This window comes from Oratosquilla oratoria, chromosome 36, assembly GCF_046742065.1.
Source record: "Oratosquilla oratoria isolate Oo_2021 chromosome 36, ASM4674206v1, whole genome shotgun sequence".
In the NCBI taxonomy this organism is placed as follows: domain Eukaryota; kingdom Metazoa; phylum Arthropoda; class Malacostraca; order Stomatopoda; family Squillidae; genus Oratosquilla; species Oratosquilla oratoria.
This window is the reverse complement of record NC_134812.1, coordinates 38317490-38377489: the sequence shown is the minus strand read 5'-3', so window position 1 is coordinate 38377489 and position 60000 is coordinate 38317490. Positions and strand designations below refer to the sequence as shown.

Sequence of the window (60000 nt, the reverse complement as noted above, 5' to 3'; positions counted from 1 at the left end):
CTCGTTCTTTTTCACTCTGAATATTAATAACCACAGAAAATATGATCAAGCCAGTGTACAGAATATTGGGGTCACTCAGCTACAACTACAAAATAAATATAATCAAAACGCCAACGCAGGCATCTTTATATACCTATTCGCGCCTTATGACGCTTACGTATGGGAATTGACCAGAGACTGTAAAGGCGGTTCTCATAATGTTTCGCCAAGTTTAATTCATCTCCGGACAAACCTGGAAGATATTTTTGTTCTTCACTGTACGCCAGGGAGGTTTATCTAACCACCTATCCGTAGCGGGATTAGAATACTGTTTTGAAAATAGCTCGTTCGCCCTGAAGGTGTTAAAGTGGCACTCCGACGCTTTTGTATTGTTCCCCCACGTTCAGCAGCCTTAAGTTGTGTCTGTGTCATTTTACTAGTATTTTGTTCGTGGTTGGCCTGTCGTCGTTCCTCCCCAGTTTTTCCATCTTGCCGCAGTTGTGTAATTAACCATTCGACGACCAGTTCATTAACCTCAATACAATATCAGTTTGGCATCAGTTATAGGTAAAAAGCGTTCGACGAGATACCCCACCAGAGACTATTAATTATGACCAAAGCCCATGGCATAGGAGGAAAAGTTAGAATGGATTAGAGCTTAGATCAACGACAGAAAACAGCGGGTCACCATAAATGGGGTAAGATCTAAATGGGAGAGTGTTTCTAGTGGAGTTCCCAAGGGCTCGATTTTGGGTCCCTTGTTTTCTTATGTACACAAACGACTTGGACAGTGGGATTTAAGAAGAAAATGGGCAAGAATTTGTTTACTAATAGGGTGGTCAACAAATGTAATAGACTTGGTAACCATTTAGTGAGCGCTGAAACTATCGGTTGTTTTAAGAAACTGTTAGACAACTTTATTGGTGGACATGGAACTGCCTAGTGTAGACCTCATGGTCTCTTGCAGTCTCATTCTTATTTTCTTATATTTGAACAAAATATTTAAATTGGTTAACAAATGGAATAGACCTTGTAACTATGTATTGAGCTCTGAACTTATTGCTTTGACTTAAGAAAAGGTTAGATAACTTTATGGATGGAGATGATGGGTGGTAGTGGACATGGAACTGCCTAGTTTAGGCTTTATGGTCTCCTTGGAGTCTCCTTCAGTCATATGTTCTTATGAAACTGGGCGTTGTTGGATGAAGTACGATTGTTCCTCAGCCCGTCAAACCCCTCAAAGGTGAATAGATAAATTGCCTGGCGCTGGCCACAGGAAGATCTTTGAAAGAATATACCGGGTATTGATGGGTGAAGGTTTTCCCAACTGACTTGACCTAACTTTAGCCAGCCCGTCCCTTTCCTTGTATGATAGAATATTTAATCAAGTGTACCAACAGACACCGTGTGTGTGTGTGTGTGTGTGTGTGTGTGTGTGTGTGTGTGTGTGTGTGTGTGTGAAAGGTAAAGATACTGTGTGTGTGAGTATGTAACGCCGTGTAAAGACATCGTGTGTGTGCGTGTGTGTGTGTATGTGTGTGTGCATGAAAGGTAAATATACTGTGTATGTATGTGACACCGTGTGAAGGCATCGTGTGTGTGTCTGGGCGTGTGCGTTTGTGTGTATGTGTATGTGCATTAAAGGTAAAGATACTGTGTATGTGAGTATGTGACACCGTGTGAAGCCATCGTGTGTGTGTGTGTGCGTGTGTGCGTGCGTGCGTGCGTGCGTGCGCGTTTGTGTGTGCGTGTGTGTGTATGTGTGTGTGCATGAAAGATAAAGATACTGTGTATGTATGTAACACTGTGTGAAGGCATCGTGTGTGTGTGTGCGCGCACTCGCGTTTGTGTGTTTGTGTATGAAAGGTAAAGCTACTGTGTATGTGACACCGTATGAAGACATCGTGTGTGTGTGTGTGTGTGTGTGTGTGTGTGCATGAAATGTAAAGATACTGTGTGTGTGAGTTTGTGACACCGTGTGAAGGCAGCGTGTGTGTGTGTGTGTGTGTGTGTGTGTGTGTGTGTGTGTGTGTGTGTCTGTGTGTGCACGTGAAAGGTGAAGATAATTTAAATGTGCGGCGCCAACCAACGCATAACAAGTACTCTTCTTCGTGGAATGGGTGAACTTAATTTGTCTAATTTGAATTCATCTGTACACAAGTCCAACTTTGACGTGTTGAGCTTTAATCCCGTCTGGTAACAGTTGAGCCAGGATGCGATCTCCACTAGAATTCACTGTCACAATTTATGGGTCAAAGTTGGCGTTCAGTGGTGCAGCTAAGCGCCTTTGGGTGTACGCTCTTGTCGATCGGTTAACCAGGGTCAAAGTAAACTTTGAAAGGTGGAAGCACAGCGTGAATTGAGCAAACGCGTGGGAGGTCGTGTTCGTTATAGTAACGTATATATATATATATATATATATATATATATATATGTATATATATATATATATTTTTTTATATATATATATATATATATATATATATATATATTTTTTTTTTTTTTTTTTTTTTTTTTTTTTTTTTCGTATGACGGTGTTAATTATTAGCATGAAAATGTTTACCCGTTGTGGAAAGGGCGAATATTTCGAATTTTAGTAACTTCGGTGTCGACGCAGTTTTGATTAAAATGGATACGTGCACCGAACATGTCCACGTGTAGAAGTAATAAAGCCATGTACGGGTACATGTATTGCTAGAGGTTAATTTATTTTATTATTTTATTATTTATTTTATTTATTTATTTATTTATTTATTTTGGGTAGTGCTGGAGTTTGAACAACTTCAATATGGGATATTTCCTCAGTTGAAGAACATTGTCTGGCGTTAGCCAGAGCAACATGGATATACTGTAGTGAACGAGAGGTAATTATTATTTTTTATTATTTTTTATTTATTTAATTAATTCATGTATTTTTATTATTTTTTTTTCTATTTATTTATTTATTTTATTTTTATTTTTTTATTTTTTTCTTGAAGTGTTGACTACTCGTAACGTAGAGGCCCTGGAACTAGAGGCTTAGTGCGCGTGATTAAAAGAAATTTGGTATATTATCAAGTGTTGTCACGAATATTTTGACACCAATTATCAGTTTCTGCGATTCTTTTCCAAGTAGAATCGGTCGATCCCACAAATTATGCAACATTTTTCAAAATGTATCGGTCATCAAGAGTGGACTGCACCTTGTAATACACCTGATAGTCTACTAACAATTCGCTGACTGTGTTTCCGGGTGCTGACAAGCGTCAGCTTGATCATCTTTAATGGCTGCAAGAACTAGTGACCGTCACTAGTGGCGGTCACTAGTTGCCTAGTGTGAAAGTCTCGGGCAACTGCAAGCAACCAGTGACTGTCACCGAGTTGTGGAATCCTTTCTCATCATCTCATTAGTCGAAAGAATGGCATCAAGGGAGGAGGTGCTTCTGTTGACTTTGCTGGTCAAGAAAAAGAGACTGTCGGTGACGGCAACTGCCAGTGACGGTCACTTGTTACCGGAGCGGGCAACAACCATAGCCTGTTGCGCAACCGCGCAACCGCAGTGACGTAGTGTGAAAGGCTCAATTTAAAATAATGGTAGGCAACTAGTGACGGTCACTAGTTGCCTAGTGTGAAAGGACCCTCAGAGTTCAGTCCTATGCTTCCAACTACAACCGACTCCTTTTACCCAAATCCCTTTTTTTTCCAATCCGAAACCTCATAAGCATGACGTCATTCTTGATTCGGTATATTTGACATCATATAGATTGGTGACCGATGCATTCTGGTGCGTCATTTGTGTGATGAATTATACAGATGGTTGTGGGTGTTCCTCGATGCTGCGAAGTGTTTCTCTGTGGCTGGAGGAAGCGCACTACGTGCCTCCATGCCCTAATGATGGGGGGAGGGGTTGGGGGATGCAGATGAATGTGCCAGCGGGAGCAGGTGGGTAAAGTGCTTAATAGCCCCGTCCGTAATCAACGTGGATGTTCGTCGGGTACAGAACCCCCAGTTGAACCCAGTGACGTGTACCGTAGACCGGATGATTTTGTACAACTCATGAACAGACGCGAGACTTCCAGGGGTCTTGATCGATCAAGGTTCCGTTAGTCCCGAGTCCGAACCCTCAGCTGATTAAAATCGTCTGTCATCAGTCAAGGTAGAAGTCATGCGAATGCTTTACCGTGTTAGAGGGGGTTTACACGGTCTAACGGTTCGTCGAACGCGGTTCGACGGACACGTATTCGACAACCAAATTCCCCGTTCACACATCACTTTAAACACGTGTCTGTCGAACCGCGTTCGACGAACCGTTAGACCATGTAAACCCGCTCTTAAAGGGTTGAAGAGATCCTGACACAACGAAGGGCTGGAATGCCGCCAAAAGGAAGTTTGCCGTCGCTTTATGTGGAACTAGCCTCACTAGTTACGTTTATTGCTTGCTTGGGAGCGCATTTTGAAAATTAGATCGAAGACATGATTAAGGATTTGAGATCTCCAGAGCCTTCCTGTTGAAGAAAGAAAATAACATTAGATCGACTTACGAAAGGCATAACTAATTGTTGATATTGGGAGAATTACGGAGATGCAGTCGTTCATAAAATTTCATTTGGGGTCTGAGCGTTCCACATACCTCCATCCTTTTTGGACGACGAGTCCGTGTAGAGTCCTGAATCAATACACACAACGGAACTTCTTGAATCCTAGATGTAATCTTGTGAGTCCGTAGACTATCTAGGAGGGCTGAAACTAAAACTTACGAGAACACCGATACCCAACGAAAGTTCACTAGTGACTACCCAGGAAACTCTGATAATTGCTCTTTCGTAGAAATGGAGCTTTGCACGAGTCAGAATATGTAATACTGGTGATTTCCGGAAGTCATAACGCTGAGGATAATCGAAAGAGGGAAGGGATTTGTCAGTATTGGGAGTGGTAGGTCAATGTAAAAGTATTGGGAGTACGGATGTGCAGGGATTCTGGGGAATGGAACAGATAGTGGGTACTGGCCTGAGGCTATGCAAAAAAAAAAAAGAAAAAAAAAAGAATTGCAGGATTACTGGGAACGGGATGAGGCGATTTAGGAGTGCTAGGAGCAAGACTTTGCATGTGTACTGAGAATTAGGCAATGTATGAGTACTGAGAATGAAGAGTAAAGGTTGTTCGGTAATTAAGTAATGCATGGACACTGGTTGCAATGCTCTGGAGGAGTACCAAGAGCGAGACGATACAGAAACTGGGAGTGGATGAGCACGGGGAGTCTGGCTGGCAGTGAGGAAGGCATTTTAAGAGATCTGTGAATGAATTGGTATACAAGTATTATCGGTAAGGCAGTGTCGGAACGGTGGGAGTAAGCGCACTGGGCTATACTTGGTGTCTGCATTTATGCTGTTGCTTTTTGGTGTGAAGTTCTATTGGGAACGTGGAGATCATGCGTTGAGAGTGACGCAGGATATTGAATTTAGCTTTGCTCTTGGAATGAAACAAAGTAGTACTCGAAGCGAGTTACTCCAGAGATGAATTGGGCTTGAACGATGCAAATGGCTCAGAAAACAAGCGTATATAAGTGACATTGGAAACGAGGCAATGCAAATGGCACAGGGATTAAGAGCTTGGAAATGGTAGTGAGTTATTGCAAATTGCAAGTGGCACAAACAATGTGGTGATACAAATAACACTGAAAATGCGGCTCAGGAAAATACATGTGGCACAGGAAATGCGGCAATCCAAGTGGTGCTGAAAATACGGCGATCCATGCGGTGCTAGAAACTAGGTAATGCAATTGGTGCTGGAAACAAGGCAGTGAAACTGGTTCTGGATACGAGGCAATGCATGTGGCACAGGAAATGCGGCAATCCAACTGGTACTGAAAATGCGGCGATCCATGCGGTGCTAGAAACTAGGCAAAGCACGAGGCACTGGAAACGAGACAGTGAAACTGGTTCTGGATACGAGGCAAAACATGAGGCACTGGAAACGAGATGTAGGTGGCACCGAATAAGTCAAGGGAGTGACTTGGGAGCAGTAAAGAAGGGTGGGGTGTATTGTGGGGCATAGTGTACTGGCCAGTGTGTGTGTGTGTGTGTGTGTTTGTGTGTGTGTGCGTGTGTTTGTGTGTGTGTGTGTGTGTGTGTGTTGGGTAGGGTGTTATTAAGGGGGAAGCGGCATGGTTTGTGTGAATCAATCATTCGGCCATTTGTAGTCCATTACTAAACAAAGGCCTCCCCCAAACCTCCTTGAATCCCACACCTAGCTAACCTTTGCAAACTTCTCTATAATCTCCATTTTCCTTGGCTTCCTATCGTGGGGCGTCCAGTCAGTAACACACTTGTTTCATCTCTCATCCTCCTTTTCGTCCAACTTTACTGACCAAATCCACTTTCGTTCCTTCATCGCCTCCACAACATCTTTCACTCTATCCTGCTCTCACACCCAACTTGTCCTCTTCGTGGATTTCATCGTTTTTTCCCACCATTGAGGCCTCAATTCCTCTTGATGCTCCTTTTATATTGTCTCCATCGCCTTTGTCAATTTCCCATACATTGTATATGGCATTATACACAGATTGCAAACATTCTGCAGCAGACATGTAGGTAAAGAACATCTCATGATATTTCTATAGTTACCATTTTCCATATCTGAATAATTATTCTCTTTAACTTCAATATTGTCCCCATCAATTATAATTGCTTTACTTTGAAAATTCGAGTTGGACATTACTTTTATTTACTCTTGTTCATTTTCAAACCTACTTTGAGACTTTCCTTGTTGAAATCACTCCTCATATCTTGCAGGTCTTCTGCTGTTTCTGACATGAGATTAATGCCATCCGCAAATCTAAGGTAATTAAAATATTGCCCATTAATGAAACCTTTCCCCTCCCAACTTGGTTTGCTGGGAAAATCCTTCAGGGCAAAATGTAAATAGCTTGAGTGGAATTGTATCACCTTGTCGAACTCCTATCTTCATCTTGATTTTCCTTATATCTTTATCTAGTCGAATTACAACATTAACTTTAACATACATGTTCTCTAGAACCCTCACATTATGTTCATTTGCACCTTGTTTGTACTGAAGGTCTTTCTAGTCACTATCTAGAGAAGTTAAATCACCATAGCACTACACCATGATTCAAGAAAGCCTTTGTGGTGTATACACTAGGGATATAGTTGGACTAATCTGCACATTAACTTCTTTCCTTTCATCTTTCAGAAGATCTGTCGATATACTATCTTCTCTGGGTGTGTTTCCTAATTTCATACTTTTTAGAGTTCATATAATTTCTTCATCTGTAGTTTGTGGTATACTTCTAATGTCTACGAATTAATTTACTGACCGAACTGTGGTATTTAAGGAGTAAAGCTATTGGTGAAAATGGTCTACCGTTTCTATATCGTCTCTCCATTTTGCATCTTTGTCTTTCAAAGAAACAATCTGTTGTCTTTCGAATATTTGGTTGCGCTCGGCCGTTTTAATACTTTTACTTTTACGAATAGTGTCATCTATATGATTAATGTTTCTCTTCTTTTCCTCTAATCTTTCCCTTTTTCTTATAGACATGTTCAGTTTAGCTCTTTTTAGTCCGTTTTAATCTGGGTTTTTTTTCTAAAGATCTCATATTGGAATATTTGCTTTCTCCGTTTTTGTATTTTCTACATTCATGTTGATTTTCTAATGACACCCAACAAAATATTACCTCCATCATGTCATCGTTGTAGCAAGGTCATACCTTGGAGATTCGTTTTCTGTAGAATTCACGTACCATGTCATTTTTATTTATTAATATTGTCACTCCGGGATCACCATTTGTAGTGTTATGTTACTACATATTGGTAAAGTTACACGTCAGTGAGAGAAATGAATTAATCAAAGTCCCGAGATAATTGGACTTAGATTAATTCCTTTCTGTCACTGACGTGTACCTTTACCAATATGTAGTAACATAACACTACATCGTTATTGCTTAGAGCTTCACTTTCTCTCCATCGGATATTTCTTCTGCTTATCCTTTACTTTTACAAGGCGTATTATCTTCCTTCACACTGATTTCTCTCAGCTCTTGAATTGAATTTATCTGGGGAACCTACTTTTTTATTCACTTTGTTTATAACAGTATAATTGCTAACGCTGTTGCTCTCTTCTTATAATAAGAAGTCTTATCATGCTCTTTGTAGTTCCATTTGGTGCTTCTCAAGGTGCAATTATGACCTACACGTTTTTGGAAAGTGTTAATTTCTTATATTGTAGTTCTCTGCAAAATTAGAATCTCACCTACATAAAAGTTCCCAACGCTTGATTCCTACTATGTTGTTCCCCACTTCAGCATTGAAATCTCTGAATACTGATGTCTATTTCCGTCTTTCCTTGGTCCATCACATAGTTCGCGTCATCATAGGACTATTTCATTGTTTGAACTAAACCTGTGAAGTTGGTGCATAATCCTGAATTACTTTGTGTATATTTTACATGGCCTAATCACATTCTAAGCTACCCTGTCTAACATACATCTGAATTTCAGTACGTTACAGGCACTCTTTGTTAATCGAGAATCCAACTCTCCTGTATCTTTCCTTCTCTTTGCCTCAATAATAGAATAAGTGGTGTCGGTCTTGTGGTTGCACGAGAGCCTGGTATGATAATTGAAGAAAAGCATGTTGGCATGGAATGTTGGGGAGGAAGGGAATTACGTTTGCGTGTTACATGGCAAGGGACTTGTTCTGGAAGGAGTTGGTAGAGATTGATGTTGGCACGGGAACATGGAGAACTTGGTGTCACTAGTCGTGATAATGGTGGAAAAGCGAATGCGTAAGCATGATGGCAGGAGAATTCGGTGTTGATAAATACGTGCTTGTAGGATTTGGTAAAGGAATTGTTAGGGTCGTAGGGACAGCAGGGTTAGAAGTTGGTAATGTATGTGTTTTTAAAGGGGATTTATATTAAACACTTGGCAAGAAACTTCACATTCCCATAGTGTAAACGCATACGGAGGGTGTGTGTGTGTGTGTGTGTGTGTGTGTGTGTGTGTGTGTGTGTGTGAAGCCTTCTGACAAACGACTTCACGTTTCGCTCTGAGTTGCACTGAATGACGCATTGGTGTGTTGGTGGCGTAGCAATCATCAGGCGTCTTCGGGGTGGGTCTGGACGCACGTAATGACGCCTCGAGTCGCTTCCGTGCCTGCCCGACATTCCAAACAGGTGACAACAAGTCTTTACGTTAAATTTCCTTCTTCCATGCTTTCGAAAGGTATGTTGTTTTGCCTTGGTTGCTATGACAACGAGGCAGAGAAGAGGTCAAGGTGCTTTGTCATATACCTATGCCTAATCGTGCCATCTTGAGTACCGTCGTACGCTTGGAGAAGGGGAAGGAAGAGGGCGTGGGGGGAAAGGTGGAGTGCATACCCACAACCCTGTAGAAGGTAAATGCATTCAGTTGCTTCCAGCGTTGTCAGTCCAAACCTTAATGAGTATGCGTGTTTGTGCGACTGAGCGTGTGGCACCAGGAAAGGATGCCACACATGTTGGCTGCTGCTGCTGCTGGTAGTGTTCCGCCTCCTCCTCCTCCTCCTCCTCCTCCTCCTCCTCCTCCTCCTCCTCCTCCTCCTCCTCCTCCTCCTCCACTCCTCCTCCTCCTTTCTACTCTCCTCCTTCCCTCCTCCTCGTTTCCCGGTTTCCTCTTTCTCATCCTCTTTTACTCCTCTTTTTCCTATCCCCCTCCCCCTCTTCTACCCCCTATCCCCTCCTTCTCCTCTACCCCCTTTCTCCCCCATCCTCATCTTCTCCATCCCCCTTTTCCCCCTACCTCTCCCTCCTTTCCCCGTCCTTTTTCCCCTCCCTCTCCTCCTTTTACTCCATCTAGCCCTTCTTCCATTCCCTCTGCCCCTGCCCCGCTTCCTTCCCTCCTCTTCTTCCTTCCCTCCTCCATTTCCTCCCCTTCCGCTCTTCTTCTTTTCCCACTCTTCCTCTCCTTCACCTCTTCCTCCCTACTCCCTCTTCCCCTCTTCCTCCCCTCTCCCTACTCCTCTTACTCTCCTCTCCCTCCTTTTGCTTTCCTCCTCGTCCTGCACTCCCGTTCCACTCCCCCTCCCCTCTCGCACTCCTCCTCTTCCCCTCCTCCTTCTCCGCCTCCTCGTCGCCACCGCCGCCGCCGCCGCCGTCACCGCTACAACCATCGCTGCTGCCTTCATCCAGCGCTCTCGGTCAGTGGCGCCCTCGCCGCGGTGAAAGCACTGTGGCCCCGCTGCTCCGGCCGCGCACCCCCGTTGGCCTCGCTTGCAACTCCACCGTCAACTGGCAGTCACCTCCCGAATCAGAGTGGGCCTCTGGCAGCGGGCCTGCCCACTTCGTTGGCTAGTGCAGTTGATCGTCCAGACTCGGGCATCACCACACGGTAGAACTATACCCGCGTCGCATTGCGGCAACTACCCGTTGCTGGCGCTCTCGCTCTCACCAACAGCACACCTGCTGGCCGGCCCACCTGAGTCCCACACCTGACCCCACTGGACAGCCACCCACCTGGAATGCTCCTCAGGGCCTCCGGCTGGGGGCCTTGTCGCGTCACCATGGTAGGCCTTTGGGATGAAGAACCATTGAAGCTAAAAGAGCAGCTCCCCCTCGGCTGCTATCAGGGACCAACCTACAACCTAGCATCGTCTTCGGCGGTCACCGCACCCCTAGCAGGGTTCTCGCCTTCCGACAGCTGCTCCTTGGCTGCAACTCCTACGGGATGTGAAGGACAGTGAGCATCAGCAGTAGCAGAGGTGGCAGGTGCGGCCGTGACGTGACGACGAGAAGAGTGAGTGAGCTAGCGCGTGAGAGTGACGACGAAGGCGAAGGCGAAGACGAGAGGAGTTCGCGGCATGCAGAGCAGTCTAGAGAGCAGCTGTTGGAATATTATTTCGTGGACCAAATCTTGGCTACATGTGTCAGCCTCGAGCTGCTCAGCTGGTCACATTTGTGCACGCCAAAACACGCGGGTACACACATACACACATCCATGAGCACTGACACGCACCGGTGCACGCGACAGCAGCCGTGGTCCATGTAGAGGCAACAGTGACTGTGATTTCGTATATTTTGTAATTTTGTATATCCTCTAGTATAGTTGGCTGCCGACAATCAGACCGCAATCTTTATATCTTGGCTGTGATAACAAAAAGAGAGGACTATTTTTATTTCGTATGGTTAAATGCACACCAGTTCACTTGTGCGAAAGTAAACAAAACAGAAACAAAACAAAAATAATAAGTCACCAGATGACGCCTTCGAGCTCTTGTTAGTTTTAATAGTGAAGGCAACGCCGGACTCGTGCTACTGCTGCTGGATACTAGCTACCAGGGTTACAGAAGAATAGTAGTGACAGGAAGTAACTATTTGCAGGCTGCCCGAGCCACCCAGGCTTCTGGGGCACGAGGGATGTAAGGAGGACCTCTTGGTGGTTAGTCATACGCCTCGAGGTGCACCTGTAAGACCCCGGGCGGGAGGTGCCTTGATGTGCGTAGCTGGGCGTCACGGACGAGGCCAGTACGTATTGTGTGGTGGGTGGCGCGCCCCGTAATGTGAACCAACAGCCCCCGCCCCCACCACCCCCTACCCACACCCGACGACGTGTGAGGGGCGCCCCCCGATCGGCGGCTGCGCCACCGCCGCCTCCCACCCTGACGGACCGACCCAAGATGCGTAAATTGTCACTCCGGTGCTCAGGTCCCTCACCTTGTCCGGGCAGCGGAGGGGCCCCCCATTCCCCGACGCCGCCGCCGCCGCAGCAGCCCCCACAGCAGCCGCAGCCGCCTCCGGGTCCGGCCAGTGCCCCCCCTCTCGGCGCCGCGTCGCCTTCGGTTTCCGTACCCACGCCGCCGCCACCCGTCCGGAGGCTGGTGTCCTCTCGATCTCTGGGGTCCTCGTGTTCTTCGTCCCCGCCCCTGAACCCGCCCGTCACGCAGTACAACATCCCGCCGTGCCTGCCTTCCCACCAGCACCACGCCCAGCTGCCACCCACGCCAGGTCCTCCAGCGCACCGCTCCCTACCCGCTCTTGCCCACTCTCACGTGCAGCACGAACGCCCCTACTCGGCGGAGACCTCCTCCCCTACCCCCTCCACTGCCGCCGCAGCCGCCGCCGCTGCCGCCGCCGCCGCTGCTGCCGCTGCCGCTGCCGCCGCTGCCAACCCCGACCCCTCGCACCCGCACCACTCCTCAAACCCGACCCTTCACGCGCTGTCCCCGCACTCCTCCCCCCCAACATCCCGCATGCACGGCCACTTCTCTCACGCAGTTGCCCTCAGCGGTGTGGGCAGCCCCATCCACCCGAGGCAGCTGCCGGGGTTACCCCGCCACCACACGATTGGCGGGGTGGGAAGTGGCCGTATGCTTCCGCCTGCCCCCCAGGAGGGCACGAACGGCCTCACGGCCGTGGCCCCACCGCCGCATCCGCACGCACCGCACGTGCCTCCGTCTGCTGGGCACGCACTCCCCCTTGGAGGTCGACCGGCCCACGCACTGCACTCGGCATCGTACAAGTACAGCCTTGACGTGCCGCGGGTCAACCTTCGGGACTTGCGAAGTAATACCTACCCTCCTCCAGGCGTAGATGGTTCACCTCATTCGCAATCCTCGTCGGGGGCCACCAGCGGAGGCACAAGCGGTGCGACGAGTGGGGCGAGCAGTTCCCAGGTGTCCCCCTCCGAGTGCTACCCCCCTCTCTCCCCGCGCTTGTCCCCGGCGAGCTTGGCAGGGACCACGACTGCCTCGGGGCCCCCCGGTGCCTTGCTTCAGGGTCGCATCTCGCCCTTCGTGCCCCCGGCCTCCCCGGTCGCCAAGGGCATGGTGCCACCCCACTCCCCGAGCCACCGGACCTCGCGTCCTTCGTCGGTGTCGTCCTCCTGTGCCACCTCGCCCATACCCCGTGTCTCCCCCGTCCCGCCCCCGAGGTCCCCCGTTCACACCGTCTCCGCCGTCGCCGTCGCCTCCGCCTCGCACTCGGCACGCACTTCGCCCATTCCCCCAGCACACAACTCGCCCATACGCACCCGCGCCTCACCCGTTCCCTCTGCATGCATCATATCCACCGCGTCAACCATCGTGGCTCGGGGATCCCCGACACCCTCCGTGACGCCCACCCATACGCCCGCCCATTCCCGAAAGAGTTCCTTGAGCAGCGTCAGCGACGCCGGCAGAGGAAGTGCCGGGGGCTACAGGAGGTCCACGCGACCTCCCCTTCAGCGCTCGCACGCCACTGCTGGGTAAGGGTCGTGGTCCTTGTGACCCCAGTCTTGCAGAAGACTCTTTGTAATGCGCATGTGGTAGTTACAAGTAGCATCATCTACGGTATTTACTAGTAGCACCTGAAGTAGCAGTAGTATTTTGGTAGTATTGGTCTTGAGCCAGTCTGCTGGAAAGCCCACCTCCTGTGGCGCAATTGTCCCCTGCGTTTCCGTCACCTGCAGCAGTGTTACGGGCCTTGGATAATTTGTATTAGACATTCGCAGTCCGTCACTCAAGGTGATGGGAGAAAATCGTACATGCATGAAATTTGGTACACCAGTGGACAGACTGGGAGGGAGGGAATGGAAAAGGAAGGAAGGAAGGAAGATAAAGCGTAATCGTTGAATTTTATTTTCCACTCCCGTCATTCCTCCTCCTCCTTCTCCTCCTCCTCCTCCTCCTCCTCCTCCTCCTCCTCCTCCTTCTCCTCCTTCTCCTCCTCCTCCATCACCTCTCCCTCGTATTCTCTCCTCATTATCCTGCTCTTCCTTTTACTAATGTCTTTCTCTTCTATATCTATCCCTACCTCCTCCTCATCTTACTTCTCTCCATACTGTTAGTCCTTCACTTCGTTCACCACTTTCTTCTCTTTCTTCTTCTTTTCTCCCATTTCTCTCTTTTCTTCTGCTTCCTCTCCCACTGCCCATTCTTCCACCCTTCCTCCTCCTCCTCCTCCTACTCATTCCTTCTACTGTTTTTCCTCTCTGTTCTCCTTTTACCCTTCTTTCTCTTCCGTCTCCTACCCTTTCGCCTCCTCCCCTCCTTCTCCTCCTCCCCTCCTTCTCCTCCTCCTCCTCCACCTCTTCCTACTCCTTCTCCTCCTCTTCCTCCTTCCCCTCCTCTTCCTCATTCCCCTCCCTCTTCATCTCCCGCTCTTCCTCCTCTTCCTCATGCCGTTCATCTTCTTGTTACCCCCCTCCTCTTACCCACTCTCTCCCTCCACATCGTCCACGTTTTTCCACTTACCTCCTAGCTTTCCACCTTCCTTCCTCCCGCCCTCCTCCAGCTTCTTCCATACCAATTCCAAAGAGATGAGCAATAGCAGTGTAGGATGTGGATTAATAGATCACTTTACTCTGTCACGTTTATTGTCACAGTTGCGATTGGGAACAAGTACGTTTTAGCAGTTGGGAGACCACAGGGACGTGTTGGGCATCGATCTCACCTCGTAAGTGCTGAATCTGGGTTTCGACCTTCAGTAGACCACAGGTGATTGCCACTTGCCCAGGCTATCGGAACATGGAGAGCATAAGTGAAGCCTTAGCTAAGATTCTCCTGTCACAGACTCCTCGCGATCCTCTTCAGCGATGACTTCGAAATGAGATTTGCTCAAGTTATTGAAGGAGTCTTTAAGGATTTAACTTGTAGTTTCGCGTATGGAGGAGGAGGAGGAGGAGGGAGAGGTAGAGGTATGACTTGTTCCTGCTCTCGCGTACAGTCGCCTACAAAGTTCATGGACCATGATACGCTTTTCACCGTGTAAATACATTTCGTGTTGCCGCATTTGTACCATTCTTTTTGGTAATGTTTTGTGTACAGTGAAGGTATTTCCTTGGGCAGAAAATATAAATTAGAATATTCAAGACTGCAAGTTATATTTTCCTTGGTATTTTATATATTCTTTTGTACTTGTATCGATTTTTCTACGTAAAATAGGAAATATCTGAACTTCTCAGCGGCTGAAGTTACGTATATGTATTGAAATAATTTGGGGTTTGTTGCAATTGTACCTTTACGATTGTAGTTACGATGTTCTATTTGCTGACATCGTATCATAAGAACATAAAAATGAAGGAGAGTGCAAGAGACCATAAGGCCTACACAAGGCAGCTCCATATCCATCACCACCTTTCATCCCCATCCATAAAGTTGTCTAACCGTTTCTTAAAACAACTGATAGTTTCAGCGCTCACTACATAGTTACTAAGTCTATTTCATTCGTTGACTATCCTATTAGTAAACCAGTTTTTGCCTATTTCCTTCTTAAATCTAAATTTGTCCATTACTGCAAGTCCTGTCCTGTTGTTTTAATATGATGACCTTGTTTGTATCGACAACGGCATCGTACGGACCACGAGGTTACACGGCCTCTGGTATCGTAACACGTGGTATGTTGGAAGCCGTACTTGACCCCGGCTTCAACGCTAGAGAGATGGATCTTCCAAGTTAGCGGACAGAATTTGCGAGCCGGTCGGGAGACAAGTAGCTTTAACACGGCAAGAACGCGAGAGTGGTACAGCTTTAACGCAAACATCGCCGCTGTAGCTGTTAGAATGACTTTCGTATATCATGTGCAGATGCGAGAGCGTTGTGCATTGTAAGTACATTTGGTTCGGGAGAAAGAAAGGGAAAAAAATAAAACAATGTAAACGTGTTGGAAGAAGTAGTTTTTTGTTATGAGTAGTTGTATAAAGGTTTCCTTCTATATGCAAGTGGCTCCTAAGGAAAAAAAATAGAAGAAATAAAGTGTTTTTAAACCAAAGTACCGGAAGAGGTCCTACGCACAGCTCGTTCTGAAAGGTCTTCGTTAAAAAAAAGCTTCAAGAGTACAGGAAGATTTTATTCTGTTTATTTATTATTATTATTATATTATTATTATTATTATTATTATTATTATTATTATTATTATTATTTATCTGAAAAATCAGTCGCGAGTGCGTTACCTTCCCGGCTTAGCTGGATGAGAACAAAGGCATCATGGAAGTAGACAATGGAACTATTTGTTTCATAATAGAAGTATAGGAAAAGGCGCTTTCTCTTCACATAATCCGTTGCAAGAGCCTTGCTGCTTGATACAGCTGTTTCGGAGGTTCATCACAGAGACGAATGAAATAGGTCAGAGGTATGGAAGAGACCCCGCGCGGTAGCCCAGTGGATACAGGCTTGAACTCATGAACAGTTGGTCATAAGTTCGAGGCCCAGGGCCTGCTGCGGACTTACTGCGGTAACCTCGGCCTTAAAAAAAAAAAAAAAAAAAAAAAAAAAAAAAAAAAAAAAATTGCTAGCCGCAACTGACAGGGCTTTGATCTACCAGGGGGTTTTCACTTCCCACTGCGTGTGAATGGGAGGGTGAGGTTCGGAAGGGATTAGTAGGAGGAGGCGACATGAAACCCGGTCGCTCGCCAGGTGGAGGGCTACGGAGGTAAACGAACCACCTGGTGACGGAAAAGGATCGAGGAAAGTTCCGCGTAGCACGGAAGGTGTCAGAGGTACATGTAGAAGTGTCCGCCTGTTCCAGTACGGAAGCGGTGTCGTGGCTGCTTTGTGTACAGACACTTGGGCGGAGTGTGAATGTCAGCTCGTTGACATAGTGGCGCGTGAATACTATGCCGTGCGTACATCATATGCAAATGTGGGTCTGTGTTTCCGAACAAGGTCAGGTTATGTACACAGATTAGTATCGCGAATCGCACAGTGGGGTCTGGATGGAACTGTTCCCCCTCCAGTTGATATTATATATATATATATATATATATATATATATATATATATATATATATATGTATATATGTATATATATATATATATATATATATATATATATATATATACTTTATATATGCATATCTGTATATATATATGTATATATGTATGTATATATGTATATATATATATGTATGTGTGTATATATATATATATGTATATATGTATATGTGTGTATATATATATATATATGTATATATATAATGTATATATATATGTATATATATATATAATGTATATATATATATATATATATATATATATATATACATACACACACAGTATATGATTCAGTTTTACGTTATGAACTTCCTTGTTCAGGGCCATGATGGTGCCATGCAAAAGAGCTTGTGGTTTTGGCAGTTGGAGCTTATTGCCCAGGTAGCACAAAGCCCCTTCAGTAGCGGCAAGCTTCCCTAACATGTGCGTCATGACCAGGACTCAAACCCACACGTTTGAACTTCCTCGGCGACTGCCCAACGCGCCGGGTACCACTGAGCTCCGGGTAGATTTTCTTGTGGTAGATATTAAGTGACTTTTATCTACTAGAACGGATCATCAACTATAAGACATCTCGACCGATTTGAGAACCGTTTGCGTCAGTCTCGCCTGAATAAAATCGTCCAGAGATGACCACAAACTCTGATTAACATTATTAACTTAATGAGGGCTAGTAATTAAATGTACAGACTAGTTCAGAAGGCTGAGACCAACCCGAGCATGTGGTAGTCCTGTGAGATGGATGTGGTACATGTAGATAATCATCTCCCCTCCGGCTCGTTTTCCAAATGTCAACACTTGCCTCCATCGAAAAGTGCTGCCCTGAGGTGACGGCACAGAACCGGACCCAAGGTCTCTCAGTCTACGACCATCTCCTCCTCCTCCTCCTCCTCTTCCTCCTCCTCTTCCTCCTCCTGTTCTCCTCCTTCTCCTCCTTCTCCTCTCACTCTTCTCCTACTTCTCCTCATGCTCTTCCTTCCTCTCTTCCTCCTCCTCCTCCTCCTCTTTCTGTTCTTCCTCTCCTCCTCCTCTTACTCTTCCTCTCCTCCTCCTCTTCCTACTCCTCTTCTTCCTAATTCTACTCCTACTACTATAACCAGAGAGTGACATGGAAATTAACACACAATACACCACATATAACAGTCCACATATTTTTTTGTACTCAAGAGGTCTGTGGGGGGGGGGAAGCAAAGGAAAGGATCATTGCTTGATGCTGTGGTTCTTAATACTTTCAGTTACACTTCATGTGTGTTTTGATTTTATTATACAGGAAATACATTATGCTATAAAGAGGATATAAGAACATAAAGATACTCGGAAATAGATCTATTTTTTGCTGTAAAAACCAGACCTGAACTCGGCTGAACTTGACGGTCCGCGTGTGTGTGTGTGTGTGTGTGTGTGTGTGTGTGTGTGTGTGTGTGTGTGTGTGCGCGCGCGCGCGCGCGTGCCTGTGCATCTGTGGGGTGATGTGCGAGAGTGCGTACGTAAATCTACGGTGTTTCGCCAAAAGCTTTCGATACGGAGATATTGGAGGTGTGAGTACTGCCCTCGTAACCGTAAAGATAGTGGAAATTACCTATCCCAAAGGTTGCCCACTGACAATGAAGTGTATTATATGTATATATATATATATGTGTGTGTGTGTGTGTGTATATATACATATATGATAAACACACTATGTGTATAAAGGTTGAGTGTTTGGGTATATTCGATGTTGTCCGTCCCAATGCCCCGTTCGTGGATGTAAAATCTTGTACCTTGTGATAGGATTGTTCATCGCTATATCCGGTTTACAAAACCACATTGTGACCAGAGATCCCACTCAGTTGAATGCAGAATAAAAGGAAAATGTACCACCCGGCATTTAGTTGGTCAATCTGGAATAGCTATAACCCTTTCTCTTAGACCCTGTTCACAGTAGCAGTTTGAAACGCGCGGAAACCGCGGCGGTACCGCATAGTAAAAAACATGTGCGGTTGTGTGTGGACACCCCCTTTGACTGACATTGTATTTGAACCATCGCAATTCAAATCGCGGCGATTGAAACAGCTAGTGGGAACAGGCTCTAATAATAAGAGCGGTGTCAGAATTTAATAAAATCCATTTCACACACAACCGCACATATTTTTTTACTATGCGGTACCGCCGCTGTTTCCGCGCGTTTCAAACCGCTAGTGTGAACAGGGACAGAGAAAGGTCCGCGCGCCTGGGATGGAAAGGGGCCGGAGTGAAATGGAAAGGGTTTGATGGGACGGAAAGAAGTTAGATTTCGAGTTTCGTTTAAAAAAAAAATATATATTTGTAGAAGAGGAAGGGGGTTGCCTTGTATGGGTGACGTTGGGGAAAGGTGTACGTGGCAGGAAATGGGGAGAAATGAAAGGAAGACTGTATGGTGAAAAAGGGGCAAGATGAAGTCTTACATATGGGGGACGGGAGAGGGAAAAAATGACCCGGGGCATGGGGTACAAGGAAAGAGTTTGGAAAAATATGAAAGATAATGTGTTTGTATAGGTTAAGAGAAAGGGGAGGGGGGGATGGTGTGTGGGAGATTATTGTTACCTTGAGATTCACTGAATGGAAAGTACTGGGCCTCACATCGATTTCTCTGCGAAGAAACGTTGGACTGTCGTTTGTGTCATATCATGAGGATGTTCGTGACACCCGCCAGGAGTAGTAGGTGTTGGGGAACAGTCACCTGCTCTTCCTCTATGAAGTAGAGAAAAAATATTCGGAGCAGATAGAGATCTTGGGTCCGGTTGGGGACCAAGTGTCAGCCTCTTGGGGTACCTCCAGATAGAGGCGACGAAGTTGATGGGATTTGAAGATGGGTCTCCGTGAGATGGTTCGTCCCGATGTTCGTGGTCCCGGTGCCAACTCGTGCAGGTTTCTCCATGTATGGGAAATGGGAAGATGGGAATGATGTTTGTATGGGAGATATGGTAAAGATTGGATTGTGTGTGCATAAAAGACGAAGATGGGAATGATGTTTGTATGGGAGGTATGGGAAAGATTGGATTGTGTGTGCAGAATAGACGAAGATGGGAATGATGTTTGTATGGGAGGTATGGGAAAGATTGGATTGTGTGTGCAGAATAGACGAAGATGGGAATGATGTTTGTATGGGAGGTATGGGAAAGATTGGATTGTGTGTGCAGAAAAGACAAAGATAGAAAATATGTTTGTGTATGGGAGAATGCGAATGGATGAGAGGAGGAAATTAGACTTGGAGAAAATAGGAAAATGTGGGAGAAATGGGAATAGAGGAAAATGTCGATAGATAGGAAAGTACACGCGCGCGCGCACACACACACACACAGACACACACACACACACACACACACACACACACACACACACACACACACACACACACACACACACACACACACACACACACACACACACACACACACACGCTCACACACACACACACACGCTCACACACACACGCACACACACACACACGTGGCGCAGTTGGTAGAGTTCTCGGCTGCTACTACTACGGAGGTCCGGTTCGAAACCCGCCCAGGACTGAAATAATTTCAGTATCGCTGCGCTGCGGGTTGTTATTCCAACTCTAGTGGGTGGGGAATTGGGTGTGTGTGTGTGCGTGCGTGTAAGGTCACAGTATCACCCATAGATCGGTCATACGAGATCTGAGCTCTCATCCGGGAGGTTAATAACTGTCGATCACGAGCCAAGACCATGGTGAAACACACACACACATACACATACACATACACATACACATACACACAGGGTGGACAGTCCCTACGGCGGCTGCAACGGCTGCTGCTACCACGACGTCCGGGCCCAGAGGTTTAGCCAGCCGGGGAAGGCAAAGTGTAGGTTGAGGAAGACGGAAGCAACAGGTCAGGTGAAGGGGAGGGAGTCCTACAGGGGTCCTCTGACGGAGTCCTGCATCCTTTAAGCCGGCTGTTATTGTGTCGGTGGTTTAATAGAGATGAAAAGTCAAAAGCTGCGTTTGGTCGTCTGTGTGTATTTTCTCTTGTGTATAAGACTGGAAAGAGGTGGCGGAGGGTGGGAGTGGTACACGGCTTGCAATCGATTGGAGACCCGCCGCTGTCTCCTCCTCCTCCTCCTCCTCCTCCTCCTCCTCCTCCTCCTCCTCCTCCTCCCTTTCCTCCTCCTCCTCCTCCTCCTCCTCCTCCTCCTCCTCCCTTTCCTCCTCCCTCTTCTCCCCTCCTTCCCTCCTTCTTCTCTTTCCTTACTCCTCTTCTCCTACTCCTCTGTTTCTTCCCCTCCCTCTCTCTTCCTACTTTTACACTTCCTCCTTCCTCCTCCCTACCCTTCCTACTTTATCTTGCTGTGCATCCTCCTCCTCCTCCTCCTCCTCCTCCTCTTCCTCCTTGTCCATTGCTCCTCTCCCCACCTCTGTGTCATCCTTCTCCCCAACTTGCCGGTCCCGTCTCCCTCCTCCACTTCCACCTCTTCTTTCCTCCTCTTCCTCCATCTCCTCCCCCTCTGATTCTTCGTTATATTCCTCCTTCGTATCTTCGTCTTCTTCCGCCTCTTTCTCGTCTTTGTATCCTCCTCGTCCTCAATTTTTTTCCTCCCGTTTATTCCCTTTACCTCCTATTCCTCCTGTCCTCCTCGTCCTCCTTCTCTCCTCCTCCTCCTCCTCCTCCTCCTCCTTCTCTCCTCCTCCTCCTCCTCCTCCTCCTCTCCTTCCTCCTACTTCTCCACCTCTCCTCCTCGTCCTCCCTCTCGCCTCCTCCTCGTTCTCCTCCTCTTCCTCCTCCTACTTCTCCATCTCTCCTCCTCGTCTTCCACCTCCTCCTGCTTCTCCACCTCTCCTCCTCGTCCTCCTCTCCTCCTCTTTTTCCTCCTCCTCCTCCCCTTTCTCCTCTTCCTCCTTCTCCATCTCCACCTCCTCGTCCTCCTCTCCTTTCCTCTTTTCCACTTGTCTTCTCCACATCTCCTCCTCCTCCTCCTCCTCCTCTCCTCTTCCTCTCTTCATCCTCTTACCCCTTTTGCCACTGTCCCTCTACTTTTTTCCGCCTCCTCTACTCGTCCTTCCTTCTTCCATTTTTCGTCTTGCTTCTTAGATTTTTTTTAACTTATTTTTTCTTCTCTCACTCCTGTTTCCCCACTCCAAATTCACCTGACCCTACGTCCACCTCCTCCTTCGCTTACTCCACCTTCTACTCCACCTTCTACTCCACCTCCACCATCTTCTCTCCCTCCTTCAACATCCGCTTCCTCCTACTCCAACATCCTCCAACCTCTTAACACTCCTCATCCATTTGTATATCCTCTTCCTCCTCCTCCTCCTTTTCCTCTCTTCCTTCTCCACCTCCCCTCCTCGTCCTCCTCCACCATCACCACCTCTTCCCCCTTTCTACCTCTTCTTCCTCTCTACTCCTCTTTTTCTTCCCATTCTTCCTCCTGCTCGTCTTTATCACTTTCATCCTTCTCCAGATTCCCTCCTCCTCCTCCTCCTCCTTCCTCTTCTCCTCCCCTCCTCATCCTCATACACTTGTTACTCTTCTTACTTCCCCTCTCCCTTCTTCCCTCCTATTCCTCTTCTTCTGTCCAACTTTCATCCTGTTACATCCTCTCCTTCTCCTCCTCCTCCTCCTCCTCCTCCTCTTGCACTTTTTCCTCATACTGTGTGTCTTCTCTATTTCCCAAGTAATTCTCCTTCCCATTCTCCATTTCCTTCTCCTTCCCCCCTCCCCGTGCTCCTCCTCCTCCTCCTTCGCTTCCCCCCCTGCTCTTTCTCTTCATCCTCCTCCCCTACCCCTCCTCTCCATCCTCCTCCCATTCCTCGACATCTTCCTCTTCCGCCTCTTCTTCCTCATTTCCATCTATTTTTTTCCTCGTTTTGTTTACCGTACTGTATGTTTCCTCCTTCCCTCAGGTAATTGTCCACCTCCTCCTCCTCCACTTTTCCATGTCCTTTCTACCTTCCTCCTCCTCCTCCTCCTTCTCCTCCTCCTACCTCCTATTCATCCTTTTTCCGACTGCAATTCGTCGAATTCTTGTGTTTTCCCTTTTTCGTCGTCTTTGTCTCCCGCTCCGTTTTTTTTTTTCACATTCCCTCACTTCCCTTCCATTCTTTGCTCCGTTTTCTTATTTTTCCCCTTTTTCCTTCTTTATCCTTTCCTTGTCCAATACTTCTCACCTTCTTGTCAGTCTTTCCCACTCTTCTCTTGTTCTTCTTCATCTCCGCTTGTCCCATTTTTTTCTCTCTTTCTCGTCTCTCGCGTTCGCTTTTTCTTTTTCATCTTCGAATATTCGTATTTCCCTTTTTTCTCGTCATTTTTTGACATTTTTTTCACGTTTTTGTACCAATTGAATGCCATCTCATCTTCTGCCCCTTCTTTGACTAAATATGTAATTCACATAACCTCTTCCTCTCAACCTCCTTCATTCTCCTCCCTCATCTCCTTTGTCCTCCTCTTCCTCCTCCTCCTCTTCCTCCTCCTCTTCCTCCTCCTCTTCCTCCTCCTCCTCCTCCTCCTCCTCCTCCTCCTCCTCATGCTGTCTCTCACCTACCTTCTCACCCACCTTCTCACGCACCTCAAAAGCACCTCATCCTCCACCTGCTTACCTCCTCCCCTCCTCCCCTCCTCCCCCATATGTTCTTTTTCCTCCTCAACTCCTCTCCAGCTGCTCTTTTTCCGGCTCGTCTTTCCCCCCACCCTCTCCTCCACCTCTTCCTTCTCTTGCCACTCGTCTTTCCTCTTCCTCCTCTTTCTCCTCCTCCTTCTCTTCCTCCTTCCCTTCCTCCTTCTCTTCCTCCTTCCCTTCCTCCTTCTCTTCCTCCTTCTCTTAGTCCTTCTCTTTCTCTTCCTTTTCCTCTTTCGTCTTTCGTCTTCTTTTCATTCTCCTCTTCCTTCCACCTCTTGTTACATTCCCTATTGTTGTTACTTTGCCCCCAACCCGGCTCTTTAACACACACACACACACGCGCGCACACACACACGCGCACACACACACACACACACACACACACACACACACACACACACACACACACACACACACACACACACTAACTCTCTCTCTTTCTGTCTCATCTCCCTCTCTTTCTCTGACTTTCACTCATTCTCTCACTTTCTCTCTTTTGCTCTTTGTTCCTTTGCCTTCCTGTCTCCTCTTTGCACGAGTACTGCGCGAGCGCGTTCCTTTGTCTCCTCTTGTTTGTTAAACGTGCGTAAGTACTTAGGTGCAGCCGTCCTATATACATGCCGCTTGCAGTTGCCTGTGCGCACCGTGTCTGAATGGGCGAGTTAGCTTGTGTGTGTGCGCATTTGTGTGTGTGTGTGTGTGTGTGTGTGTGTGTGGTGTGTATAAGAGAGGGAGAGAGAGATTCACCATGGTCATGGATTACGTGTTGGGCCCGTGATTGACAGATATTACCCTACTGGATGAGAGCTGAGAACTCGTATATGGCCTGATCTGTGTGTGTGTATGAGAGAGGGAGAGATTCACCATGGTCATGTATTACGTGTTGGGCTCGTGATTGACACCTATAGCCCTACTGGATGAGAGCTGAGAACTCATATATGGCCTGATCTATGTGTGTACGCGCGCGCATGCATGTGGGTGCTCCTGAGTGTATGTGTATGTGTGTGCGCGTGCGCGTGAATGTGCACATGCTTTCTTGCGTTTGGAATTTACGTCGTTTGGCCGGGGCAGGGCGGTCGGTCAAACCTCCATTTCGCCTTTGGCTTCCCCCTGGCACCCTCCGTCTTCCCTCCTTCCTCCTTCCTTCTTCCTCCTTCCTTCCTTCCTTCCTCCTTCCTTCTTCCTCCTTCCTTCCTTCCTTCCTTCCTCCTTCCTCCTTCCTCCTTCCTCCTCCTTCCTTCCTTTATTACGACTTTTCCTCCTTACCTCCTCCCTTTTCATTTTTCCTCGTCTTTCATTTCCTTTTTCGTCTCTCTTCTCCAACTTTCTTTGTCTCTTCTTGTCCTCTTTTCTCCGCCCCCTCTTCGCTTCTTCCTTCTCTTGCTTCCTCTCCTCATCTTCCATCTCCGCCTACTCCTGCTCCTCCTCCCCCTCCCCCTCCCCTTCCTCCTCCTTTGCCTCCTTTTCCTTTTCTTTTTCCTACTCCCCCCTCCTCTTCATCGTTTTCTCCTTTTTCTCTCATCTTTCCCTTCCTCTTCCTCCTTCTCCTCCTCCTCCTCCCCTTCTTCCTCCTCCTCCTCCCCTTCCTCCTCCTTTGCCTCCTTTTCCTTTTCTTTTTCTTACTCCCCCCTCCTCTTCATCGTTTTCTCCTTTTTCTCTCATCTTTCCCTTCCTCCTCTTCCTCCTCCTCCTCCTCCTCCTCCTCCTCATACATCGTTCCTTACTTTGTGCTTCCATCTCCGCCCGCGTCCTCCCGCCAGCTTGGCGCCCTCACTCCCTCCACGTACCTCCATCCAGGCGCCCCTCTCCCACTCTCTCCACGTGCCGTCCCCTCCCCCCCTTCCCTCCCCCCCTACTCCTTCCTCTCCGCCTAGTCTTGTAGTCTAGGCCCAAGCTGCCTCCAATTTTGATTTTTCCCAGCGCTCGCTCTCTCTCTCTCTCTCTCTCTCTCTCTCTCTCTCTCTCTCTCTCTCTCTTCCCTCCTCTCACTCTCTCTCTCCTCCCTCTCACTCTCTCTCTCCTCCCCTCTCTCCTGTCTCTCTCCCTCTTTCTTTTTATCTCTCCATCTCTTCCTCACTTTCTCCCTCCATATCTTCTTTCTCCTTCCCTTTCTCCCTCCATTTCTTCCTTCCCTACTTCCTCTCCCTCTCTCACTCCCCTCACTTTCACTCTCTCTTTCTCTCTCTCTCTCTCTCTCTCTCTCTCTCTCTCTCTCTCTCTGTCTCTATATATATATATATATATATATATATATATATATATATATATATATGCCTGCATCCCTGTCATTTTTTTTCCCCAATTTATCCTTCACGTACTTATATTCCCCCCCTAAACGTTCCTTTATTATTATTATTTATTTATTTATTTATTTTTATTTGCCATCTTTTAAGTAACCCTCATACGCCCCATTCCGGGTTACCCATTGGAATCTCCTCTCCCCCTCATCCCCTCTTATTTCCCTCTCCCCTCACTCTGCTTACCTTCGCACTTCTTACCTCTTTCCACCTCGTGTCGCCCGGGATTTTTGTCCCTGCAGATACTTGGGTGTCACCTCTCCACTCAGCGTCGTCATCGTCTTCTTCCTACGCCTCCTGCTGCTGCAAATGCTGTTCTTTATGTTCGCGGTTGCACGGACCTTCTATCCACTTTTTTCTCTTCCGATTCCTTTTTCGTCTTCCTTTCACTCTTCTCTTTGTTTTTATTCTTCCATTGTCACTTCATTTTTTGCCCTCCTCCTTTTATTCCTCCTTTTCATCTTCCTCCTACTCATGCTCCTCTTCCTCTTGTTCATTTTCCTCCTCTTCCTCCATCCTCTTCCACTTCCTTTTCCTTATCCACCCTTTTTTTTCTCTTCCTTCTCTCCCTTCCCCCCTTCCTTGTCCTCCCCTTCCTGTACCTCCCATTCCTCCTCCCCCTGATCCTCCTATTGCAGTTTGTCAGATTCTTATGTTGTTCCTTCTCCTTCGTCTCCTTCCTGTATCTCTTCCTTTTCCTCCTCTTCCTCCTCCTCCCATTCCTCTTCCCCCAGTTCCTCCTTTTGCAGTTTGTCAGATTCTTATGTTGTTCCTTCTCTTTCGTCCCCTTCCTGTATCTCTTCCTTTTCCTCCTCCTCCTCTTCCTCCTCCTCCTCCTCCTCCTTTATTTCCTCTTCCTACTGCTCCTCATACGCCTCCTTCTCCTTCGGGTGTACTCCTTCGATCTGTATCATGTCTTTTAAGGGAACAAGCACTGTTGCATTCTTTCTGGTTGTCCTTCGAGACGGATCTCGAGGAGAAACCTCCCGTCACTCTTTGTCGAACTCCAACAACACTTTCATCCTCTGAAGGTGCAACTCCGAGGGGCTGGCACTTGGTCTTCGCAACGGGTGGAAGCATTGACGGAATTCTCTTTTTTTTCCTCCACTTTTTTCATTTAAGGAGAACTGACAACCGGTCACGTCTCTCTTCCATTCTTGACCCATTCTTGACCCACACAACAGACACCACTTTTAACGATTCCTCCTTTTGAGATATATGGGATCCCCCAAGGACCGTTGCCGACTGCTGTGGGGCTGCGGGTTTCCAGTCGATGGAACTCGAAGCAACAATTGTTATTGGTTTTCTTCTAAATCCCCCCCCCCACGTCTCATTTTCCCTCTTGACCAGCTTTTGTATAGACTTGTCAGTTCGTTTATCATTTTTAAGGTAGATTCTGTTGATATGTGAGCGTAGCAAAGGGAAGGCAGGCTGAAGAGGGGGGGAAAGTTTGCAGGAGTGAATTAGTATAGTGTTCTGTCATTAGCCATAGAAGTCGAGGAATTATTTCAGTGTTAGACATGGATTAGATGATGATGGCAATTGCCCAGGCCATAAGGTTGCCATAACTCTTCATCTACCAACCTCGATTTGTTCGTTTTTGTTTTGCCGCCACCAGGTGATTATATTCAGGCGAGAGGGTGGGAGGGGTGGAAACCCCAGGACATTAAAAGGTTAAAAACCGCCGCTGTGATGAAATCAAAGCAAAAGCGCCATGGGGGAACGCGGCTAGGCGTCATGCAAGGCGAAGTGCTTTGCGTTTTGTGGTGTAACGTTGATTGGAACATGGACGTGACTGACGTGACGGCGTATGATGCATGATAGGTTTACATGCCTTGCGTTTGATGACCGTAAGACTGAGGCTCTTGTGTATATGTACGTAGTTTGTTTTGTACATGACTACATGTACGGTATGTATGTGTTTTATATGATTACATGAACGTTATGTTTGTGTGCGTGTGTGTGTGTGTTTGGTTTTTACATGACTACATCTACGTTGTGTGTTTGCGTGTGTTTGTGTGTGTGCGTGTGTGTATGCTATCCTCGTCATTTCCCATCTCTTTTGATGTTAATAGTTGGGCTCTGTCTTTGAACTCTTGAATATTGTAGATGCCTCTTGCTTCCGCGTGTGCCTGAGTGTGTGTGTGTGTGTGTGTGTGTGTGTGTGTGTGTGTGTGTGTGTGTGTATGTGTGTATGCGCGCTTGCTTGCTTGTTTTTGTGTGTACGCGTGCGTGCGCCTGCTGTGCATGGCTCGACGTGGGCCAAAGAGCTTGTGAGCAGCTACATGCTGCAGCTGCTATTGAAAGCTGGCCGTACCAACCGTGTTGCCGTGACAAATGGTCCCTCGGCCACTTTGTTTATTGGACCCGTGCTGGTGGGAATGGGAGCAGCAGGCGTTAGCCTCCTCCTCCTCCTCCTCCTCCTCCTCCTCCTCCTCTTCCTCCTCTTCCTCCTCTTCCTCCTCTACCTACCCCCACATCCCTGCATCAGTTTCCTTCCCTTTTGCATCTTGCTTCTCCGCAGTCTCCTCTTCCGTGTTTTCCTCATCTAAAAATTCTGGTCCATTTTCCTCTGACGTCCATAACTACTGTTCTCTCTACTGCTTTTTGTCCTCCTTCTCCCCTCTTTCCCCCTACTCCTCTCTTCCTGTCTTCCCCCTTTCCTCTCCCTGTCCCTTCCCATCCCTTTCCAGTCCCATTCACCTTTTCCCACTCCCCTTCACACTCCTACTCCCACTCCTATTCCTCTTCCTTCTTCACCTTCTCACCCACACCTCCCTCATCCGCTCTCTTCTCGTTCTCTTCTATTTCTCTTCCTCTTTCTTTTGCTCCTGCCCCCCTTCCTCCACACCTGCTACTGCTGCTCTTCATTGCGCTCTCTCTCTCTCTCTCTCTCTCTCTCTCTCTCTCTCTCTCTCTCTCTCTCTCTCTCTCTCTCTCTTCCTCTCTCTCGTCTCTCTCCTCTCCTTTCTTTCTCCTCTCTCCCTCCTCTCTCTCTCTCTCTCTATCTCTCTCTCCCTCTTCTCTTTCTCTCCCTCCTCTCTCTTTATCTCTTTCCTCTCTCCTATCTCTCTCCCTCCACTCTTTATATCTCTTCCTCTCTCTCTCTCTCTCTCTCTCTTTGTCTCTCCATCCTCTCTTCTCTCTCTGTCTCTCTCCTCTCTCTCGCTCTCCCCTCTCTATCTCTCTGTCTTTCTCCATCCCTTTCCCCCTGTTTCTACTTTTGACTTTCGTCACGGAAACAGAATAATCACTTGGTAAGAAATGATTGGAATAATTTTATGTATTTATCTATTTATTTTTATTTAATTACTTTTTTTAGGGCGGGATTGTCTTGAAGCTTTTATAGTACATCGTGGTGATCAAACACGAGATCCACGGTGACGACTCTCAGGAGGAGGAGGAGGAGGAGGAGGAGGACGACGAGGAGGAGGAGGAGGACGAGGACGACGAGGAGGAGGACGACGAGGTACCCGGGGGGGGGAGGGGGGAAGCAATGAACCTTATGCAATCGTAATTGTGGATTCATCTCGGTTCGAAGGTGATGTCTTCATTCCGGAGTTTTGGGGAGAATTGTATACAAACGCAGTCGACGTCGTCGTCGTCGTCTTGTTGACGCCGCCGTAATTACAGAATCCGCGCTCTCCGGGCGTCAAATGGAAGGCGGCGTTACATCAGAACAGGAAGCTTCGGGTCGAAGAGGGAATCGTTGGTATTGCTTGATGATGAATTGCTTTGTGGCTTTAGGAAATGTGTTGTTAAGGGGGAGGGGATGTTACGAGGATTGGAGATGTTCTGTGTAGGTGAGATGAAGTATTGTTTTTTTTTTCTGAGTGGGTTGTTTGTGTTAAGGTCAGATAGAGGTTAGTGTGAAGTAGTGTTTTTGTCCTGAGTGTGTTGTTTGTGTTAGGTCAGATAGAGGTTGGTGTAAAAGGACTCTTCAATGTTGATCCCATCCCTGGTGAAGATACATGACGTACCTGAATAAAACCGTTTGTGTCTCTCCAGAGTAGAACAAATCTCTCTTTGTATGGAAGGAATTAATCGAGACCGGAGGGGAGAGGTGCCGTGGGCCGGAATAAAATCGTTTGGCGGGAACTCTATGGGAACTAACTGATAATAAAAGGATTACCCTATGCCTGCAGAAAGCTCCTTCCGGCAGCCAGAGACGTCAGTATAATATTTGGAGTTATCAGGACTTGTTGATAGCCGTTTGGGACCAACCGACCTTGTACCCATGTTGTTATGAGGTGAGATCGAAGCCCAATGGGCTACAGGTTGTTAGGTTATAACGTTATGATTTTAACTTTTGTTGTGGTGTCCTCTTCTACCTTAAATTGTTTGGGAGTGAACGGATAGTTGATGATCAGAACTCTGGTCAGAGTAGAGGTCGGTCGTTTTGTTTTTATTGTTTTATTTAGTACTGCTGATATAGACTCGTTTCCGATAGTGTGTTGCTGAAAATTATGTCTTTAGGAAAACACGGCTCTCTTGTATACGAAAGAGCTAAGAGGAGGAACTGATTACCGTCAGAAACTCAATGAATCCCGAATTTTCGAGGTTTGGGTGTTTTCTTCGGTTTAATGAAATCGCTGGGCGAAAATGGAGAGGTCGAGAAAAGAAGTTTCTCTTGTTTCAAAGGAAGAATTTCAGGGTTCCTTCTTGCGGAAAAGGCTGGACGAATATATTGGACCTCCGACCCTCGACTGTGGGTGCTTCCCCTCAGCTGAATAAAATAGCTTGGCGGAAGAGAGGGGGAAGAGAATTCCTCTGTCTCAAAGCAAGAATGTCTGAATTCAGCCGTACGGAAGGAACTGCGTGGAAATGGCAGGCCTGGTCCTTCGATAGTGTTTGAGAGATCTAAGTGAATAAAATCGCCTAGCGATAGCAAAGGGGAAGAAATATCCACGCCTGGAGGTAGCAGAGGGGATAAGATATCCATGGCTATCATAACCTTATTTCCTCTCTCCCTTGCCATTCCCCGACTCCGACCCCCCACCCCCCCACTCCGCTTCCTTGTATTCTCATTTCCTTCGTGCCTTTCCTTCACTCCCTTACTTCCTCTTCTCTCTGCCTCCATTTGTACCATGTTGCTCTCCTCCTTACGTCCCTCCTCCCTCACTCTCTCCTCATTCCCTCCCTCTCTTCCTCCCTTCACCCCTTCCTTCATTCCTCCCATCCTCCCTTCGTCCTTTCATCCCTTCTTCCCTTCACCCAGTCTCCAAGACTCCCTCCTTTTCTCTTTTCCTCCCTCGCTCCCCCCTTCCTATCTCCCCCTTCCTCCTCCTCTCCCCCTCCTTCTCCATTCCCTTCCTCCCCCCCCCCTACCTCTCCTTTCACTTCCCTCCCCCTGCCTCCCTCCCTTCTCTATCTGTCCCCAGCTTCACGCAGTGGGATTCCCCGCGTCTAGTCTCGGGTCTTCATACATTTGCCGTGACCTGTCCGTTTCATGAAGATTCTTTGTCCTGTCACTCAAGAGTCCCTTTGTTTTCTCGTTTCCACTGTGATGATGTCGTGGGGTGTGATGTCTCTGTGTGTCGGAAAGGTACGTGTGAGCCTCTCATCCCTTCTTAAACCTCATGTCACTACGGAGGAATTTTTACTCAGCTGGATTTTACAAGCCAAGGTGCATAAAAGATTAGGAAAACAGAGTGATAGGTTTAAGATGTTTTATGAGTAACCCCATTGGTTGTAGAATGGTTTTCATCATGTTGAGTAAAATCTCAGAATTAAGTTGGAAAACTAGTTAAGGCCCAGTTCACACCGCGGCGGTAAAGCATAATCAAGGAAAAAAATGCGCGGTTGTGTATGAACGCCTCCATTGACTAACATTGTAATTGAACCGCAGCGGTTGAAACCGCTAGTATAAAGTCGTAGGGGTTATGGAACGTTGGTGGGCGGGGGGAGATGAGTATCTGAATAAAATATTCATAGCTGAACACGAGAAATGTTTTCGGTACTTATGTGACCTCGAGAGGATTTCTAGGCCCGCAAGGGACCGAGGAGGAGTTTCTTCCCCGGAGGTAGAAGCGCATGGCGAGGGAACGGCCCATGGCATCTGTCTATCTGTATTATACCAAGGGCCTCTTCCCTCACAGTAAAGACGTTATCGGACTGTTTTTCCCTCCGACTGTTGGAGTAGACCTGCAGCTCGCAACTTTCGGGAAAGAGTTTGATAAGGTAGAGAAAAATAAATTTCCCCCAGCATAACAAGTGTAAATTGTTGACAAAAGAAAATATTTTGCCATAGTTATTTTACGGCCAAAAAAGTGCTGGAGCTGGGCAGTACCGCCGATTAATTGGAGGTTGGATGAAAAATGGCCCTGTGTGAAACACCTTAAGGGAAATTGCCAGCCAAGACACGCTCCTATTCCCGGCCAATGTTTCCCTCTTATCCTGGTTCCTCTTATGAAGAGTCATCCCCGAGGAGCTGCTGCTCAGGGATGCTCAATGAGAGATGCTCAATGAGATGAAACTTCCTTTCCCGGTTTGAATTAAGAATAGTGGCCGGTGGAAGACGAAAGCATGTGGAAGTGTAGTGGTTTGTTACCACTACATGGTGAATGGTACCCGTCCGTAAGAGAAGGATTGAAACAAACTCCAAATCACTTTAGACTTGTTTATTGGATATCCGCCCGCCACAACATCAAATAAAAATAACTAATATTTTAATATTTGGTAAAATTTTACAATCATATTACATTCACATGTTTTCTCCTTACAAGGGCTATCATATTGTGGCAACACTCTTATTTTACAAATATAAATTATGTCTATGGACACATACAATGGTTTGTTTAATCATAGTAATTTTTGTCACAAAAATGCTATGCACTTTAAGGGTACACTATAGTAAAGGCGTATTGCCACAAGAGAACCTTCCTCGAAGTAGAAGCGAGAATTCGTAAAGTAAATTGACTGTGGCAAGGGGATAGGTTTAATGAGAGAAGTTTCATGTATAGTATGTGGTGTATTACATAATTTTAGTGGTTTCGTTTCTTTGAAGGGGTTGGGTGTGGGTTGGGCGAAGTAGCGAAAGGAATTTGCCCAAGAAAGTTTGCCCGTAGTTTTCGATACGCTTTTCACCCAAAAAACTTTTAATTTCCGTTGCAATGGCGTCGTTGAGGTCGACCTTTTCCGCAGCCATCGGAGCGTACACGTACTTGGTGGGTGCAGCCGAACTTGGCAAAGGTTTTTCTTCATCACCAAAGCTGGTGTAGACTTGTGGATGTGGTTCTCGAATGTTGATAGATCAGCGTTTCTCAACCAGGGTTCCGCGAGAACAAGTAAGTTAATGCACTTTTTATTTTTATTTTTTTCCATATACGTAATACACACGACATATTCTTGGTTATTGTAATAATGTAATATAGACATCATCCTATCTAACCTATTATAACGATGAAAATAGAATGAGAAATATATGGTATGTGTGTGTGTGTGTTTTGCACAGGGGTTCCTTGAGACATGCAATTTATTTTAAAGGTTATGCAAGGGTAAAAAGGTTGAGAAACGCTGCGATAGATGTTCGGAGGAAAAGTGACCAGTAGCTTGGTTTACTAAGGGCACTAGATGCCTGTGTAACAATGTTAGTACCTAGGAGGCATATGTTGCGTTTCTTCTTTTGTATATATTTTTTGAGTTTGCCCTCCCCCCCTTCTCACGTTCTTCAATTCACACCTCTTTATTTTTCCTCTTTGGGTGTGGGTGGATGTGTGCGTCCATTTCTATGTCAACTCGTTAAATATGCTTGATCTTCAACTTTGAGGACGCTTCAATTGGTCGTCAGGATTTGGGTCGTCCTAGGAAGCCACTTGATACACGTAGTCTTCTTTTTCCTTCCCGCCCGATCTTTCATTTTACTTTAATTATTTATTTGTTTTATTTTATTTTATTTTGTTTTATCTGTTATAGGAGAGGTGTGAAAGAGCCTTCGGCACACACGCGCACACACGCGCACACACATACAATTTGTTTATTCTTGCTTTTTCCTTAGTGATTGTAATTGTTCTTTTGTGTGTGTACGCGTGTATGTGCGTGATTGTGTGCGCATATGCGTGGATAATAAAAATCCATGATCTCTTACCAGATGTGAAGTAAGCATTTATTCAAGTCCTGTGGATGCCACGGAGTTCAGTGAAATAGCCAGGAGACCGCCAGAATTCAAGGGAAGAATCCACCCGGCACGGAATATGTTGGTGTCACCCGAAGAAGCAAAAGGCATCAAAAGAAAAGAAGAAAAAAAAAAATCGTCTGGTGTCCGGAAATGTGACAATGTGTTGCGTGGGAAGTGGAAGGGAGGAGAGGGAGGGAGGGAGGGAGGAAAGGATGGCGAGGGAGAGGAGAGGATAAAGCCGAAGCGGGGTGTCAAGGACCTCGGGACCAAGCGCAAGGAAATAAATTTATAAAGAAATGATTACGACCAAGTCTGGTAATAAATATATACATATATGTGTGTGTGTGTGTGTGTGTATTTCCACACTCTCTCCCTTGTGAACATGTACATCCTTAACTCTTCATACTATACTCCTGGTTACCACTTTACGAATATAGTCCATTAACACCCTGTCTACCACCCTTCCATCTATCACCCTCTCCCATGTGTACTTATGCTTGACTTTCTTCCTAAACACTGTATTTGCTACCACAGCGAGCCTTCTAAGCACATATCCACACTTAACAACCACTTCGTCAATTGGTTCATTTCGTACCCTAGCATTTAGGGCTCCCTATACCACTACACTGACATTTTTCCCTAAACCCTCTATGCACTCGTTTAAATCTATAAAAAAAAAACTCCCTTTCCTCTACACTCTTCTCATTACCAGGCCCATATGCATTTACAAAAACCCACATCTCCTTTCCAAGTTTCACCTTCATCCACATTAATCTTGAAGAAACCTCCTTTCACTCCACCACATGTTTACCTATCTCTTCACTTCTTAGTATAACTACCGCTTCTCTCCATGGTCCTCTTTTCACCCCTGAGACCCTCGCAACTACACTCCCAAACTCAAACTCGCCCCTCCCTTTCAACTTAGTTTCACTTAATTGCAACACATTCATCTTTCATCTCACATACTGCATATCTCTTCCCTTTTACTCTCATGTGTACCACATCCACGCACATTAAAAGACCCAAACCTTAGGGTTCTGGTTGGAAAACTCCCAGACCCTCTTATGAACTTTGCTTTTTTTAAGGAATGTCCTTTGGGGCTACAGGGAAAAGGACGTTTAGTCCTGTCCCCGTCCCGTTTTTTGTTGCCTTTTACGATCAAGTGGGAACACTTGATTGCAGTATTTTTCCCCACCACAGAGTTCAGCGAAATAAGGAAATGAATATTGATAGAAGTGGTACTGAACAGTAACAAGAGTGGGGACAGCATAACGGAGGGTCAGTCCCAGTATGATAAAGTATCATCATTTATCTATGAATAGAGATGTCCTCTACCACAGACAAAATGATGTGTGGCTCTGGTCCGTAGGGGCGCCCTATATAGATCCTTTAGGATCTATATGGGGCTGCTTGCTACTAAGCAGCTTTTAACCCCACAATAACATATAGCCAATACCCTAGACTGGGGTATTACCACCCATTCCACTCCCATCCACCACTATTGTTACCCTCTTATCTTAGCTTCTTGTGGATGAAGGGTCATTCCAGCTTCCAGCTCACTGAGTCAGAATAATGCAACAAAACACCTCACATCCACATCAAGGGGGTGGTAGAGGTCTAGAACGCCAATACTGAGGATCGATAAGTTCACTTGAACTTGGTGTTCGGGCAGGATTAAAAAAAAAAAAGAAAAAATGCAGGCCGTTCCCAAGGCGGAGTGGGTACCACAGTCCTAGTGCCGCGGAAAGGAGCGGGCCAAGGAAGAAGGAGAAGATGAAGAAAAGGTAAGAGAGCCCGGGGGAACGAGGAGTTCTTACTGATGTAAGCTGATTAGCGTTTCCTCGACGGTTCGGTGCGAAAAAGTAAGTCTCCCTGAGCGCACAGAGGAAGAATGTGGGAAGATGAATGACATGGTGCGGGATTGTGAGTAAGACCGCCCTGTGACGGCATGCCAGAGCAACACATTATGGTTTCTTTTCTGTAATATACGGAGTAAACTATGCTCCTCAGTTCCGTCTCTTCGTCTTCATTGATCCATGTGTGTCCGAGCGCGTGTGTGTGAAGAATGTTATATATATATATATATATATATATATATATATATATATATATATATATGTACAACACTGAATGGGTCCCAGTGATTAGAGATACATTTTTATTAACCACAATTCACTTTAATTCTAAGCCATCAGTCGCATGCAGAAATTTAAATGTAGTACGCCCGAGGACTCGAACCTCATGCGGCGAGAACAACATGACCAGTGCCGAGTGACTAGACCAATATCTCTCTTAATGGTGTATTGGTCTAGTCACTCGGCACTGGTAATGTTCTCGCCGCATGAGGTTCAAGTCCTCGGGCGTACTACATTTCAATTTCTGCATGCGCCTGATGGTTTCGAATTAAAGTGCATTGTGGTTGATAAAAATGTATATATATATATATATATATATATATATATATATATATATATTGTGTGTGTGTGTGTGTGTGTATATGTGTGTGTGTTCGTGTTCTATATATAGTAAAAGAGCTGTCTGTCCGAAGCCTTCCAAATTGCTTAGTACTGATGACTGGCCGAGAGCGGTGACGTCACGGCAACGGAGACGACTGATTGGCTGCGTGCGAAGCGAGCTCGCCCAAAGGGCCAAGCCCCCGCATAGCCTTCCAAAATTGCACAGTAAACATAGAGGTTCTCAAGAGAACAGTTGATATCTAGGTTGGATGCGGAATGATAATAATAATAATAATAATAATAATAATAAATTAAGTAAATGAACTATGTCAATATTTCAAAGACGTTGGATAAAATGTTCCTAATTCACAGATGGCCTTAGAAATAAAAAAATATAACATAGAGCGTTTGAACGCAAGAAGTAGATTATATTTACGGAAACGTTATTATTGCATTGGATGAACACATGACGTCACGTCGTTTCAGCGCGTCCGACATGACGTCATATTGCAAAGGAGTCGAAGTATTTTTATACTTGATAAAGACAGACGATTTTATTCACATATTTAGCACATCCTTTCGATAAATGAAATATTAAAAAAGGCATTAATTCAAAGCTTAAACATGGGTTATTTACTACTACTGTGTATATATCTATATATAAAATTGTGTGTATTCACCACGGTCTTTTCACCATGGTCTTTGGATCACGTGTTGGACTCGTGATCGACAGCTATTTCCCTCCCGGAAGAGAGCTCAGAGCTCGTATGACCGATCTATGGGTAATGCTATGACCTTTCACACACACACACACCCAACTCCCCGCCCACGAGAGTCAGAGTAACGACTCGAAGCACAGCGATACCGAAATGATTTCGGCCCTGGGCAGGATTCGAACTGGGTACAGCGAGCACTATCGTACTTCCTAGTCCAGCGCTCTACCAACTGTCTGTGTGTGGTGGGAGTGGTTTTGATAATTGTGTGTGTGTGTGTGTGATAGACGAGAGAAAGAGGGATTGTGTTGAAGATTTAGGTGTACGTATCTGTAAATATGTCTTTCTTCTTGGGACATCCACGAAGGCCACAGCCCCGAGAAGTGGTACCTCCTCTTCGTCGGTCCCTCGATCTGTTGTAGAGGATCATGGTGAGTGGCACTCGAGATTTCAAGGATGAGGTGAGGGTACGCGGGTTGGAAGGTTGAGTGTGGAATGATGATGAATGTTGAAACTTGTACGGAAGTATTCGAATACCATCTGAGGGGGATTTGTGGAGTTGTTCGTTAGAAAGAAGCCGGGAGATGACTGGCAGGTTTAAGATGATTCGGGGCCAGTATTAGTCGGTGCAACACGAGTGTGATCCTTCGAGAGCCTCAAGTCGTCCCGTTTCAGAAGCTGAATGAAGTTAGCTGACGGTAACCAAAGCGAAATGTCGAAAAGCTACACAGGGTATTTTCTTGTTCGGCACCTTGGATTTGCCAGTTAGCAGTGAGCTCCTGTTAACGTGTCGCGAACTATCCCGTATACAGCACAAGATCTATCTAAGATGGGTAACCCTTGAGAGATGATTTTAATATTTTTGTCAACATAAGTCTCATAGAAATAAAGTAACTTGTGACAACCATCCCACGTTAGTGATTCAGGCTGAATTCCTGAATGGAGTAAAGTTGTCTAACCCACGAACATCAGGGGTAGGTGGGCCGGGAGTGCCTTCAGCTGAATAGAAGCTTCTGCTTATAGCCAGAGGAATATATGAGGATCGCTGTCGATGTATGTGTCGTAGCAGAGAAATAATAAAGTAGTGTGCATACGCTTTGTATACGCAAAAGCTTTAATATCTTGGTACGTTGGGCCTGGGTAAAATTGATACATTTCAATGGGAATTTAACTCTCTCTCTCTCTCTTTCTCTCTCTTTCTCTCTCTCTCTCTCTCTCTCTCTCTCTCTCTCTCTCTCTCTCTCTCTCTCTCTCTTGTACTTTATCGAATATGGGTGAAACGTATAGCATTGTGACGCAACTAACACACACACACACACACACACAGAGAGAGAGAGAGAGAGAGAGAGAGAGAGAGATATGGGTATACCCAAGCTGAGTATGAATATTTGGATTTATCCTAAGCCTTGTAACTCCAAGCCTTGGAGTTAGCCTGGTAAGGAAATGAATGGCTTTCAGAGTTGATCGAGAGGGTTCTTAAACATTATAGCACAATCTCAGTTTCTCTTAGCTGTATGAAGTAGTCCAATATCCACCAGAATAATATATTTAAAACGATCTGAATGCTTTACAGAGTAAGCTAGCCAGAATAGAATTCTTAAAAGGGGGAATGAAATGGAGGTTTGATTTAGCTGAAGGTTGGTTCTTTGGTGGCTATCCATTCAAAATTAGATATTTCAGTATCTATTCACAGCTATAATAGCGTGGTACTTTATGGTGGCCCTTTTCAAATACGCTTCCTGCTTGTATTGTCACGGATATTGAGAACAGAGCATCATCATCGTCGTCGTCGTCGTCGTCGTCGTCGTGGTCGTCGTCATCATCAACAACATCATCATCATCGTCGTCGTGTCGTCGTCGTGTCGTCGTCGTCGTCGTCTTTCCTTGTTGTTTTCATTACCTTCTCCTTCTTTGTATTCATCTTTCTTTTCTTTTGCTTCTTCGTCTTCTTTTTGGTCCTTTCGTCGTCGTCTTTGTCGTCTTCTTGGCCGACATTGTCCCCTCAGTCTTCGATGTATTCCCTCCATTGATTCAAAGAATGTTACGAGAATATTCGAACTCTGCTAACACTTGGATCATATTTCCGTATAATTTCGCCATAACACAGCCAGATGTGCCCACCCGCACTCGCCCTTCTCCAAGCCTGGACGTCTTCCAAGGCGAAATCGCTGGTAGATGTGTTGTCCATCTTGTGCGAATCAAGCCAGCTCCCATTAAGGGAATTGCCACAGTGGTCAGTTCTCTTCAGGCCAATAAATACGTGTGCTAACATAGTTAACAGGGCCAGCATTGAATAAACGAGGCGCATTACCGTAATTTTAACATCTGGCGTTAGGTGATAAGGGAGGATGTTTGTCCTATCTTTGCATCGGCGAGTATTCCCCGGCTTGACAAACGGTTGGTCCAGTGATAACCCTGAGATCCTTCGCAGGGATTTAAGCGCGAATTCCAGGTCCTGGCCGGGGTTCAGTCCCGCATCCATAATGCAAGGCAGGATCACAGGGCCCGGGAAGAGGTGAACTTCCAGGCCTGTACGGGTACCTCCACCACCTGATACTCGCAGGAATTCTTCGACTTTATAAGATCGTTTATTAAAGTAGCTTCGGAGAAGCGGAGCACATCGCAAAGATCGATCTTCCTGTGTGTGTGTGTGTGTGTCTGTGTGTGTGTGATAGTTGCGTCACAATGCTATACGTTTCACCCATATTCGATAAAGTAAAAAAGAGAGAGAGAGAGAGAGAGTTAAATTCCCATTGAAATGTATCAATTTTACCCAGGCCCAACGTACCAAGATATTAATGCTTTTGCGTATGCAAAGCGTATGCACACTACTTTATTATTTCTCTGCTACGACACGTATGTATGCATCGACAGCGATCGTCCAAGGCCAACTGTTGATTTTTGTTTATTTATGTGTTTGATTATTATTATTATTATTATTATTGTTGTTATTATTATTATATTATTGATAACAACAACAACAACCAAAGTGAGGTAATGATGTGAAAAATAAAATTACCATGGTATTGGTGGGTTGTGTTGATGTAGGGAGTGGTGTTGATATTGGTGGTGGGTGTTTTTTTTTTCTTAAGTGGGTAATGGTTATTTTGGTGATAGTGGTGGGGTTAGTGCTGATGGTGGTGGTAATGGTATGTTGTGTTGATGGGTGGTGGTGGTTGTGGTGAATTAAGGAAGGAGTTTTTTTTCAGTTTATAGTTATACGTAAAACTATGTGGGACCTTTGTCTCTGTGTGCGTTGCTAGGTTAGGTGCAATTAATGCTTTTCATTACGTCTGGGACATTTCGTACTTGGAGGAAAGGTTGCCGCGCCGCTGGCTAAGCCGCTTACGTCGCCTGCATTGTCCCGGGCATAGAAGTCTCATTGCGCAGATAATCTTATTATTTTCTTCACGCGTCGTGCTCTCCAAAGAGTTATACTTTTCTCACGGAAATTGCTGTTTGTCTTGTGCCTGCCCGTGTGCCCTGAAGCTGTGTAGAATCGGGGTTGGAGGAGTTTCGTCGGCTGAATAAAATCGCCTGGCGGCAGTGTAAAGGTGCAAGGAAAAGGGGAGGGCTTTCCATCGACTGCCAGAACAAAGATACAAGTTCTTGTTTGCAAAAGACGTGATAGTAGTCGTATATTGTTTAAGTGTTTGTTGGGATATTGTAGCTTCTGATTGTTCGTCAACGAGCCAGTTTGCATTCCATGATTGAATTCTCCCGCCCATGTGTCAGCGTGTCCATTCAGAGAGTAAACTCCTTCACCACTGAAGGAGATGAACGAAATAGACAGGCGGTAGCCATCACAAAAAAAAAAAAAAAAAAAAAAATTCTACCTAGCACAGGAATGTGAAGGCTGTTCATCACACAATGGAGGTGAAAAAAATGTAAAGATATTTCTGGAGCGACTCCTCCGTCCGATGCACCACCTCTACACAGTTGAAACCCGGAGGGTACAGCCAGGGTTAGAAGTTCTGGAAATGTTTTATCTGGGCACAGCTTTCCCCTCTCCCCTCTCCCTCTTCCTCTCACTTGTTCCCCTCCCCCCACGCTCCCCTCCCTCTTTCCTTCTCCTTCACCTTCTCCTTCGGCCCCTTCTCTCTCTCTCTCTCTCTCTCTCTCTCTCTCTCTAACACGCATACACACACACACACACACACACACACACACACACACACACACACACACACACACACACACAGACTGCCATTCATTGGCACACAAATTTCAAATTGAACGTTAATTTCCACTAAGGATATTACGGAGGTTATGTTAATATGTAAACGAAGTTATAAATCTCCAGCTAGACTTTGTTTATTTTAGCAAAGGTTAATCAACACAAAACACATAAACCTTTGGTCTCCCCTTCGCTGCGGACACTCGGCACTTTTAGATATTAGTTTGAAATATTAATTTCCCGGATTTTAAGGATTTGAATTTGGTTTCTTTCTACTCAACTTGTATCCTCCTCCTCCCTTCTTAGCCGTTTTATCCGGCTTTTGGTAAAGGTTGGTTTGGCTTGAACTGTTCAGCTCTCTGGCTTAGGCTGAGCATCTAGGAGTTATCCCGGACTTGAAAACTCCCCCCCCCTCCCTCCATCGGCTCTTACTCCTCCTCCTCCTCCTCCTCCTCCTCCTCTTCCTCCTGGTCTCTCCTTTTCTCCCTCTCCCACGACTCCCTCTCGTCCTTTCTCCTCTCTCTTCTTATCCTCATCTCTTTTTTCTTTTTCTTCTCTGTCCTTCTACATTGTCTATTCCCTTTACTCTTACTCCTCTCCTTCCTTCTACTCCTCCTCCTCCTCTTCGTCCTTTTAGTTTCTTCTCCTGGTCCCTCTTTTGCTCCTTTTTCGCACCACCTCCTCTCTTCCTCACCCCTTTTCCCACCTTTTCCCGCTTCTCATCTTTATCTCTCTTCCCTCCTCCCTCCAGCTTCTCCACAATCTACTCCATTTGTTTTCTCCTCCTCTTTCTCCTCCACTTTCTCCTCCTCCTCTTCTTTGTCCTTCTTCCGCCATTCATTCTCCTAGCCTTCGTCGTCCTCTTCCTCCTCCTCCTCCTCTTCGTCCTCTTCCTCTCCTCCTTCACTTCCGTATCCTTGTCTTTCTTCTCATCCAGAACCATTGCTATTAACTGCGCCTCTTCCTACTTCTCTTCTACTTCCTGTCTACTTTAGATAACCCCCCTTATTCAAACTATCACTTTCTTCTTTGTCTTCTACATTCTGTTTACTTTATACCCTCCTTCACTTCTCCTCCTCCTCCTCCTCCTCGTCCAGAACAACTACTACTAACTACGTCTCTTCCTACTTCTCTTCTACTACCTGTCTGCTTTAATTGCATCCCCCGTTTTTCCATGCTTTCATCCTCCCCCTCCTCCTCCTCATCCTTCTCCTCCTCCTCCTCCTCCTCCTCCTCCTCTTCCAGAACTACCACTGCCACCTACGCCTCATCCTACTTCTCTTCTACTTCCTGTCTGCTTTAGTAAAAAAAAAAAAACCTTTTTTTTCATACTCTCCCTTCCTCTGTTAGTTCTTAATTCTTTCACCATTTTCCTCTGGCGGCCCAAGGTATTGCTTCCAAGGTATACTTGCTTGTCCCATTTCCTATGCCTTTCTTTACCGTATTATTATCTTGCCAGTTCAAACCGTCTATAATTCCTTTCTCATTGGTCCGCACCATATTCTTCCCAAAACATTTCTTTCTCCATTCCTTTCCCCTCCTCTCGCCTCCTCTCTCCTCCTCCTCCTCTCGCTTCATCTTTCCTTCCCCCGCTTCCCTTCCCCTCCCCCTCCCCCTCCCCTCTCCTACTCTTTCCCCCATTCTCCCCCCTCCCCCCCTCTCCTCTTATCTGATCTCTCCACTCGTCACCCCTGTCCTCTCGACCCAGGTCCCTCCCTTTCCACCTTTTCCTCCACATTAGCTTTCTCCGTGTTACCATCCTTTCCTCCTTCTCACCCTCCCCCCCCACCCTGTCTTCATTCCTTCACTCTTATCTCCCCCTCTCCTGCTCTCCCCCACCCCTTCCCTGCACTCTCCTCGATTGCTCTAATCTGCACTGCTTTCCCCCTTCTAGTGTTTCCCCCGTCTCTCCTTTCTTTCTCCTTCCTAACCATCCTCCCCACTCCTCTTGCCTTCGTTCTTCATCCCTTCCCGCCTAACCCTTCCACTCCATTCCCCTTCCCTACCCCCCCTTCAACTCCTCACCACTTCTCTCCCTTACCCCCCTCTTACCTTCCCACCTCTCCTCTCCCTTACCCTTCTCTTCCCTACCCACCTCTCCTCTTCCCTCCCCACCTCTCCTCTTCCCTACCCTCCTCTTCCCTCCCCACCTCTCCTCTCCCTTACCCTCCTCTTCCCTCCCCACCTCTCCTCTCCCTTACCCTCCTCTTCCCTCCCCACCTCTCCTCTCCCCTACCCTCCTCTCCCCTTACCTCTACTCGTCTCCCCTCTGCTCGTCTCCCCTCTACTCGTCTCCCCTCTGCTCGTCTCCCCTCTACTCGTCTACCCTCTACTCGTCTACCCTCTACCCCCTCTACTCGTCTCCCCTCTACCCCTCTACTCGTCTCCCCTCTACTCGTCTCCCCTCTCTTCGTCTCCTTTCCTTTGCACTATTCTTTACCTTCCCACTCCTATTCTTCCTCGCTTGCAGCATTCTGCCCCTATTTCATCCTCTCTTTCTTTCACGTCCTCTTCCTCCATGTCACTTTTTTTTTTTTTTTTTTTTTTGTCCTCCCAATTCCTGATTTCTTCAGTTTCCACTCTCTCTGTTTCATTCCCTGCCACCTCTCCTTGTCTGAAGTACCACCTTCGCTCTCAAGCACCCCCCCCCTCTCTCTCTCTCTCTCTCTCTCTCTCTCTCTCTCTCTCTCTCTCTCTCTCTCTCTCTCTCTCTCTCTCTCTCTCTCCCTTCCCCCCTCTCTCGCTCTCTCTCTCTCTCTCTCTCCCTCTCTCCCTCTCTCTCCCTTCCCCCCTCTCTCGCTCTCTCTCTCTGCCCTCTGCCCTATCTCTTTTCTCCTCTCTTCTCCTCTTCTCTCTTCTCGTTTTTTCCTCTACCTCTACTAATAACTTGCAATCTTTTACCCACACTGTTTTCCTTTCCCTGTCCCTGTTTCTCTGCAGCGTTTTTCTGCGTAATCATTTGTTCCGCACTTCTTTCGGTCTCACGCTTTTCCCCTTCCCATCTTGCCTTTATTTTATATTATTTGCTTATATGTTTGTTATTATTTGTTTGTTTATTATTATTTGCTTGATTTTTATTTATTATTAGTTATCTGTCAATTTATTATTATTTACTATTTACCTGTTTGCTTATTATTTAACTATACCTATGCATTTATTTATTTTATTTATTATTTATATTATATATATATATATATATATATATTTTTTTTTTGTCATTATTATATTTTTTTCCGTATCCGACCTAGTTATGGAACAAAAGGTCTCCTGTCGGCATACTCCTCTTTTGTAATCCTTTACATATCCCCATCGCGTCATTTGCCCTGCCCCTTTGTACCTTCATCCCCTTCTGCCATTCTCTCCTTTTCCGTTTTCGATCCTTATTTCATGCGTTGTTTCCTTGTTCGACATCATTATTCTTTCTCCCCCATCTTTTCATCGCATCGGTCCTCCTCCTCATTTCTTTCATTCGTCCTCGTCATCATCAGGCGTTACAGTGGCATTTTTATCTGTCCAGAATTTTACTTCTTTTCGCTTTCCATCTGTCGGTTATTATGACCCCCTCATTCTCCTTCCCATACTCGTTTACAACAATGATATCGTCTTCGGGGTCTACCTTTTTGTGTATCAAGGACAAACGCGCCCACACGGATATATGGCCAAACGCACATACCTGCACGTACGCACACACACACACACACACACACACACACACACACACACACACACACACACACACACACACACACACAGTATCGCTGCGCTGCGAGTTGTTACTCCAATTCTCGTGGGCGGGGCGTTGTGTGTGTGTTTGCGTGTAAGGTCACAGAATTATCCATATATCGATCATATACAAGCTCTGAGCTCTCCTTTAGGGGGGGGGGGTATCTGTCGATCATGAGTCCAACACGTGATCCAAAAACCATAGTGAATCTCACACTCACACTCACACACACGCCTACGCCTATGTATCTATATTACGCACACCATCTCCAGATGCTGCACCCTGTCTCCAATTCTATCTTCTTATTCATAATTTGTTATATTTTCAGTCTACGGGCCACACCCGCTAAAGTTCAATATATATATATATATATATATATATATATATATATATATATATATATATATATATATGTATATATATATATATATATATGCAAGCAATCACATCACCGTTATACAAAAATGCAAAAAATAACCACAGGAGAAGGGAAACTTGTAGACAGTAAGTACTTTCGTATATTACATCTTCAGACTGGAGATGTAATATACGAAAGTACTTACTGTCTAAAAGTTTCCCTTCTCCTGTTGTTATTTTGCATATATATATATATATATATATATATATATATATATATATATTCCAGTTTAATATTTTTCTTTTTCTTTTATTTTTCCCTCCTTTCCTTCCCATTTTCCTTCCCTTGTGCATTTCCCATTTCATAGATCTCCGTCTTGTTCCCATGTTTTTTTTTTAACTTTCCAAGTTAGTGTACATTTCCTGTTCTCCCATCCCTTGGGTATTCTAGCTTTTCCCCTACTCTTCCACTCATTCATTTACTCCCTTTTCCTCCTTCTCCCATCGTTTTCGCCCCTCGCCTTTCATTTATTTATTTATTTGTTTTTATTTATTATTAGTATTTATTTATTTTTCATTTTTCCCGATTGCCTTTCCCACCTGGTCTCTTTCTCCTCCCCCCCACTCGCCGAATGTCCCCTCTCCCCATTCCATTGTGCCTCTCCCTTATCTCCCCTTCCGGGTTGGCACCCCCTCCCACCCCCCTCCCACCCGCTCCCCAATCCCCATAATACGTCTTTTGCTGGTGCCCAACCGTGGCAGGTAGCCTACAGCTTTTGGGGACCCACGTGGTTCTGCAGCCATCGTCGACATTTTCCTCCTCTTCCTCCTCTCCCTCCTCTCCCTCTTCCTTCTCCTCCTCATTTTTCTCCTCCTCCTACTCCTCCTCTTGCTCCTTTCCCTTGTCCTCGTCGACATCATCTTCCTCTTCCTCCTCTCCTCCTTCCTTCTCCTCCTCCTTTTTCTCCTACTCCTCCTACTCCTACTCCTACTCCTCCTCTTGCTCCTTTCCCTAGTCGTCTCGACATGATCATCCTCTTCCTCCCCTCCTTCTTCCTCCTCCTCCTCCTTTTTCTCTTCCTCCTTTTTCTCCTCCTCTTCCTCTTCCTCCTCTTCCTCCTCTTACTCCTTTCCATTTTCCTCGTCGTCATCATCTTCCTCTTCACCATCCACATCTCGTCATCCTCGTTATCCTGCTACCCTCTTCGCCTTCTTCCTTTACACGTTCTCTCCTCCTCATTCTCTTCTTCCTTTTCTTTTTCCTCATTCTTCTCTAACTCGTCCTCCTGTTCCGTTTCCTCCTCCTCCTCCTCCTCCTCCTCCTCCTACTGGTCTCCTTCCGCCGCCGCCTCCTCTCTCTCCTCTTTTTCATCTTCCTCCACTTATTCTTCCTCCTCTTAATCCTGTTTTCCTCTTCCATCATTTCCTTACCCTGTTTTCGTTCTTTCTTTTTTATATTCACTTTTCACCCCCCCTTGTCCTCATGCTTCTCGCCCTTGTCCTCATGCTTCTCGCCCTTGTCCTCTCTACTATTCCTTGTGTTCCTCGTGGTCTTCATCCTTGTCCTCATCCTCCTAGTCCTCCTACTTCTTCTCCAGAGGAATCAATACCTCCGTATTCTTCGCGCACATTTTTAAATCCGTTTCTATCCACTCTCCATACTCCACCCCACCCCACCCCCAATCCTCGTTCTTTTACGAATTCCCCCCTTGTCCTTCCCTCCTCCCCTCCTCCCCCCATCCCCCTTGTCCTTCCCTCCTCCCCCCATCACCCTTGTCCTTCTCTCCTCCCCCATCACCCTTTTCCTTCTCTCCTTCCCCCTTCCCCTTGTCTTTCACTCCTCCCCCACCCCCCTTGTCCTTCCCTCCTCCCCCTTCTCCCTTGTCCTCCCCTCCCCCCATCCCCCTTGTCCTTCCCTCCTCCCCCTTCTCCCTTGTCCTCCCCTCGTCCCCCCCATCCCCCTTGTCGTTCTCTCCTCCCCCCTTCCCCCTTGTCCTTCCCTCCTCCCCCTTCCCCCCTTGTCCTTCCCTCCTCCTCCCTCCCCCCTTGTCTTTCCCTCCTCCCCCCTTCCTCTTTGTCCTTCTCTCATTCCCCCTTCCCCCTTGTCCTTCCCTCCTTCCCCCCTATCTTTCCCTCCTCCCCCCTTCCCCCTTGTTCTTCTCTCATCCCCCCTTCCCCCTTGTTCTTCTCTCATTCCCCCATTCCCCTTGTCCTTCTCTCATTCCCCCATCCCCCTTGTCCTTCTCTCATTCCCCCATCCCCCTTGTCTTTCCCTCCTCCTCATTCCCCCTTCCTCCTTGTCCTTCCCTCGTCCCCCCTTCCCCCTTGTCTTCCTTGCCTTTCCATGTCAGTTCACAGCATTTTAACTCCCCCCCCACACACACACACCCCTCTTTGCGGCTGCCATGCCTTGCCTTTCTTACTTTTGCTCATTTCCTGTCTCTTCATTCAAGAAGCATAATTCTTGTTCATACGACGTAAGTTCTGACGCTTTATTCCTTTTGGGATGGTCTTCTTCCTTTCGTAGTATTCCGTCATTCCTCTTCATTTGTCCCAATTTTTTTTTCTTTGATTATTTTTTTTATTTGTTTTGTGGACTAAAATTAATTGCCTTCACATCAGTCTCGTTATTCCAATTTGTGTATTTAAGTCCTTCGTTGCAGTTCTTTTATTTTTTTAATTAATTAATTAAATTATTTTTACTTTATTTTATTTCTATTTATTTTATTTATTTATTTATTTTTATTGTTTCATATATATATATATATATATATATATATATATATATATATAAACGGCTGGTATGCGGGTGAATATTACGGATGATTTATATATATATATATATATTATTATTATTATTATTATATATATATTTTTAAGAATGTTCAGCGGGTTTTTAAATGTCAGCTCTGATGGACATTTTGGTACTGTGCAATACTATGCTTTCTCTGAATTCCTAATTTAATGTTTACTTTTACAAGTGTTTGAAGTTAGTATGGTGAATGGAGCGTAGTACTTGGTCTCGTTTCTTGTACCACGTTCCTGGCAGACCAAGCTCATAGGGCAAAGGTGGCGACCTTGGTAGCATCTAAGCACCTCTTGGTGTAAAACCAACACTTTTTGGAATCCAAAACACATTTAGTATAAATAAAATGCATTTTGTGCATTTTAACCAACTTTCCTTGCCCTCTCTCTTTTACCTTCCCACTTCCAGCTTCGTCCTCCTCGTCTCCTCCGTCTCGCTCTTCTTCTTCTCTTCCCCCTTCCCCCTCTCCCTTCTTCCTCCTCTTCAACCCACTTTTCTTCTAACCCTATGACCTCGAAGATATTTTCCTTAATACTGCGTGTAGACACAATACACAACTCGCCCCCCCCCCAACTCTACCCCACCTCACCTAAACAATACACTATCGCTCACGTCTTCTTACTTGAGTATTACGCTTCCCTGAGCCCAAAGACTGCTCTTCATCGCGCGCGCGGGCCACACCACATGGAACGGTCCACATAAAACATAAACGCCCTTTAACATGAAACGTATATATTTCGCCTCTCGTAAAAAAACGCAAAGGCTGTATCGTATAAAGTGCATTTGCACCGATCCCACAAAGAAACGTACACACACACACACACACACACAAACACACACACACTCACACTCACACACACACACACACAAGCACGCACGCACGCCCAGGGCTGAAATAATATCAGAATTGCTGCGTTGAGGGTTATTACTCTAACTCTCGTGGGCAGGGAGTTGGGGGGAGGTGTTTGCGTGTAAGGTCACAGTATTACCCATAGATCGGTCATACGAGCTCTTAGCTCTCATGCGGGAGGAATAACTGTCGATCACGAGTCCAACACGTGATCCAAGACCATGGTGAATCACACACACACACACACACACACACACACACACACACACACACACACACACACACACACACACACACACACACACACACACACACACACACACACACATAAAACACAAACATTACTTCCGTGATCAAAAATGCTAACGGTACAAAATAATCGCAAATGATCCACGTGAAATACAAAACTCGCCCATGAAAATAAAACAAACGCCATACCACATGAAACACACACGTGTCGACCCGCCCCATGAAACGAAAGCAGCACCACATAAGCTACAGATGCTTCTCCCACCACATAAAACACAAACGCTACACAGAAGTGTCCCGTCATTTGGCCCGATTTTGGCCTGAACTACACCGCCACCTTACACTGACCCACATAACACACAACCGAGGCGTCTTAGTATGCACTAAGACGTCCTGCCAAGGGATGTAGTGCGCTGAACAGGTCACATTAAACACGGCACCACATATAGTCATGATAAAAAAAATTTACCCCAGAGTTTTTCAAGGCACAAATTTCAAATTACTTGATATATAATATATATACTCGTATATATTTTTTCTATTCAAGAAAATTACCTAACTGAACTAGATACTAAGTAGGAAAATGTGTGTGTATATATATATATATATATATATATATATAAATTGACGTGAGTTGTAGCGTGGTTCAAAACTTTTTTTCGTGACATTACAGTAACCACAGGTACACAATATCTAAGCCAGCTATTACATAAGAGTGCTATGTACTCCACTTCAAATTATTACTATTACCACGGTACCTCTCTCTGTCTGTCTACCCAGAGCAGAGCACACCGGAGAAGCTTGGGAGGCACCACCACCACCACCACCCACGACGGCCTATTGTGCTCCACCTCGACCCTTCAAGGGTACAATACTTTGCTTCCTATTGCACTTGTTCTCTTGTTTTCCTGTCTCCTGCTCCCCCCTTCTCTCTCTCTCTCTCTCTCTCTCTCTCTCTCTTTTCCTCCTACTTCTACTCCGGGTCATTTCATTCTTCTCCTTTCTCTTCCCCTCCCCTTCCCTCTCCTCTTCCTCCTTCTCTTTCCCCTCTCATTCTTTTTCTTCTTTCTCCTTCTCTTTCCTCTGTTCTTCCTGCTCCTCTTCTTCGTCTTCTTCCTCGTGCTCCTCTTCTACTTCCACCTTCTTTTTCCTTTTCTCCTACAACTCCTCTACTTCTTCCTTCCCACTTTCTTCCGCTTCATCCACCTCTTCTCATGTCAGTCCACTTCCTCGACTTCCTCTTCCTTCTTTTCATCCAACGTTCCTCCTGCTTCTGTACCTTTTTCCTTCTTTTCCTCCTCCGTCCACTCCTCCACCTCCTGACTTTATTCTCCCGCTCCATCTCTTCGCAGTCAGTCCTCCTTTGCTCGACAGTGCCCCCGCCTGTCAATAACCTCCGCTTGCCGTGGTCTCTGTAGCCGCAGATGCTCGCCCTCAGGCGCCACAACGCCCATTGTGGGCAGGGCCCTTCCACGCATAGGGCCTTCACGCCCATTGCGACAGGGACCACCCAGAGGGTGCCCCGTCACCCACCGGAGCCGGGCCCTCGAAGCATGGGACGCCCCTTCCGTGGTCAAGGTCCTCCACATCGAGGACGACCCGCATGTCCGCCCATGTCAGGGGCTCTCAATGATTAAGACTCCGAAGCGAACTCTGTGCAAGGCCCTTTACGCTGAGAGGACCAAAACTCTTCCACTGCCGCCACTGCTCATGCTTTTAGTATTGCTTTTGATGCTATTCTTACAGTCCCGTATATTGCCATTGTGGTCGCAACTGCCTGAATTGATGCCTGTCGCCGTTGTTGTTGTTGTTGTTCTTCTTCTTCTTCTTCTTCTTCTCCTTCTTCTTCTTCTTCTTCTTCTTCTTCTTCTCCCTCCTCTTCTTCCTCTTCTTATTCTTGTTTCGTCTTTGGAGGCTTGTTTTACGTGATGATGGCCTCCATGCTCTCGTTGTTGAAGAACTTGAAGTGTTCAGCTCTGTGTTCTTCTTCTTCTTCTTCTTCTTCTTCTTCTTCTCCCTCGTCTTCTTCCTCTTATTCTTGTTTCGTCTTTGGAGGCTTGTTTTACGTGATGATGGCCTCCATGCTCTCGTTGTTGAAGAACTTGAAGTGTTCAGCTCAGTGCCGGGGCTTTTTACCTATTTCCTCTTGGATGCCTTTCTTATGTTGTCCTTCTCCTTAACTTGGTGGGACACTGGTTCCCAGCCTGTGGACCACCTTGGAGACCTCTGTGGTCCGGACTCGTGGGACCCCCTTAATTGGGAAACCATTGTCTTAGTGGTCCTCTGCGTTGAATTGACGCTTCCAAGGAGGAGTAAATTCATCTTTTGGAAATAAGATCCACGAAGGGCGTCAAATTGATCAAGGTTTAAACAGAGGTGGTTGTGACTTCAGCTCGGTGGCGCCTCGTGGAAATTGGCCCTCCATTGTCCTTTATCAATTTATTTATGTATTTATATTTATGTTTTATCTATATACTTTTATTTATTTTTATTAAGTAATGAGGGGTCAGCATAGATTTTGTATCGAGTAAGCGATTTTATGCAAATGTTAGATCACGCTTGATCAACCCAAGTGATACGTCTTCTGATGTCTTTCTTTAAGCCAGGATATAAAAAGATATATAGAATGTGTGTTTGTGTGTGTGTGTGCGTGTGCGCGTGTAGATGAGCGTGCATTGTACTTATGTGTTTGTGTAGTACATGTGTGTGATTATATCCTGCATGTGCGTGCATACCCCGTACCCTGGCGGACTTCTTCTTACCCGACTCCACATCTCATTCTTCAGCCTCGAATGTTCTGCCGCCACTGTGGGTGGTGGGGCTGGTGGCGGCGTCGTTGTGGGTCAGTGATGGTCCCCCCGACGACTCTCCTTGTCTGCTGGCTGGCTGGCTGGCTCGAGGGCCGAAAACAGCGATGTTGTCCGCCTGTGTCTGTTCGTGTCTGTCTTTGTCTGTGTATCTTTCCGTCTGTTTGTTTGTGTACCCGTGAAATTCTGTTCCAAGGGTCAGAATGTTTTGTTGTTGCCGCTGGACGGGACCGTCTGTTGTGTTGCGTCGGGAAATCTTCGTAATGACGGTCTTAAAGTGTTTGCTGTCCAGTGGGTGTGCAAAGCTCCGAGACTAGGCTCCCCTCCTCTTTTCCTCTCCTCCTCTCCTATTTTCCTCTCTTCACTCTCTTCCTATTCATCCTCATCTTTCCTCTCGTCCTTCTGTTCCCTCTCCCCTTCCTCCCCGACTCCTTTTCTCCCGCTTCTTCCTCCTCCACTTTCTCCTCTACCTCTTCTTCCTCTTCTTCCTCCTCCACTTTCTCCTTTTCCTTTTCATCTGCACCTTCCACCACCATCACATCTACTACCCTTTATTCTTCTGTTGTATCCCTCCCATTTTCCCCCCTTTTCCCTTGCACCTTTCATTCCTCCCAGCGTGGGAGGGGAGAAAGGGGGGCTTTCTCCCCTCCCATCTCTCCTATTTCACTTCTTTGTGTACCATATTTCCCACTTGGATCATCCTTTTCACTTCGTCTCTCATTCCCTCATCCTTCATCACCCTTACTCCCCCTTTACCCCAATTTTTTCTTACTCCCTCCTTGTACTCTTCCCAATTTTTTTTTCACCTTAATCCACGCCTCCTCTTCCTCGCCCTCCTCCTCATTATCGACCTCGGCCTCGTCTTCCTCCTCTTCCTTGTCCTCTTCCACGTCGTCCTCGTCCTCAGAGGCCCCTGGGACGTTGTTGGTGTACATTTGTTGCGTAATGGCACCAGGGGAAAACCTTCTCGGCTTTCTGATCGCACGGGGAGATCGCTTAAATGTTTTAGTTGGCCTCTTGATTCGATTTCACTTTATCTGAAGTGCGCCCTTCGCGGCTTTGATGTCGCCGACGGGCTGCCGGAGGCAGGAGCGCCCTTTGTTGGCCTCCCCCTCCCCCTCCCCTTCCTCAACACGATGACGCTTTTTTGCTGGGTTAAGAACAGTCAATCTTGTATACCTGAAGCGGTGACTTGAGGTCCGGCCGGATGCTCGTTTCGAGTGAATGAGAACCATTTTATATTGTAATTTTCCCAACCAACTCCATAAAACTGCCTGTGATTAGTCCGGGACAAGAGTCGAGAGAAGGCGTCACTGAGATGAAGGCATGATGCCGTAGGTGCTGTCTCTGCAGGAACGGTCGAGATATTTTTAGTAGAAGATATGGTAATTGCCGCGTCAGCAGTTGCTCTCGAGCGATTAGTGTCTGCTTGGTGCTCCAGGGACTTTGTTGCAGCGAGTTCCAGGTCAGGTCGTCATGGGCGCAAACGAGTTGAGGGAAATCTCGATGAACTCGTACCTGTCTGTTCCTCTTGCACGCGGCAGTTGAACGCCGCCTCGCCCTACGAGGGAATGGTCTGGAAATGAAAATCTGGCGACAGGAAGAGGAAGAGGAAGAGGAACAAAACCACTTGGTACGGAGGAGATCTAGTCTTCAGTACGGCGACACAATGCGGTAATGGACGCGAGACTCCTTTTATTCAGTTGAGGATCTGATCCGCTTTGTGAGTGGTGCTCCGATCATTCGAGTCTCTTCTATGGAGGCGACCGACCTTTAGCTGTTACTTGAGGATGAATGATGTGCATAGTGTTGTTCTTGTGTATGTATGTATGTGTGTGTTGTGTGTGTACATAGTATCCAGTGTCATAGTATATCTGAACTCTGGACCAAATGGTCTTCTTCTGCCGGATCTCTTATTTCTGGCTCCTCACATGAAGGATTACAAAGGCGGAGCATGCCGACAGGAGACCTTTTGGTCCATAACTAGGTCGGATGCGAAAAAAATATGATAATGATAAATAAATAAATAAATAAAATAAATATCATAATAATATAAATAGTAATAATAATAAATAAATAAATAATAAATAAAGTAAAATAAAAGAAATAAAATAGAATAAATATTATAATGATATAGATAGTAATATTAATAATAATAAAAATGTCGTTCCACGATTGTAACATTTGAAATAGGAATGAGGGGGCAACGCGGTGGCTTCAGCTCTTGTTAGTTGCATCTGTTGCAGCCGGTTGTCTGTGGTGGCGGCAAGGGTGAATGTAGATCTGTCTATTTGTTCACCGGCTTGGAGTACCTCAGCTTGCGTGGTGCTTCTTCTTCCTCCCCCCTTTCTCCTTCCTCCTCCCTCCTCCCTCCTCACTCCTCACTCCTCACTCCTCCCTCCTCACTCCTCCCTCCTTCCTCCTTCTCATTCCTTTCCTCCCTCCAACTCTCCTCCATCTGTGGAAGCGACCGGTCGGATGGAGGCCAGGCGGGCAAGTCTGGATGGGATGGAGTGGAAGTGGAGGGAGTGTTGGGGGTGCGGGAGAGTTCGGAGAAGGGGCCCGAGATTTCATGTGAAAGAGTGGACTCTGTCCGGATGCTGAGGAAAGAGTTTTGTATATATGATGCCGACGATGACTCAGATGCTGCAGTCGACGCTGGTGTCAGTAATACATCAATTTGAACCTCCTGGCTTTAGTGACGTACATGTTTTTTTTTTCCAAGTGGTTTTATTCAGGTGAGAGGGCGAACTTGAGGTCAGATTGGGTCTTGATCGATAGAAACGTCCTTCAGGCCAGAGTTTGTTCCCTCAAAGTCATAAGGTCGCCTTTGCGTATCCGGGAAAAAATCCTTGAAAGTACGTAAGAGTAACAAAGACGTTATACAAGGATTTCACATCGTGAAGATCATATACTCTTACTTAGAGGTTGGGAGGCTTAACTGAAGGGGAGAGGGTCAGCGTACTCCAGAAATAGATGTAATGGAGCTACAAATGAAGAAGTAGAGCCAGAACAAAAGGAAAAGGAGAAAGAGTAATGAAGCCACAGGATGGAAAAGATATTGACCTCCGGAAGAGGAGTACAACGTCGAAGATGAAGAGTGTAGCCACGGGAGGAGTGGAGTTAGAGGAGTACAAAGAGTGGAACTGCTGGGAGCATGGAGTAGGGGGAGGAGGAGAAGGAGGAGCGGAATGACAATGTAGAAATGGAGTTGCAAAAGGATGGGGAATAGAACCACAGAAAAAAAAAAAAATGGACCACGGAAGTAAAGGGAGCAACAGGAGGGAGAGACCACAAAGGAGTCGGGGACAATCTCCCTGTGAAAATGTGTCTTCACGATTGTAGGAAACGTGAAGAGTTGTCATCCATGCGGCTCCTGTCAACTTTAAGGGGGACGGGAGCTTCTGGCTAAGCTGCTCTGGCCCAGATGCCGAGAGAACCCTCGAGAGTGTGGGAAGCACATCGGGACTTGATGTTCTATCTTCAAGGTTCGCGTTAGGAACATGTTGACCTGGAAACCGGAGGCCCTTGATGAAGGGATACAGCCTCCTCCTGCTGGAGGGAGGTCGAAGTGCTCCGAGCCAGGAAGGCGAGATAGGAACAGGAAAAGTATGGTTGTGGTAGAGAGCTCTTCTCTTGAAATATTAGTTACTCAAGGAATTGTCTTCTGGAACAATAGCCAGGGGGTAATCAAGACGCGTTGAGATTTGTTTTGGTGCAAGTGTGCGTGTGTGTGGTTATACAGTTTTTATTTTTATTTATTCATTTGTGTCTTTCATTGAGTGATCTAAACAAGGAAAGTCTCAAAGTAGGTTTAAAAATGAATAAGAGTAAAACAAAAGTAATGTTCAACACGAAAGTTCAAAGTAAAGAGATTGTAATTGATGGTGAGAGTCTTGAAGAAGTTGAGGAGTATAATTATTTAGGGCAAATGGTGAAAGTGACGAAAGATCATGATAATGAAATAAAAAGACGCATTACAATTGGTTGGAAAGTGTTTGGTAAGTATAATTAAATGCTGAGAGGCTCTCTACCTATATGTTTGAAATGTAAAGTTTACAATCAGTGCATTCTGCCAGCAATAATCTATGGGTGCGAGACTTGGAAACTAACGAAGGTAATGGAAACAAAGCTAAGGACTGGACAGAGGAGAATGGAGAGATCAATGATGGGAATAACACGGAGAGACCGAAAGAGAGCAAGTTGGGTGAGAGAGCAGACTAGAGTGAATGATATTGTGGAGACAGTAAAAGAGAGGAAGTGGAATTGGGCAGGTAAATTAGTTTGAACGACTGATGAGCGATGGAGCAAGTGTGTTACTGAGTGGACGCCGCGAGATAGGAAGCGCGGAAGAGGGAGACCAGACAGAAGGTTGAGAGACGAGATCGAGAAGTTTGCAGGAGTGACGTGGCAGAGGATGGCGCGGTTGTGTGAATCATGGAATGCTATGAAGGAAGCCTTTGTTCAGCAGTGGACTCAGGATGGCTGATTTGATTGATTGATTTTATTCGTATTCAGGCATGTGTGTATGTACTGTGTTTGCTTGTGAGTAGAAATTCTTGTGAGTCTTTCCAAAGGTGCTCGGAAATGGTCGACATTGATAATGTTCACGTCTGTCGAATTTTTACGATCAAAGGCCGTCCAATAATACATATTGTAAATCGAATTTCACATACCTATTATAAGAAGGTTGTTTTTACATGAATGGCGGTAAATTAATTCTCTCTCTCTCTCTCTCTATATATATATATATCTTTTTTTTTTCATATATATATATTTATATATATATATATCTGTGTGTGTGCGTGTGTAATGTATGTACATACATGAATACATGCGTGCTTATATATGCAGGCTGGACCGGTGTACCAGACATGCCTGCGTCGTATAAATCGTGTCTGGAGACATTGTGGGATGAACCGAATGTTTTTACTGGGAGCTGCGAAGGAGTGATCCCCCGAGGGGCTGGGAAATTGAGTGTGTGTCTCTTCTCGCTCGAGAGTCTCGGGCCGCATCGAGGCAATGATTCGCACTTTTTACTTTTTCCTTGACCTCCTTTGGGGCTCCCGTACGAGAATGAGATCCCCTGGCGGCAAGTAAAAGGAAAAGTGTCACATGATTCGGAAGATATTAAGTGAGAAGGTTTGTAAGATCATTGCTGCCCAGCAGGTACTGCGGTGAATTAAATTTCCTGTAAAAGGGAAAATTACATCCGGTACGGTTAAAAGTAGCCAGTGTGTGTGTGTGTGTGTGTGTGTTTGTGTGTGTATGTGTGTGTGTGTGTGTGTGAGAGAGAGAGAGAGAGAGTTCCACGGCACTGGCTCGAATATCTTGGCATAAGGTTTCGTTTTAGAATGAAAATAAGTTTCCTAATGTATACAGTAACCGTTTGCATGATTTTACTGGGATGTTTATTTTAACTGTCTTAAGGTTTTTTTTTTCCGAAGTGGCCGAGATGGAAGATTAAAGGTCATATATAATATATATATATATATATATATATATATATATATATATATATATATATATATATATATATATATATATATATATATATATTAGGGAAAATATTATAAAACTAAAACTAAATTAAGATACGTTCAAGGAAGATGCTGGGAGGTGAGGATTGACCCAATTTGCTCGCCGCACCTGTGGTTCACGAATGAATAAGAGCAAAGTTGAATTCTTTTTCGATTGCATCAGCCATAGCAACATCTCTATGTAAAACCTCGACTTCAGCTCGCTGCGTGTCACTTAGTGTAGAAGAAAAGTTAGCAATCGCTTCCCCCTCGAGTATGACCTTGGTTTGTAGCAACCCCGTGATGTGACCTCGTTCCATAAGTAGCCCTTAGCATGACCTCTTTCCGTAGCTCTTCTTCGCCTTGATCGTGTGATACCCTCAGTCAATATAAAACGCCTTCGTTGAACTTGAAGGCACCTCCACTGGGCGTGGGTTACCACCGTCATCCATCGCCATTGCACCTATCACTCTCTTCTCTCTCTCTCTCTCTCTCTCTCTCTCTCTCTCTCTCTCTCTCTCTCTCTCTCTCTCTCTCAGTGTGTGTGTGTGCGCCTTGCGTCATCGTCTTTCTCGCCTCATTTTCATCACTCCTTAGTTTACCCCCATTTTCTTTTCTGTCATCTCTTTCCCACCCTCTCTCCTTTTGTCTCTTCTTCTTCCCTCCTTCTCTCCTTCCCTCCCCCCCCCCCCTTCCTTCTTCCTTCCGTCCCTCGCTCGCTCATCCTCTTTCCCCCGCACCGTCCTCTCGTACCTTCGCCCCAGCGTACCAGATCACACCATTTCGGAATCTCTTTCACGGGGTTTCCGTCCGGCCTTCCTGGCCAGCCGTCAGCATTTGTCCTTCGCGGGTGACCTTCCTGCGCTTGTCCTGGGCCCTTCCGTTTCGATGACGCAATGCCGTGGGCATTGAATCCGCCCATCAGCTGAATTAAATTGTCCTGTGTTCATGTAATTGGCAGAACCTAAGATGCCAGTCTCTGGCGGCAGCCAAGGTAAAGTGGCGCTCGGTATGGAAGTGGTTTACTTGTAAGAAGATTTGAACTCGGGACTACAAAGTGAAAGTCCCGATTGAAGCCACTACACCACCCTTCCTCCTCCTACAAAAGAAAAGATGGATTATGCCCTCCATTCTCCCTCCCTACTTCCATCCTCCCTCCTCCCTCCTCCCTCGTCCTTCCTTCCTCCTCTTAACCACTTTCCTAGGAAGGGTAGTCAGCATCAATAATTGTTTTCGTTTTGAAGACCCGAGTTCGCGTTTCGACCTGACCCTGTAACTTCAGAGGTTGCTGAACGGAAGTCAGACGTTAGCCAGAAAAAAAGGTGACACTGTCCTTCAAGGGTTTTATCAGCGGTCATTAAGCTGAACGAAATCGTCTGGTATTAATCAGAAAAAATCGAAATTGGCACTGAAGCTTAACTTGTGGTATTGACGGTTGGTCCCGGTCATTCTTTAAACGACGTCACCTCCCAACGATCAAACCCGACAATACTCTCTACATGACCCGGAAGTCCGAACTCGTGAACCTGGGTCGATTTTAAGCGCCTCCAGGCGTCGTGAATGACATTGTCGTAGTTACCATTCTGGCACCCTCGCCTTGCATAACCCTCTCTTCCCCCCCCCTCCTGTTACCAGACTTCCCCCTCCTCTCCCCTCCCCCCACTCCCTCCCCTAACCGCAGTCCTTTTATCAGGAGTCTATTATCTCCTTCCCAGCCTTTTTCTTTGCACACTTTAATAGCCTCAAACTTATCGGTCTTTTTTTCTAAAACCATGGTACCATAATTTAAACTTTCTTAGAAAGACCTTAGAACTCATTCGACCAGAGGTCAATTCTACCTCCTGAATGGAATCTTCTGTCTATGGTTGAAGCTGTGTAATGTGGGCTCTTATGTACAATGTCACAAGAGTTTCAGTTTTGGTTTTCAGTGTAATGCTCTGCCGATTGATTGATTCAGGGGGTGCCCCTTGCAGAGGACTGTGTAGTGTGGGAATTTAATGAACCATGCCCTTGGTCCAACTTGCTTGTGGCAGCGTTTGAACCGCTGTCACCTCGACCTCTGCCGCAAGTAGGGACGCTCTAAGCTGCCAGCGAACATCCTGACATCTTCTAGAAACTTCTCTCTTCTTGGAGTCCTTAACTTGATCAAATAGAATTGACAGGAGTTGAGACCGTTAAGCTGGGTCCACACTTGTTGCATTTCCACGTATCGTATCATCTTTGCGTACCACCTAGTGATACGATACGGTGCAACAGGGTATTGCACCCACTTGTTGCGTATCCGCCTGCTGTATACGGATACGCAACAAGTAGGTACAATACCCTGTTGCACCGTATCGTATCACTAGGTGGTACGCAAAGATGATACGATACGAGGAAATGCAACAGGTGCGGACCCGGCTTTAGAGTACTCCAGTACTTGGAAAGGTCTTCTGTCGATGTGGTTTTTACTTCTTCCAGTGAAAGGCACTTCGGTGTTTTGTCTTCTTCGGGGCCGGGAAATTCTTGCTCAGCAAAGGGGGTGAGACTGAGGTGCTCCATGTACCTTCCCCCATCTCTCTTTCTCGCTCTCTTTTTCCCTTCCTCTTACTCGCTTTGGTTTACATTCTCCTCTTTTTCATCTGTGACCTCT

At 46.2% G+C, this 60000-nt stretch overlaps 1 protein-coding gene across 1 annotated transcript; it reads left to right on the top strand.

The window, feature by feature from the left end:
- The first annotated feature begins 10137 nt into the window (after positions 1 to 10137).
- Positions 10138 to 50679, top strand: LOC143019117 (uncharacterized). The gene is made up of 8 exons (XM_076174813.1): positions 10138 to 13192; positions 14312 to 14327; positions 16453 to 16566; positions 17019 to 17078; positions 21089 to 21523; positions 38987 to 39112; positions 40550 to 40630; positions 50461 to 50679. Exons 1-8 carry the CDS (start codon positions 11628 to 11630, stop codon positions 50677 to 50679), a joined length of 2616 nt encoding a protein of 871 aa, XP_076030928.1. The 5' UTR covers positions 10138 to 11627.
- Positions 50680 to 60000: the final 9321 nt, after the last annotated feature.

Bases quoted from the DNA above. Each gene is read 5' to 3' on its own strand.
- LOC143019117 (XM_076174813.1), top strand. From the start codon at position 11,628: ATGCGTAAATTGTCACTCCGGTGCTCAGGTCCCTCACCTTGTCCGGGC. The intron at 16,567-17,018 runs GTGGGTCTGTGT...TTCCTTGTTCAG, and splicing joins TGCGTACATCATATGCAAAT to GGCCATGATGGTGCCATGCA. The intron at 39,113-40,549 runs GTCAGTTCTCTT...GGGATATTGTAG, and splicing joins TTAAGGGAATTGCCACAGTG to CTTCTGATTGTTCGTCAACG.